This window comes from Bufo gargarizans, chromosome 5, assembly GCF_014858855.1.
Source record: "Bufo gargarizans isolate SCDJY-AF-19 chromosome 5, ASM1485885v1, whole genome shotgun sequence".
Classification (NCBI taxonomy): domain Eukaryota; kingdom Metazoa; phylum Chordata; class Amphibia; order Anura; family Bufonidae; genus Bufo; species Bufo gargarizans.
The window spans coordinates 203,585,661-203,657,749 of NC_058084.1; positions in this window are offsets into that span (position 1 = coordinate 203,585,661).

Below are 72,089 nucleotides of genomic sequence, written 5' to 3' on the forward strand. Positions count from 1 at the left end.
AGTTTTTTTTATTCCATTTTTCCACTGTCATGAAGTACAATATATGACGAGAAAACAATCTCAGAATGGCCTGGATAAGTAAAAGCGTTTTAAAGTTATCACCACATAAAGTGACAAAAAATGGCCTGGTCCTTAAGGTGAAAAATGGCAGGGTCCTGAAGGGGTTAATAGATGCTCATCTTATCCTGTAGTTTACAGGAGTTCAACCACACAGGAGAGACTGACAACTTGCTTACACAGACCAAGGGCTGGATTTATATTTAGACTGGGTAGAGGGGGGTCCCATGGCACAGTCACCAATAATGAAAGTGCTCAAAATGTGTGGATGCCACTGAGATGGGATAAATCAAACTCCACTTCTGGAATGTTGCTGTTGATTTTGCATTACATGTCCAAAAAATGCCTATATGAAGTTTTTGGAAGCTGGCAGAAAGGAGCTGTTAAGTTGTGTGACGTTGCTGTGGAGGCATCTTCTGGGGGCTCACAATGACACTGTGCACACCATTGACCTCCCCCCAATTAAGGTCTGCACTGAGCCATCTGTCTCGGCTCTAATTAGAGGCTGATCATCCGAGGAATCATCCGTTTGGGGCAGATGCCACCTGGCACCTACCACTCTGCTCAGAGATGGAGCACTGGGAAAAGTTACTGAAAACACTGGCCCATTAATATCATTGCTCTGCTGCACATGTAAATGTCAGGTCCAGAGCTGCCTCATGTTGCAGGGGCCGACACTGTGTTCCTATGTTGACCCTTGCTGCTTGCAATGTACTTGCATTGCAGATATGGTCACTGATTGAGCAGTGAAGTGCAGGGGCCGCAAATGCATCCTTAAAGGGGTTGTCCAGGATTAGACAAATATGGCTGCTTTCTAATAGAACGGCAGTAGAAGGGTGCAGACTCAAGTTTAAAAATATATTATCTGTTATTATTGTGTCATTAATGTATTAATTTTTACAGAAATTTAACAAAGATTAGAAATGTTAATCACAAATATATTTTATGTTTTATCAGTCTAAGGACTCTAGTGGTGATAATCAGTTCTCACCTCTCCTGTGTTCTCTCCTGTCCTTATACCTGAGAAAGGCTCTAGGGCTGAGCCAAAACGTTGTGTAGCCACATGGGTGAATAAATATATATATTTATTTCATTTTTATTGATTTTGGAGTGCTGCCTTTATACTATATTACAGTGATAAGCGGTGCTCTAGTAATGATAGCTAATCAGCTCTCTCCTGTGTTCTTTCCTGTCTCTAATACTACAGTCCTGATCAAAAGTTTAAGACCACTTTAAAAATGGCAAAAAAATCATATTTTACATTGTTGGATCTTAACAAGGTGCCAAGTAGAGCTTCAACATGCAACAAGAAGAAATGGGAGTGAGACAAAACATTTTTTGAGCATTCAATTAATTGAAAATAACGATTAAACAGGCAGTTTTTCAGCTGATCCAAAGTTTAGGACCACATGCCTTTAAAAGGCCAAATCTGTGCAAAGATGTGAATTCATTGTCATCTTCTGTCAGGTAGTCACACGTTGTGATGGCAAAGGCAAAAAAACTCTCCCTTTTTGAACGTGGTCGGGTTGTTGAACTGCATAATCAGGGTCTCTCACAGCGCGCCATCGCTGCTGAGGTGGGACGCAGTAAGACAGTCATTTGGAATTTCCTAAATGATCCTGAGGGTTATGGAACAAAAAAGTCAAGTGGAAGACCCAAAAAAAATTCATCAGCACTAAGCCGGAGGATCCAATTGGCTGTCCGTCAAGACACTGGACGATCCTCGACCCAAATTAAGGCCCTTACTGTTGCTGACTGCAGCCCCATAACCATCAGACGGCATCTGAGACTGAAGAGCTTCAAAAACAAAAAACATCTTCAAAGACCTCGTCTCCTTGAACGCCACAGAACTGCTCGTTTGGACTTTGCAAGAGAGCACCAAACATGGGACATTCAAAGGTGGAAGAAAGTTTTATTCTCTAATGAGATTTTTTTTTACCTTAATGGTCCTGATGGTTTCCAACGTTAAAGGCATGACAAGCAGATCCCACCTGAGATGTTTTCTACGCGCCACAGTGGAGGGGGCGCCATAATGGTCTGGGGTGCTTTTTTCTTCAGTGGAACAATGGAGCTTCAGCAAGTGCAGAGGCGTCAAACGGCCGCTGGCTATGTCCAGATGTTGCAGAGAGCATTCCTCATGACGGAGGGCCCTCGTCTGTGTGGTAACGACTTGGTTTTTCAACAGGACAATGCTACAGTACACAATGCCCGCAGGACAAGGGACTTCTTCCAGGAGAATAACATCTCTCTTTTGGCCCATCCTGCGTGTTCCCCTGATCTAATTCCAATTGAGAACCTTTGGGGATGGATGACAAGCGAAGTTTACAAAAATGGACAACAGTTCCAGACAGTAGATGGCCTTCGTGCAGCCATCTTCACCACTTGGAGAAATGTTCCCACTCACCTCATGGAAACGCTTGCATCAAGCATGCCGAAACAAATTTTTGAAGTGATAGACAATAACGGCGGAGCTACTCATTACTGAGATAATGTTTGGAAGCTGGATTTCTGTTTTGGGGGGGTTTAGTTTTTTTTTTGGGAGGTGTGGTCCTAAACTTTTGATCAGCTGAAAAACAGCCTGTTTCAGTTTATTCGTAGTTTTTTTTATTAAATTGAATGCTCAAAAAATGTTTTGTCTCACTCCCATTTCTTCTTGTTTAATGTTGAAGCTCTACTTGGAACCTTGTTAAGATCCAGCCATGCTAAATATAATTTTTTGCCATTTTTCAAGTGGTCTTAAACTTTTGATCAGGACAGTATAAACAGTGATAAGCAGGGTGTTCTAGTGGTAATAGGTAATCACTTCTCACCTCTCCTGTTTTCGCCCCTTTCCTTATACTATAAACAGTGATATGCACGGTGTTTTAGTGATGATACAGTAGTTAATCCATTCTCCCATCTACTTTGTTCTCTTCTGTCCTTATACTACGGTATATACAGTAATAAGCAGGGTGTTCTTATGGTGATAATAAGTTCTCACCTCACCTGTGTTCTTGCCTGTCCTTATTCTATAAACAATTATAAACAGGGTGTTCTAGTGGTGATAGATAATCAGTCCTCATCTCTCCCACCCCTTATACTTTAAACAGTGATACACAAAGTGATCTAGTGCTGATAGATTATCAGTTCTCACCTCTCCTCTGTTTTATCCTGTCCTTATACTATATACAGTAATACACAGGGTGTTCTAATGGTCATAGATAATCAATTCTCACCTCTCCTGGGTTCTCTCCTGTCCATATACTATAATCAGTGATAACCAGGGTGTTCTAGTAGTGATGGATAATACATTTTCACCTCTCTTGTGTTCTTTCCTGTCCATTATACTATTAACAGTGATAAGCAGGGTGCTCTAGTGGTGATAGATAATCAGTTCTCCCCTCTCCTGTGTTCTCTTATGTCCCTTATACTATAAACAGTGATAAGCAGGGTGTTCTAGTAGTGATGGATAATCAATTTTCACCTCTCTTGTGTTCTTTCCTATCCATTATACTATTATAAGTGATAAGCAGGGTGCTCTAGTGGTGATAGATAATCAGTTCTCCCCTCTCCTGTGTTCTCTTATGTCCCTTATACTATAAACAGTGATAAGCAGGGTATTCTAATAATGATAGATGATCAGTTCTCATCTCTCCTGTGTTCTGTCCTGTCCCTTATACTATAAATAGTGATAATCAAGGTGTTCTAATGATGATAATGAGTTCTCCCATTTCTTCTGTTCTCTTCTGTCCTTCTACTATAAACAGTGATAAGCAGGTTACTCTAGTGGTGACAGATAATCAGTTCTTAACTCTCCTGTGTTCTCTCCTGTCCTTATTCTATAAACAGTGATAAACAGGGTATTCTACTGGTGATAGATAATCAGTCCTCATCTTTCATGTCCCTTATACTTTAAACAGTGATAATCTTAGTGTTCTAGTGGTGATAGATTATCAGTTCTCGCCTTTCCTGTGTTCTCTCTTGTCCTTATTCTATACACAGTGATAAGCAGGTTGCTGTAGTGGTAATAGATAATCACTCCTCACCTCTCCTATCCTTATACTATAAACAGTAATAAGCAGCGTGTTCTAGTGGTGATAGATAATCAGTTCTCAACTCTCCTGTGTTCTCTCCTGTGCTTATTCTATACACAGTGATAAGCAGGGTGTTGTAGTGGTGATAGATAATCATTTCTCACCTCTCCTGGGTTCTCTCCTGTCCATATACTATAAACAGTGATAACTGCTCCTAAAATGGGTACAAGCTGATATTATAAGATAACGGCAGGTTGCTGAGACTGTACTGCAAAAGTTATGTTTTTTTGGCAGTTCGATCACCTCTTCTGTCCTTATACTATAAGGATATATACTATAGTGATAAGCAGGGAGTTCTAGTGATGAAACATAATCAGTTCTCACCGCTCCTGTGTTCTCTGCTGTCCTTATACTATATATAGTGATAGGCAGTGTGTTCTAGTGGTGATAGATAATCAGTTACCAATTTCCTGTGTTCTATCCTGTCCTTATACTATATACAGTGATAAGCAGTGTGTTCTAATGATGATAGATAATCAATTATTACCTCTTCTTTTTTCTCTTCTGTCCTTATACTATAAACAATGATAAGCAGGGTGTTCAGGTGGTGATAAATATTCAGTTCTCCCCTATTATCTGTTTTCTCCTGTCCTTATACTATAAGCAATGTTAAGAAGGGTGTTCTAGTCATAATACATAATTAATGCTTCCCTCTACTACATTCTCTCCTGTCCTTATACTATAAACAGTGATAAGCAGTGTATCCTAGAGGTGATGTATAACCAGTTCTCCCCTCTCCTGTGTCCTCTCCTGCTCATTATCATATAAACAGTGATAAGCAGGATGTTCTAGTGGTGATACATAATCAATCGGGTCTCTGTTATCCCCTGTCCTTATTCTATAATCATTGATAAGCAGGGTTTTCTAGCAGCGATAAGTAATCAGTTTTCACCTCTCCTGTCTTTATACTATACACAGTGATGAACTGGGTGTTCTAGTAATAATATTATATAATCAGTTCTCACCTCTCCTGTGTTCTATGCTGTCTTTATACTATACACAGTGATAAAGAAGGGTGTTCTAGTGATGATAAATTATTAGTTCTCCCCTCTACTGTGTTCTCTCATGTCCTTATACTACAAGCAGTGATAAGCAGTGTATTCAAGAGGTGACATGTAATCAATTCTCACCTCTCTGTCCATTATACTATAAACAGTGATGAGCATGGTGGTCTGTTGGTGATAGGTAATCAGTTCTCATCTCTCCTGTCCTTATACTACATACAGTGATAAGCAGGGTGTTCTAGTGATGACAGAAAATTAGTTCTCATCTCTCCCATCTTCTCTCCTGTCCTTATACTATACACAGTGATAAGCAGGGTGTTTTAGTGACAATAGATAATCAGTTTTCACCTCTCCTGTGTTCTCTCCTGCCTATTATCATACAAACAGTGATAAGCAGTATGTTCTAGAGGTGATAGATAATCAGTTCTCACCTCTACTGTGTTCTGTCCTGTCCTTACACTATAAACAGTGATAAGCAGGGTGTTCTAGTGGTGATAGATAATCAGTTCTCACCTCTCCTGTCCTTATACTATAAACAGTGATAGGCAGGGTGTTCTATTGATGACAGATAATCAGTTCTCATATCTCCTGTCATCTCTCCTGTCCTTATATTATACACAGTGATAAGCCGGGTGTTCTAGCGATGATAGATAATCATTTCTCACCTCTCCTGTGTTCTCTCCTGTTCTTATACTATAAACAGTGATAAGCCACGTGTTCTACTGGTAAAAGATAATCAGTTCTCATCTCTCCTGTCCTTATATTATACACAGGGATAAGCCGGGTGTTCTAGCGATGATAGATAATCATTTCTCACCTCTCCTGTGTTCTCTCCTGTTCTTATACTATAAACAGTGATAAGCCACGTGTTCTACTGGTAAAAGATAATCAGTTCTCATCTCTCCTGTCCTTATACTATACACAGTGATAAGCAGGGTGTTCTAGTGATGATAGATAATCAGTTCTCACCTCTTTGGTGTTCTCTCCTATTCTTATACTATAAACAGTGATAAGCAGGGTGTTCTATTGGTGATAGATAATCAGTATTCACTTCTCCTCTGTTCTCTCCTGTCATTTATACTCGGTATATGCTGCTCCAAGGTCTTTAATTACAATGCCTGAAACTGTGCTGTATATGCTCAGTAGTAAGTTCCTCATCTAAAGACCAGAGGAGAAAGTTCACCACTGGACATGTCTGTAGTCATCTCAGAATTGCTAGACAGAGCAGCATTAAAGGGGTTGTCTGGGAATAAGTAACTTTTCACGGGTGCCCTCAGTCTGCCTCTGCTATGGAAAAAATTTCATACTTGCCTGCTTCCCGCCACTTTATTCCTGGACACACTGCCAGTCAGTGCACAGGACCAGAGCTGCGGGTGGCAGGTAAGTGTCAATCATTCCATTGTGGAGGCTACAGCTCCTGTGAAAAGTTACTTATTCCCAGACAACTGTTTTATGGCAGCTCTGAATATCACAGCTCCACTTCTTACAGGTTTCTGCGGGTGGCAGGTACGTGTCAATCCTTCCATTGTGGAGGTTATGGCTCCTGTGAAAAGTTACTAATTCCCAGACAACTCCTATGGCAGCACTGAATATCACATCTCCACTTTAACAGGTTTCTTTCATTCCCATTTAGACTTGCACAGAATTCTCTGCATTTCCGGGAAACATACATCTAGAGCTTTTCTAACCGTATCTGAGGGCAAATTCATAGATTTCTTACAATTATTAAAGGGGTTTTGCCATCACATACAATGGGGGCATATTGCTTGGATATTCCCCCATTACTTGATAGGTGCGGGTCCCAGAGAACGAGAACGGAGTGGGCAAATCAATGGAGGGCGCACTTCGCATGTGCAACTGCGCTCCATTCATTTCAATGGGGCTGCCGAAAATGGCTCGGCTATTTCCCTCTACCCCATAGAAATTAATGGGAGCAGGGGCCGCATGTGCGCGGTGTGCTCCCATTCACTTGTATGGAAGCAGCGGGGAGCAACGCTTGGTGGAGTAAGGACCTTGGGAAACCCAGGGTCCTCCAGCCACAGCTCTTCCCGCTCCGTTCTCCTTGTAGGTGCGGGTCCCAGAGGTGGGACCCGCACCTATCAGACAGTGGGGTCATATCCTAGCGATATGCCCCCATTGTATGTGATGGGAATACCCCTTTAAGTGTTTTCCAGTTATGTAGTGCACAGAGTAATGCATATTTACTCATAGGAATTGAGAAGGATTTCAGAAACTGTATTCAAATAAATGTGGTTAATGTTCCATATAAGTCACCTGTTCACTTACATGATGGTGAGAAAAAGCCTGATGTCGGAGTCAAAATTTTGGTTTATGTGCTTCACAGCCCTGCCTGCCATGATGACGGTGCTCAGTAGTGACGGGCACCATGCCAACCGAACTGTGAGACCTCCCACCACCACAGGTATGGTCACACAACCTTCGTCTGTCTGCATTTGTCAGGATTTCAGTGGGGCTAATCCACATGGAAAGAATGAACGCCTTACAATACATGGGCAAGAGTCACAGCCAAAGTTATACTTAGCATAGAGGAGCCCAGTGCTACTACAGCACCCATTCGAGGTGTGGCCCTTTTCACCTTGACTAGTTTAAACTTGTCTATGCCCCTCCTTTCCATAGCACCCCAACATACTCTAGGAAGGATCCAATGTTGTCTCTTATCGGGCGGCAAGAAATATGCTAGCGTAGAGGTTTGGGGTATTGACCAGTAACAGGGTTGGGGTAGGTGCCCCTTTTTGAATTTGCAACGAGGCCCTATCTCCTGAATGTAGAAGCTTGCCTTCTGAGGATTAGGAATCGAAGCAGGGGCTGGTTGTCAGTCGTCCATCAGGACTTGGCACCTCGTTGGCTATAAACGCTTCCACATTTATCTCTGGATACGAGGGTCTGACAGCAGCACCGGGAGGGCGAGGCTCATGTGATCATCTGTCAGGAGCGACACGGGGTTACCATTCACAAATTCTCCCATCTGTTTCCAGGCAGTGAATCTCTGCATGCACGGTGCCCCCATTACCATATCCGGCCCTGGTGCAACTCAGACCCTCCACGCGCCACGTGTTTAATGCCTCCTCACACACAAAATATTCGCCGTAATGAGCTTACTGCCTGGAATGTTTCTTCTGCTTGTCTAAGCTTTCCGCTCATTACCTTAAATCCTGCAAGATTCTCCAAAATAATTTATTACCCCCCCCTCCCCATATCACATGGAGGCATCTCATCTGTGTCTGCACTGATCTCACCTCAACAGGTATCTCCACTTCACAGGTGACTCATTATATCATCCCTTCTATATACCCCCTTCCCCTTATATAACCACCCTTAAAGAGGTTATCCAATAATCAATGTAAAAAATGGTAACCATCATATAGTACATGAAAATCTCTTTCTAACAAAGCTAGAACCAGCCCTGTACTTCACGTGGATCCAGAGATCTCCACATTCATTGCTCCAATTTCTCTGCTAGCTGATGAGGAGTGTCCTTTCTGCTGCAGCTCAGTGGGAGTGTCCTTTCTGCTGCAGCTCAGTGGGAGTGTCCTTTCTGCTGCAGCTCAGTGGGAGTGTCCTTTCCAGGATGAAACTGAGCATGTGCGGCCTTCTTAATGAGTCAGACAAAAAAATAAGGAAAACAAACAGCAGGTGGCGCTTTACAGATACATTTTATTGTATAAATCAGTGGCTAAACTAAATGTTTAATTACGTGCAATTACAAAAGTATTCACATCCAGGTGCTGGTTTGAAAACTAGAATATTTTTCATGGGACAGCCCCTTTAAGTTTATATCCTCCGTTTGCGCAGCTGTCTTACATTTGCATCAGATGATCGTGACATCCACCAGTCACACACTGATTGTCTTATTTTCCATAGCAAAAACACTGGTTTGGTTGTCACAGGTCCGCCCATATTACAAAAAGCAACCAAATGATAACAAGTAGGGATGAGCGAACCCGAACTGTATAGTTCGGGTTCGTACCGAATTTTGGGGTGTCCGTGACACGGACCCGAACCCGAACATTTTAGTAAAAGTCCGGGTTCGGGTTCGGTGTTCGTCGCTTTCTTGGCGCTTTTTGAAAGGCTGCAAAGCAGCCAATCAACAAGCGTCATACTACTTGCCCCAAGAGGCCATCACAGTCATGGCTACTATTGGCATGGCTGTGATTGGCCAGAGCACCATGTGACCCAGCCTCTATTTAAGCTGGAGTCACGTAGCGCCGCCCGTCACTCCCTATGCTCTGATCAGTATAGGGAGAGGTTGCAGCTGCGACGTTAGGGCGAGATTAGGCAGATTAACTCCTCCAAAAGACTTCATTCAGTGATCGATCTACAGCTGTGGATCATTGAACTGCTGATATTCAATTGCTCACTGTTTTTAGGCTGCCCAGAGCATTTTTCATTCACTTTTTTCTGGGGTGATCGGCGGCCATTTTGTGTCTTGTGGTGCGCCAGCACAAGCTGCCACCGAGTCCATTTAACCCTCAATAGTGTGGTTATTTTTTGGCTATATCCTACATCAGGGTGAAGCTGTCACCAAGTGCATTTAACCATCAATAGTGTGGTTATTTTTTGGCCTGGATGTATTTCTGGAGTGTAATAATATTACAGGCTATAGCTACTAGAGAGAGATCGTTGATCCAGGGATTTATTCTGATTGCCTGATTGGAGTCGGGAAGGAATTTTTATTCCCCTAAAGTGAGGAAAATTGGCTTCTACCTCACAGGTTTTTTTTGCCTTCCTCTGGATCAACTTGCAGGATGACAGGCCGAACTGGATGGACAAATGTCTTTTTTCGGCCTTATGTACTATGTTACTATGTATATCCTACATATGGGGCAAGCTGTCACCAAGTGCATTTAACCATCAATAGTGTGGTTATTTTTTGGCTATATCCTACATCAGGGTCAAGCTGTCACCAAGTGCATTTAACCCTCAATAGTGTGGTTGTTTTTTGGCTATATCCTACATCAGGGGCAAGCTGTCACCAAGTGCATTTAACCCTCAATAGTGTGGTTATTTTTTGGCTATATCCTACATCAGGGGCAAGCTGTCACCAAGTGCATTTAACTCTCAATAGAGTGGTTATTTTTTGGCTATATCCTACATCAGGTTCAAGCTGTCACCAAGTGCATTTAACCATCAATAGTGTGGTTATTTTTTGGCTATATCCTACATCACGGTCAAGATGTCACCTAGTGCATTTAACCATCAATAGTGTGGTTATTTTTTGGCTATATCCTACATATGGGGCAAGCTGTCACCAAGTGCATTTACCCATCAATAGTGTGGTTATTTTTTGGCTATATCCTACATCAGGGTCAAGCTGTCACCAAGTGCATTTAACCCTCAATAGTGTGGTTGTTTTTTGGCTATATCCTACATCAGGGGCAAGCTGTCACCAAGTGCATTTAACCCTCAATAGTGTGGTTGTTTTTTGGCTATATCCTACATCAGGGGAAAGCTGTCACCAAGTGCGTTTAACCCTCAATAGTGTGGTTATTTTTTGGCTATATCCTACATCAGGTTCAAGCTGTCACCAAGTGCATTTAACCATCAATAGTGTGGTTATTTTTTGGCCTGGATGTATTTCTGGAGTGTAATAATATTACAGGCTATAGCTACTAGAGAGAGATCGTTGATCCAGGGATTTATTCTGATTGCCTGATTGGAGTCGGGAAGGAATTTTTATTCCCCTAAAGTGAGGAAAATTGGCTTCTACCTCACAGGTTTTTTTTGCCTTCCTCTGGATCAACTTGCAGGATGACAGGCCGAACTGGATGGACAAATGTCTTTTTTCGGCCTTATGTACTATGTTACTATGTATATCCTACATATGGGGCAAGCTGTCACCAAGTGCATTTAACCATCAATAGTGTGGTTATTTTTTGGCTATATCCTACATCAGGGTCAAGCTGTCACCAAGTGCATTTAACCCTCAATAGTGTGGTTGTTTTTTGGCTATATCCTACATCAGGGGCAAGCTGTCACCAAGTGCATTTAACCCTCAATAGTGTGGTTATTTTTTGGCTATATCCTACATCAGGGGCAAGCTGTCACCAAGTGCATTTAACTCTCAATAGAGTGGTTATTTTTTGGCTATATCCTACATCAGGTTCAAGCTGTCACCAAGTGCATTTAACCATCAATAGTGTGGTTATTTTTTGGCTATATCCTACATCACGGTCAAGATGTCACCTAGTGCATTTAACCATCAATAGTGTGGTTATTTTTTGGCTATATCCTACATATGGGGCAAGCTGTCACCAAGTGCATTTACCCATCAATAGTGTGGTTATTTTTTGGCTATATCCTACATCAGGGTCAAGCTGTCACCAAGTGCATTTAACCCTCAATAGTGTGGTTGTTTTTTGGCTATATCCTACATCAGGGGCAAGCTGTCACCAAGTGCATTTAACCCTCAATAGTGTGGTTGTTTTTTGGCTATATCCTACATCAGGGGAAAGCTGTCACCAAGTGCGTTTAACCCTCAATAGTGTGGTTATTTTTTGGCTATATCCTACATCAGGTTCAAGCTGTCACCAAGTGCATTTTACCATCAATAGTGTGGTTATTTTTTGGCTATATCCTACATCACGGTCAAGATGTCACCTAGTGCATTTAACCATCAATAGTGTGGTTATTTTTTGGCTATATCCTACATATGGGGCAAGCTGTCACCAAGTGCATTTAACCCTCAATAGTGTGGTTGTTTTTTGGCTATATCCTACATCAGGGGCAAGCTGTCACCAAGTGCATTTAACCATCAATAGTGTGGTTATTTTTTGGCTATATCCTACATAAGGGGCAAGCTGTCACCAAGTGCATTTAACCATCAATAGTGTGGTTATTTTTTGGCTATATCCTACATCAGGTTCAAGCTGTCACCAAGTGCATTTAACCATCAATAGTGTGGTTATTTTTTGGCCTGGATGTATTTCTGGAGTGTAATAATATTACAGGCTATAGCTACTAGAGAGAGATCGTTGATCCAGGGATTTATTCTGATTGCCTGATTGGAGTCGGGAAGGAATTTTTATTCCCCTAAAGTGAGGAAAATTGGCTTCTACCTCACAGGTTTTTTTTGCCTTCCTCTGGATCAACTTGCAGGATGACAGGCCGAACTGGATGGACAAATGTCTTTTTTCGGCCTTATGTACTATGTTACTATGTATATCCTACATATGGGGCAAGCTGTCACCAAGTGCATTTAACCATCAATAGTGTGGTTATTTTTTGGCTATATCCTACATCAGGGTCAAGCTGTCACCAAGTGCATTTAACCCTCAATAGTGTGGTTGTTTTTTGGCTATATCCTACATCAGGGGCAAGCTGTCACCAAGTGCATTTAACCCTCAATAGTGTGGTTATTTTTTGGCTATATCCTACATCAGGGGCAAGCTGTCACCAAGTGCATTTAACTCTCAATAGAGTGGTTATTTTTTGGCTATATCCTACATCAGGTTCAAGCTGTCACCAAGTGCATTTAACCATCAATAGTGTGGTTATTTTTTGGCTATATCCTACATCACGGTCAAGATGTCACCTAGTGCATTTAACCATCAATAGTGTGGTTATTTTTTGGCTATATCCTACATATGGGGCAAGCTGTCACCAAGTGCATTTACCCATCAATAGTGTGGTTATTTTTTGGCTATATCCTACATCAGGGTCAAGCTGTCACCAAGTGCATTTAACCCTCAATAGTGTGGTTGTTTTTTGGCTATATCCTACATCAGGGGCAAGCTGTCACCAAGTGCATTTAACCCTCAATAGTGTGGTTGTTTTTTGGCTATATCCTACATCAGGGGAAAGCTGTCACCAAGTGCGTTTAACCCTCAATAGTGTGGTTATTTTTGGCTATATCCTACATCAGGTTCAAGCTGTCACCAAGTGCATTTTACCATCAATAGTGTGGTTATTTTTTGGCTATATCCTACATCACGGTCAAGATGTCACCTAGTGCATTTAACCATCAATAGTGTGGTTATTTTTTGGCTATATCCTACATATGGGGCAAGCTGTCACCAAGTGCATTTAACCCTCAATAGTGTGGTTGTTTTTTGGCTATATCCTACATCAGGGGCAAGCTGTCACCAAGTGCATTTAACCATCAATAGTGTGGTTATTTTTTGGCTATATCCTACATAAGGGGCAAGCTGTCACCAAGTGCATTTAACCATCAATAGTGTGGTTATTTTTTGGCTATATCCTACATCAGGGGCTTGGCTGTGCTTGCTATTTTATTGAGGGGTGAAATACAATTGCCAAAATAGCAGTACCCTAAATCTGGTGTTTCAGCTGTGGCCAGCCAATTGTAATACTGTCTGCTGTCTGGCAAAGGATATATTTTTGTTCAGGGTTAAAATACAATTCCCAACTTAGCAATTTCCTAAATTAGTGTTTTCTGCTGTATCAGGGCTACTTTAAATCTATCCCTAAAAGGGTATATAAGATTCAAGGTGCAGATAGGGTCATTCTCAATAACTTCACACACACGCTACTGTGCAATTCCAAGTCTAATTCTGTGTGTAAACGTATACCTGTCACCCAGCGCCTAAATAATAGGCCTCAAATTTATATCCAGCTAAATCTGTGGTTACTGTTGTACCTGTATTAGTGTAATACGGTACCTAAATAGATAGCCAGATAGTGTTAGGTGTCTGTAAAAAAGGCCTGAATTTGAATTCAATACATTGGGCCAAATAATATTTTTGATATTGTGGTGAACGGTAACAATGAGGAAAACATCTAGTAAGGGACGCGGACATGGTCGTGGTGGTGTTAGTGGACCCTCTGGTGCTGGGAGAGGACGTGGCCGTTCTGCCACATCCACACGTCCTAGTGTACCAACTACCTCAGGTCCCAGTAGCCGCCAGAATTTACAGCGATATATGGTGGGGCCCAATGCCGTTCTAAGGATGGTAAGGCCTGAGCAGGTACAGGCATTAGTCAATTGGGTGGCCGACAGTGGATCCAGCACGTTCACATTATCTCCCACCCAGTCTTCTGCAGAAAGCGCACAGATGGCGCCTGAAAACCAAGCCCATCAGTCTGTCACATCACCCCCATGCATACCAGGGAAACTGTCTGAGCCTCAAGTTATGCAGCAGTCTCTTATGCTGTTTGAAGACTCCGCTGGCAGGGTTTCCCAAGGGCATCCACCTAGCCCTTCCCTAGCGGTGGAAGACATAGAATGCACTGACGCACAACCACTTATGTTTCCTGATGATGAGGACATGGGAATACCACCTCAGCATGTCTCTGATGATGACGAAACACAGGTGCCAACTGCTGCGTCTTTCTGCAGTGTGCAGACTGAACAGGAGGTCAGGGATCAAGACTGGGTGGAAGACGATGCAGGGGACGATGAGGTCCTAGACCCCACATGGAATGAAGGTCGTGCCACTGACTTTCACAGTTCGGAGGAAGAGGCAGTGGTGAGACCGAGCCAACAGCGTAGCAAAAGAGGGAGCAGTGGGCAAAAGCAGAACACCCGCCGCCAAGAGACTCCGCCTGCTACTGACCGCCGCCATCTGGGACCGAGCACCCCAAAGGCAGCTTCAAGGAGTTCCCTGGCATGGCACTTCTTCAAACAATGTGCTGACGACAAGACCCGAGTGGTTTGCACGCTGTGCCATCAGAGCCTGAAGCGAGGCATTAACGTTCTGAACCTGAGCACAACCTGCATGACCAGGCACCTGCATGCAAAGCATGAACTGCAGTGGAGTAAACACCTTAAAACCAAGGAAGTCACTCAGGCTCCCCCTGCTACCTCTTCTGCTGCTGCCGCCTCGGCCTCTTCTGCTGCTGCCGCCTCGGCCTCTTCCTCCGCCTCTGGAGGAACGTTGGCACCTGCCGCCCAGCAAACATGGGATGTACCACCAACACCACCACCACCTGCGTCACCAAGCATCTCAACCATGTCACACGGCAGCGTTCAGCTCTCCATCTCACAAACATTTGAGAGAAAGCGTAAATTCCCACCTAGCCACCCTCGATCCCTGGCCCTGAATGCCAGCATTTCTAAACTACTGGCCTATGAAATGCTGTCATTTAGGCTGGTGGACACAGACAGCTTCAAACAGCTCATGTCGCTTGCTGTCCCACAGTATGTTGTTCCCAGCGCCACTACTTCTCCAAGAGAGCCGTGCCTTCCCTGCACAACCAAGTATCCGATAAAATCAAGTGTGCACTGCGCAACGCCATCTGTGGCAAGGTCCACCTAACCACAGATACGTGGACCAGTAAGCACGGCCAGGGACGCTATATCTCCCTAACTGCACACTGGGTAAATGTAGTGGCGGCTGGGCCCCAGGCGGAGAGCTGTTTGGCGCACGTCCTTCCGCCGCCAAGGATCGCAGGGCAACATTCTTTGCCTCCTGTTGCCACCTCCTCCTACTCAGCTTCCTCCTCCTCTTCTTCCACCTGCTCATCCAGTCAGCCACACACCTTCACCACCAACTTCAGCACAGCCCGGGGTAAACGTCAGCAGGCCATTCTGAAACTCATATGTTTGGGGGACAGGCCCCACACCGCACAGGAGTTGTGGCGGGGTATAGAACAACAGACCGACGAGTGGTTGCTGCCGGTGAGCCTCAAGCCCGGCCTGGTGGTGTGCGATAATGGGCGAAATCTCGTTGCAGCTCTGGGACTAGCCAGTTTGACGCACATCCCTTGCTTGGCGCATGTGCTGAATTTGGTGGTGCAGAAGTTCATTCACAACTACCCCGACATGTCAGAGCTGCTGCATAAAGTGCGGGCCGTCTGTTCGCACTTCCGGCGTTCACATCCTGCCGCTGCTCGTCTGTCTGCGCTACAGCGTAACTTCGGCCTTCCCGCTCACCGCCTCATATGCGACGTGCCCACCAGGTGGAACTCCACCTTGCACATGCTGGACAGACTGTGCGAGCAGCAGCAGGCCATAGTGGAGTTTCAGCTGCAGCACGCACGGGTCAGTCGCACTGCGGAACAGCACCACTTCACCACCAATGACTGGGCCTCCATGCGAGACCTGTGTGCCCTGTTGCGCTGTTTCGAGTACTCCACCAACATGGCCAGTGGCGATGACGCCGTTATCAGCGTTACAATACCACTTCTATGTCTCCTTGAGAAAACACTTAGGGCGATGATGGAAGAGGAGGTGGCCCAGGAGGAGGAGGAGGAGGAGGAGGAAGAGGGGTCATTTTTAGCACTTTCAGGCCAGTCTCTTAGAAGTGACTCAGAGGGAGGTTTTTTGCAACAGCAGAGGCCAGGTACAAATGTGGCCAGCCAGGGCCCACTACTGGAGGACGAGGAGGACGAGGATGAGGAGGAGGTGGAGGAGGATGAGGATGAAGCATGGTCACAGCGGGGTGGCACCCAACGCAGCTCGGGCCCATCACTGGTGCGTGGCTGGGGGGAAACAGCAGGACGATGACGATACGCCTCCCACAGAGGACAGCTTGTCCTTACCCCTGGGCAGCCTGGCACACATGAGCGACTACATGCTGCAGTGCCTGCGCAACGACAGCAGAGTTGCCCACATTTTAACGTGTGCGGACTACTGGGTTGCCACCCTGCTGGATCCACGCTACAAAGACAATGTGCCCACCTTACTTCCTGCACTGGAGCGTGATAGGAAGATGCGCGAGTACAAGCGCACGTTGGTAGACGCGCTACTGAGAGCATTCCCAAATGTCACAGGGGAACAAGTGGAAGCCCAAGGCCAAGGCAGAGGAGGAGCAAGAGGTCGCCAAGGCAGCTGTGTCATGGCCAGCTCCTCTGAGGGCAGGGTTAGCATGGCAGAGATGTGGAAAAGTTTTGTCAACACGCCACAGCTAACTGCACCACCACCTGATACGCAACGTGTTAGCAGGAGGCAACATTTCACTAACATGGTGGAACAGTACGTGTGCACACCCCTCCACGTACTGACTGATGGTTCGGCCCCATTCAACTTCTAGGGTCTCTAAATTGTCCACGTGGCCAGAGCTAGCCTTTTATGCCTTGGAGGTGCTGGCCTGCCCGGCGGCCAGCGTTTTGTCTGAACGTGTATTCAGCACGGCAGGGGGCGTCATTACAGACAAACGCAGCCGCCTGTCTACAGCCAATGTGGACAAGCTGACGTTCATAAAAATGAACCAGGCATGGATCCCACAGGGCCTGTCCATCCCTTGTGCAGATTAGACATTAACTACCTCCCCTTAACCATATATTATTGTACTCCAGGGCACTTCCTCATTCAATCCTATTTTTATTTTCATTTTACCATTATATTGCGGGGCAATCCAAAGTTGAATGAACCTCTCCTCTGTCTGGGTGCCGGGGCCTAAATATATGACAATGGACTGTTCCAATGTTGGGTGACGTGAAGCATGATTCTCTGCTATGATATGAAGACTGATTCTCTGCTGACATGAAGCCAGATTCTCTGTTACGGGACCTCTCTCCTCTGCCTGGGTGCCTGGGCCTAAATATCTGACAATGGACTGTTCCAGTGTTGGGTGACGTGAAGCCTGATTCTCTGCTATGACATGCAGACTGATTCTCTGCTGACATGAAGCCAGATTGTCTGTTACGGGACCTCTCTCCTCTGCCTGGGTGCCTGGGCCTAAATATCTGACAATGGACTGTTCCAGTGTTGGGTGACGTGAAGCCTGATTCTCTGCTATGACATGAAGACTGATTCTCTGCTGACATGAAGCCAGATTCTCTGTTACGGGACCTCTCTCCTCTGCCTGGGTGCCTGGGCCTAAATATCTGACAATGGACTGTTCCAGTGTTGGGTGACGTGAAGCCTGATTCTCTGCTATGACATGAAGCCAGATTCTCTGTTACGGGACCTCTCTCCTCTGCCTGGGTGCCTGGGCCTAAATATCTGACAATGGACTGTTCCAGTGTTGGGTGACATGAAGCATGATTCTCTGCTATGACATGAAGACTGATTCTCTGCTGACATGAAGCCAGATTCTCTGTTACGGGACCTCTCTCCTCTGCCTGGGTGCCTGGGCCTAAATATCTGACAATGGACTGTTCCAGTGTTGGGTGACGTGAAGCCTGATTCTCTGCTATGATATGAAGACTGATTCTCTGCTGACATGAAGCCAGATTCTCTGTTACGGGACCTCTCTTCTCTGCCTGGGTGCCTGGGCCTAAATATCTGACAATGGACTGTTCCAGTGTTGGGTGACGTGAAGCATGATTCTCTGCTATGACATGAAGACTGATTCTCTGCTGACATGAAGCCAGATTCTCTGTTACGGGACCTCTCTCCTCTGCCTGGGTGCCTGGGCCTAAATATCTGACAATGGTCTGTTCCAGTGTTGGGTGACGTGAAGCATGAATCTCTGCTATGACAAGAAGACTGATTCTCTGCTGACATGAAGCCAGATTCTCTGTTATGGGACCTCTCTCCTCTGCCTTGGTGCTGGGGCCTAAATATCTGACAATGGACTGTTCCAGTGTTGGGTGACGTGAAGCCTGATTCTCTGCTATGACATGAAGACTGATTCTCTGCTGACATGAAGCCAGATTCTCTGTTACGGGACGTCTCTCCTCTGCCTGGGTGCCTGGGCCTAAATATCTGACAATGGACTGTTCCAGTGTTGGGTGACGTGAAGCCTGATTCTCTGCTATGACATGAAGACTGATTTTCTGCTGACATGAAGCCAGATTTTCTGTTACGGGACGTCTCTCCTCTGCCTGGGTGCCTGGGCCTAAATATCTGACAATGGACTGTTCCAGTGTTGGGTGACGTGAAGCCTGATTCTCTGCTATGACATAAAGACTGATTCTCTGCTGACATGAAGCCAGATTCTCTGTTACGGGACCTCTCTCCTCTGCCTGGGTGCCTGGGCCTAAATATCTGACAATGGACTGTTCCAGTGTTGGGTGACGTGAAGCCTGATTCTCTGCTATGACATGAAGCCAGATTCTCTGTTACGGGATTTCTCTCCTCTGCCTGGGTGCCTGGGCCTAAATATCTGACAATGGACTGTTCCAGTGTTGGGTGACGTGAAGCCTGATTCTCTGCTATGATATGAAGACTGATTCTCTGCTGACATGAAGCCAGATTCTCTGTTACGGGACCTCTCTTCTCTGCCTGGGTGCCTGGGCCTAAATATCTGACAATGCACTGTTCCAGTGTTGGGTGACGTGAAGCATGATTCTCTGCTATGACATGAAGACTGATTCTCTGCTGACATGAAGCCAGATTCTCTGTTACGGGACCTCTCTCCTCTGCCTGGGTGCCTGGGCCTAAATATCTGACAATGGTCTGTTCCAGTGTTGGGTGACGTGAAGCATGATTCTCTGCTATGACAAGAAGACTGATTCTCTGCTGACATGAAGCCAGATTCTCTGTTATGGGACCTCTCTCCTCTGCCTTGGTGCTGGGGCCTAAATATCTGACAATGGACTGTTCCAGTGTTGGGTGACGTGAAGCCTGATTCTCTGCTATGACATGAAGACTGATTCTCTGCTGACATGAAGCCAGATTCTCTGTTACGGGACGTCTCTCCTCTGCCTGGGTGCCTGGGCCTAAATATCTGACAATGGACTGTTCCAGTGTTGGGTGACGTGAAGCCTGATTCTCTGCTATGACATGAAGACTGATTCTCTGCTGACATGAAGCCAGATTCTCTGTTACGGGACCTCTCTCCTCTGCCTGGGTGCCTGGGCCTAAATATCTGACAATGGACTGTTCCAGTGTTGGGTGATGTGAAGCCTGATTCTCTGCTATGACATTCAGACTGATTCTCTGCTGACATGAAGCCAGATTCTCTGTAACGGGACCTCTCTCCTCTGCCTGGGTGCCTGGGCCTAAATATCTGACAATGGACTGTTCCAGTGTTGGGTGACGTGAAGCATGATTCTCTGCTATGACATGAAGACTGATTCTCTGCTGACATGAAGCCAGATTCTCTGTTACGGGACCTCTCTCCTCTGCCTGGGTGCCTGGGCCTAAATATCTGACAATGGACTGTTCCAGTGTTGGGTGACGTGAAGCCTGATTCTCTGCTATGATATGAAGACTGATTCTCTGTTACCGGACCTCTCTCCTCTGCCTGGGTGCCTGGGCCTAATATCTGACAATGGACTGTTCCAGTGTTGGGTGACATGAAGCATGATTCTCTGCTATGACATGAAGACTGATTCTCTGCTGACATGAAGCCAGATTCTCTGTTACGGGACCTCTCTCCTCTGCCTGGGTGCCTGGGCCTAAATATCTGACAATGGACTGTTCCAGTGTTGGGTGACGTGAAGCCTGATTCTCTGCTATGATATGAAGACTGATTCTCTGCTGACATGAAGCCAGATTCTCTGTTACGGGACCTCTCTTCTCTGCCTGGGTGCCTGGGCCTAAATATCTGACAATGGACTGTTCCAGTGTTGGGTGACGTGAAGCATGATTCTCTGCTATGACATAAAGACTGATTCTCTGCTGACATGAAGCCAGATTCTCTGTTACGGGACCTCTCTCCTCTGCCTGGGTGCCTGGGCCTAAATATCTGACAATGGTCTGTTCCAGTGTTGGGTGACGTGAAGAATATTTCTCTGCTATGACAAGAAGACTGATTCTCTGCTGACATGAAGCCAGATTCTCTGTTATGGGACGTCTCTCCTCTGCCTTGGTGCTGGGGCCTAAATATCTGACAATGGACTGTTCCAGTGTTGGGTGACGTGAAGCCTGATTCTCTGCTATGACATGAAGACTGATTCTCTGCTGACATGAAGCCAGATTCTCTGTTACGGGACGTCTCTCCTCTGCCTGGGTGCCTGGGCCTAAATATCTGACAATGGACTGTTCCAGTGTTGGGTGACGTGAAGCCTGATTCTCTGCTATGACATGAAGACTGATTCTCTGCTGACATGAAGCCAGATTCTCTGTTACGGGACCTCTCTCCTCTGCCTGGGTGCCTGGGCCTAAATATCTGACAATGGACTGTTCCAGTGTTGGGTGATGTGAAGCCTGATTCTCTGCTATGACATTCAGACTGATTCTCTGCTGACATGAAGCCAGATTCTCTGTAACGGGACCTCTCTCCTCTGCCTGGGTGCCTGGGCCTAAATATCTGACAATAAACTGTTCCAGTGTTGGGTGACGTGAAGCATGATTCTCTGCTATGACATGAAGACTGATTCTCTGCTGACATGAAGCCAGATTCTCTGTTACGGGACCTCTCTCCTCTGCCTGGGTGCCTGGGCCTAAATATCTGACAATGGACTGTTCCAGTGTTGGGTGACGTGAAGCCTGATTCTCTGCTATGATATGAAGACTGATTCTCTGTTACCGGACCTCTCTCCTCTGCCTGGGTGCCTGGGCCTAAATATCTGACAATGGACTGTTCCAGTGTTGGGTGACATGAAGCATGATTCTCTGCTATGACATGAAGACTGATTCTCTGCTGACATGAAGCCAGATTCTCTGTTACGGGACCTCTCTTCTCTGCCTGGGTGCCTGGGCCTAAATATCTGACAATGGACTGTTCCAGTGTTGGGTGACGTGAAGCATGATTCTCTGCTATGACATGAAGACTGATTCTCTGCTGACATGAAGCCAGATTCTCTGTTACAGGACCTCTCTCCTCTGCCTGGGTGCCTGGGCCTAAATATCTGACAATGGTCTGTTCCAGTGTTGGGTGACGTGAAGCATGATTCTCTGCTATGGCAAGAAGACTGATTCTCTGCTGACATGAAGCCAGATTCTCTGTTATGGGACCTCTCTCCTCTGCCTTGGTGCTGGGGCCTAAATATCTGACAATGGACTGTTCCAGTGTTGGGTGACGTGAAGCCTGATTCTCTGCTATGACATGAAGACTGATTCTCTGCTGACATGAAGCCAGATTCTCTGTTACGGGACGTCTCTCCTCTGCCTGGGTGCCTGGGCCTAAATATCTGACAATGGACTGTTCCAGTGTTGGGTGACGTGAAGCCTGATTCTCTGCTATGACATGAAGACTGATTCTCTGCTGACATGAAGCCAGATTCTCTGTTACGGGACCTCTCTCCTCTGCCTGGGTGCCTGGGCCTAAATATCTGACAATGGACTGTTCCAGTGTTGGGTGACGTGAAGCCTGATTCTCTGCTATGACATGAAGACTGATTCTCTGCTGACATGAAGCCAGATTCTCTGTTACGGGACCTCTCTCCTCTGCCTGGGTGCCTGGGCCTAAATATCTGACAATGGACTGTTCCAGTGTTGGGTGACGTGAAGCCTGATTCTCTGCTATGACATGAAGCCAGATTCTCTGTTACGGGACCTCTCTCCTCTGCCTGGGTGCTTGGGCCTAAATATCTGACAATGGACTGTTCCAGTGTTGGGTGACATGAAGCATGATTCTCTGCTATGACATGAAGACTGATTCTCTGCTGACATGAAGCCAGATTCTCTGTTACGGGACATCTCTCCTCTGCCTGGGTGCCTGGGCCTAAATATCTGACAATGGACTGTTCCAGTGTTGGGTGACGTGAAGCCTGATTCTCTGCTATGATATGAAGACTGATTCTCTGCTGACATGAAGCCAGATTCTCTGTTACGGGACCTCTCTTCTCTGCCTGGGTACCTGGGCCTAAATATCTGACAATGGACTGTTCCAGTGTTGGGTGACGTGAAGCATGATTCTCTGCTATGACATGAAGACTGATTCTCTGCTGACATGAAGCCAGATTCTCTGTTACGGGACCTCTCTCCTCTGCCTGGGTGCCTGGGCCTAAATATCTGACAATGGTCTGTTCCAGTGTTGGGTGACGTGAAGCATGATTCTCTGCTATGACAAGAAGACTGATTCTCTGCTGACATGAAGCCAGATTCTCTGTTATGGGACCTCTCTCCTCTGCCTTGGTGCTGGGGCCTAAATATCTGACAATGGACTGTTCCAGTGTTGGGTGACGTGAAGCCTGATTCTCTGCTATGACATGAAGACTGATTCTCTGCTGACATGAAGCCAGATTCTCTGTTACGGGACGTCTCTCCTCTGCCTGGGTGCCTGGGCCTAAATATCTGACAATGGACTGTTCCAGTGTTGGGTGACGTGAAGCCTGATTCTCTGCTATGACATGAAGACTGATTCTCTGCTGACATGAAGCCAGATTCTCTGTTACGGGACCTCTCTCCTCTGCCTGGGTGCCTGGGCCTAAATATCTGACAATGGACTGTTCCAGTGTTGGGTGACGTGAAGCATGATTCTCTGCTATGACATGAAGACTGATTCTCTGCTGACATGAAGCCAGATTCTCTGTTACGGGACCTCTCTCCTCTGCCTGGGTGCCTGGGCCTAAATATCTGACAATGGACTGTTCCAGTGTTGGGTGACGTGAAGCATGATTCTCTGCTATGACATGAAGACTGATTCTCTGCTGACATGAAGCCAGATTCTCTGTTACGGGACCTCTCTCCTCTGCCTGGGTGCCTGGGCCTAAATATCTGACAATGGACTGTTCCAGTGTTGGGTGACGTGAAGCCTGATTCTCTGCTATGATATGAAGACTGATTCTCTGCTGACATGAAGCCAGATTCTCTGTTACGGGACCTCTCTTCTCTGCCTGGGTGCCTGGGCCTAAATATCTGACAATGGACTGTTCCAGTGTTGGGTGACGTGAAACATGATTCTCTGCTATGACATGAAGACTGATTCTCTGCTGACATGAAGCCAGATTCTCTGTTACGGGACCTCTCTCCTCTGCCTGGGTGCCTGGGCCTAAATATCTGACAATGGTCTGTTCCAGTGTTGGGTGACGTGAAGCATGATTCTCTGCTATGACAAGAAGACTGATTCTCTGCTGACATGAAGCCAGATTCTCTGTTATGGGACCTCTCTCCTCTGCCTTGATGCTGGGGCCTAAATATCTGACAATGGACTGTTCCAGTGTTGGGTGACGTGAAGCCTGATTCTCTGCTATGACATGAAGACTGATTCTCTGCTGACATGAAGCCAGATTCTCTGTTACGGGACGTCTCTCCTCTGCCTGGGTGCCTGGGCCTAAATATCTGACAATGGACTGTTCCAGTGTTGGGTGACGTGAAGCCTGATTCTCTGCTATGACATGAAGACTGATTCTCTGCTGACATGAAGCCAGATTCTCTGTTACGGGACCTCTCTCCTCTGCCTGGGTGCCTGGGCCTAAATATCTGACAATGGACTGTTCCAGTGTTGGGTGATGTGAAGCCTGATTCTCTGCTATGACATTCAGACTGATTCTCTGCTGACATGAAGCCAGATTCTCTGTTACGGGACCTCTCTCCTCTGCCTGGGTGCCTGGGCCTAAATATCTGACAATGGACTGTTCCAGTGTTGGGTGACGTGAAGCATGATTCTCTGCTATGACATGAAGACTGATTCTCTGCTGACATGAAGCCAGATTCTCTGTTACGGGACCTCTCTCCTCTGCCTGGGTGCCTGGGCCTAAATATCTGACAATGGACTGTTCCAGTGTTGGGTGACGTGAAGCCTGATTCTCTGCTATGATATGAAGACTGATTCTCTGCTGACATGAAGCCAGATTCTCTGTTACGGGACCTCTCTTCTCTGCCTGGGTGCCTGGGCCTAAATATCTGACAATGGACTGTTCCAGTGTTGGGTGACGTGAAACATGATTCTCTGCTATGACATGAAGACTGATTCTCTGCTGACATGAAGCCAGATTCTCTGTTACGGGACCTCTCTCCTCTGCCTGGGTGCCTGGGCCTAAATATCTGACAATGGACTGTTCCAGTGTTGGGTGACGTGAAGCATGATTCTCTGCTATGACAAGAAGACTGATTCTCTGCTGACATGAAGCCAGATTCTCTGTTATGGGACCTCTCTCCTCTGCCTTGGTGCTGGGGCCTAAATATATGACAATGGACTGTTACAGTGGTGGGTGACGTGAAGCCAGATTCTCTGCTATGGGACCTCTCTCCAATTGATATTGGTTAACTTTTATTTATTTTATTTTTATGTTTTATTCATTGCCCTATCCACATTTGTTTGCAGGGGATGTACCTACATGTTGCTGCCTTTTGCAGCCCTCTAGCCCTTTCCTGGGCTGTTTTACAGCCTTTTTAGTGCCGAAAAGTTCGGGTCCCCATTGACTTCAATGGGGTTCGGGTTCGGGACGAAGTTCGGGTCGGGTTCGGATCCCGAACATCCAGGTGTTCGCTCAACTCTAATAACAAGCCCTTGTTTGAGGTTCATAGTGTGTGGTCTCCATCATTCAGGAGAACTCCATCTCTGACACATGTACTACTGTTACAATCTCGCGCTGGTATTTGGACACTCGATGATACTATTTGGATACTGTATAGCCATGGGTGGACCTGGAATTTAAGGTGGACCTGCAAAATAAACTAAAAGTCGCTCCATGTTGTGGCATGTCCAAATTGACAGAAGGTAGGGCCAACACAAGTAGGCAGGTCCAGCAATACCACAGTGCAGAACAAAATACCTCCCCAGCAGAACCAAATACCACAGTGCAGCACAATATACTTCCGCAAGAGAAACAAATACCACATATGTTATGGCAGTGGGTAAGGAACCACAGTGTCAACCAACAGATTAGGTTTTGGGCTACTCTTAAGGGCATTTCCTGGCAGTCCCCTGTTTTTCACCCCTGTACAGGGATCTGGACTTTGCTGCAGGGGAGCCACCAGGTCGCTACCTCCTGAAGTAGTCTCTGTGTGATTGACGTCAGACCCATGGGGGTCAGAGACACCGCTGCAGCACACCGAGAGGTCAGGCAGAATTGTAGTCAGGAACAGGCTTTTGTCAGGGCAGGCAGAGTATGTGAAATAAAACCAAAACCAAAAGCAAGCTAGCGCCACCGGAATCAAAATTAAAATCTCCTTCTTCTTATGTATTTAGAACATTAAAAAGTCACGGGTCATATATGTGATATACATGACACAGTTACATCCCCAAATATTATTTGCAACATTTTTATCATAGGAATGTTGCCATAACTAGGGCTAATGTTGCTGTCAATCTGACAAGCGGATCAGTATTGCAGTATCCTCCTACTCATACTATAAGTTTTTTTATATTTTTTGTATCATACTGCCACAATTTTTAATCTGGCACGTTATTTCACCTGGTCAGGGGATGTATCTGTGTGCATTTATTGTGTTTGTTAGTTTGGTGGTGTACATGTTATAATTAAGATCTCTTAGTCAATCGAAAAGCGTCATTTGTTCTCTCTACCTGTCACGGACGTTCCTGCGACAGGTGGCAGGAGATCAGTGAGACTGGCAACACGTGGTTTGATCTGACATGTTTTCTGTTTGGATCAAATTACGTCTGTGGTGTTTCTGGTGCTTTCCACACCTTCTTTCCCCAAGTGTGGGTATTAGGGTGATTTAACCTTTTCTATTAATAGTTGCTTCTCCCACAATGCTGTGCGGTTTATAGCTTCTGTTTGGACCTTTGGATAGATTGTGGTTGGATCTCGGCTGAGTTCCTGGTGCTTCCATTGCTCCTTTGAAGTTAAGTCTTTCCTTTCCCTTTTGTATTTTGTTTGGGTTCTGTGTGTTTAATTTCCCTATTGTTTGTATTAGGCTGAAGGAGACTCCTGTTCGTCCTTCCTTTTGGAGGAGCAGGTAGTCTCATCCCTGCCATTAGTACCAGGGTCCTATAGGGCTTGATAGGACTCTAGGTATTTCTGTGTATGAACTCACCTACCATTGGGGTCTGTTCATACTGGTAGTTAGTCAGGATTTTGGTTAGGGTTTTCACTAGGAGGTATCTAATTTCTTTCTCTAGTTCTCAGGCCTGATTCCCTGTTCCCCCTTCCCTCCTATGCTCGGTGTGGTGTTTCTCTCCCACACCGAAGCGTGACACTATGGTGGTATATTGTCACTGTATGGCACACAGTCTCTGACTGGCCCACAGGGGTACAGGGGAATCCCCCGGTGGGCCCCTGAGCAAGGTGGGCCCCTAGTCTCCCACCCACTGCACAAGTGGCACATAACACATTAGATTTAGTACACTACATACATATATTCAATGTACAACACATCAACCAGCTTATGTTCATATAAAAAAAGTTAGATTATTTATTATATTTGAATGTATCCGTACGGTGGGCCCCCAAAATAAATTTTACTGGTGGTCCCTAGGTACCCCAGTCCGACACTGATGCACTATTAGTTTCTTGAGTATAATAGTATGTAGTCATTTTATGGTGATTACATTGCAGTTACACCTGACACAAATCCATCAGAGCAGAGCATCAGGGTATAACCCACCTCTCCTTAAAGGAATACTATCCCTAGAAATTAACACTACCAGTAAACTGTATATTTCCCTGCTCCGACAGTTTCTCAAGCTGTAGGATTTTTCTGTAGGTCCCTAAAATAGTCTTGTAGAAATCTTGCACTGAACACAGAAGTTAATCGCTCCTAACTTGTTCCATTTTTGGCTGAGGACCAGCTGAGGGACAGGGCCTATATCCAAAGGGTGGGGTTGTCCGGGTCGCCAATTGTTGATAGACAAATCTGTGATAATTATAGAGGAATATCACTTTTATCAATTGCAGGCAAGATCTTGTCACGAATGTTGCTAAATCATCTGATTGATCATCTGGAGCGGGGTCTGCTACCTGAGACACAGTGTGGTTTTCGGAAAGAGCGTCGCACGATGGACATGATATTTGCAGCTCGACAAATGTCAGGAGCAAAATGGTGAACTGTACACCACCTTTATCGATCTTACCAAAGCTTTTGACACAGTTAGTCGCGAAGGCTTATTGCGCATTATGTCGAAGTTTGGATGCCCTGACAGATTAATCCTGAAGGTACGGCAATTCCATGATGGTATGGCGGCTCGGGTTCTGAGAAATGGTGAATCTTCAGAGGCCTTCCCTGACAAATGGCGTGAAACAAGGGTGCGCGCTTGCACCAACCCTGTTCAGCATAACAGATGCCTTTCAGAACAGTTCACTGGGAATCAATCTGAGGTGTAGAACCGATGGGATACTGTTCAACTTCCGAAGACTCCAGACTGTCACCAAGGTAGACTAGACTGTGCTTCACGAGTCTCTTTTTGCTGACGATTGTGCCCTTAAAGCAGAATCGGAGCAGGAAATGCGAGCCAGTATGGACAAATTCGCAGCAGCATGCGACAACTTTGGCCTCAACATCAACGCGAAGAAAACCGAAGTGATGTACCAGCCAGCTCCGAAAGCCCAATATCAAGAACCAACCATCACAGTGAAAGTACAGAAGCGGCATGCAGCAGACCGATATACGTATCTTGGCAGTACCCGCTCCCGTGCAGTGAGAATTGACATCGAGGTCAAACTGCAGAATTGCAAAGGCAAGTTCTGCATTCGGCAGACTGCGGACCATTGTGTGGGACCGCCGTGGAATAGGCCTTGCAACAAAGCTTAAAGTCTACCAGGCGGTAGTGTTAACCACCCTGATGTATGCTAGTGAGACCTGGACAGTATACAGAAGACATGGTAGACAGCTGAACCACTTTCACATGACTTGCCTCCGTAGATTCCTGAGGATCCGGTGGCAGGATAAAGTCCTCTCCGGAGCAGGCTTACCATCAGTCTACACCTTATTGATGAAAGCCCAGAAGCGCTGGGCAGGCCACGTCATAAGGATGCCAGACCATCGCATCCCTAGACAGATCTTCTATGGTGAGCTGTCCAAGGGTAAGCGATCACATGGGGGGCAAAAGAAGAGATACAAAGATACACTAAGTAAAATGACTCCTATAGCTGTCCTCAACTGGTCATGTGGGTTATTATGACGCAACTCAACCTACAGCAATCTCCGTCCAAAACCCTGGCCAGAGGCTGGAAATCAAGGAGCTCAGATGAGGCACAGGAGAATATGGTAAAAGAGAAGCCGTGCCCTGTTCTCTGTGACAGAACATGTTCTAGGTGAGACTAGACGGACCAATGTATTGCCAGCCCAAGGTCATGGAAAAATTGGTCCAGCCAGTGTGCACCAGGAAAGACTCCATATTTCCTATCTCGACCCCCCTACCTTGCCCACCTTCCTTCTTGCCCACTTTTCCCTTTTTGCAGACACCCAGTTTTTTATAATATTCTCTCTTGTTTTAAAGTTTGCCATTTAAGAACAGGACAAACGTAACCAATTACCCCGCCCCTGCTTATAATCTAGGTGGGGACAAGCGATTCTTCTCAAGGACCAGTTGGCTCTCAAGTAGCATTAAAGGGTTTCTACCACTTGCTTTGCACCCATTTCGTTTTCAGACACTAGCGATCCGCTAGTGTCTGATGTACAATACAAGCTAAGTATTATCTTATTCTGTTCGGCCGTTTTGTTTAAAAAAGCACTTTTATATTTATGCAAATGAGCCTCTAGGTGCTATGTGGGTGTCTTTTCAGCACCTAGAGGCTCCGTCTACCTTCATAAACTGCCGCCCAGCTCCTCGCTCCAGCACGCCCATCTCCTAGTGAATTCGATCCTCCCCCTGCTTCTGGCGTCTGAAATCTCGCGCCTGCGCCGTCCGTCTCTGCATTCGGCGGCATTCGGCGCAGGCGCAGTGGAAATGTCTGACCGCTCCCTGCTCAGACATTTCCACTGCGCCTGCAGCCGAATGCCGCCGAATGCAGAGACGGACGGCGCAGGTGCGAGATTTCAGACGCCAGAAGCAGGGGGAGGATCGAATTCACTAGGAGATGGGCGTGCTGGAGCGAGGAGCTGGGCGGCAGTTTATGAAGGTAGACGGAGCCTCTAGGTGCTGAAAAGACACCCACATAGCACCTAGAGGCTCATTTGCATAAATATAAAAGTGCTTTTTTAAACAAAACGGCCGAACAGAATAAGATAATACTTAGCTTGTATTGTACATCAGACACTAGCGGATCGCTAGTGTCTGAAAACGAAATGGGTGCAAAGCAAGTGGTAGAAACCCTTTAATGTTCTTAGAACAATATTTTTTTACTAACCCTTTAAAGGGATCTTCTATGAGCCGGCAGATCCCACAAACCAAAATTTGTAGGCACCGAATTTGCCTACAGAGGAAACTTTGTAATAGAATATGTCCTGAAGTTACGTTGATCAGCCTCTGAGGTACCTGATCACATCACACTTATCTTCTGAAAATCCTGCTTCCACCAATAGCACATACTTTACCAGGTTTACCTGGTAGAGGATGTTTTTTTTTGGCAGAAGCAGGATTTTCAGAAGCGGAGAGTCACATGACAAGTTACCGAGCTGCGATAGATAAGTATATTACAAACTTTCTTCTGCAAGCGGTTTATGCCTATGGGTTTGTGGAACTTTTTCTAGGAAAGCTGGGTAATAACCACATTACACCATTCTACATTTCAAGGGACCTGAGTCCTACTGCCAGGATTCTAGGAAGGCAGCAGCCCCTACTGGCCGCCATATTGGTCACTACCCAGCGTTCACAGAAACAGACAAAACTGACAGCTTCCTCGAATTTTTAGAAACCGGATTGAGCCAGGATTTCTATTCCCTGTAAATTCCTGATTTTAGAGGGAAGCTTATTGCTCCATCCTCATTATAGCCGCCCCTCACGCACTCGTTTGTCACAGAAGTCGAGGGCAGAACGTCTTGCTGATTTCTCCCGGAATCATCCGTGGCTACAAGGCTTTATCCCTCTCATTACTGGTGCATCATGATGCTTCCACCCACAACGGCCAATTATTACCCATTACAATGGCATCATCATATTCAGCGCCTTCCTAATGACCTGACTGCCGGGCTCCGGGAATTAAGGGGTCAACATTGCTTTGCAGAAAACTTTTTCGTTCGGTCTCACCTTCAAGTTTTCTTGTTTTTTCCCGATTCCCTGGCAAACATAAATTACCCTTTTTATCTGGTCCCTACAGATTATCAGGTTAGCCTAATTACTGCCACAAATCTCCGGGGTCCCTGAAGACTGAATTAAACACAAACAGACATTACTGTCCTTGATGTGACGGCAAAAAAAAAAAAGAAAAGAAAAGGAACGTAAAGAAACGTTGTGATACAATTTAAAGTAACTGCATTATTAAATGTGTTGTGAGCATCACAACAGATTCCAGGTCTTCATCTCCATGGAGTGCGGTTCTAGTGAGCAGCTCGGGGTCCAGGCTCTGCTCATCTTGCTGTTTAAATCCCCCCCTATTGCCCCTCCACTGCCTCCAGCGCGCTCCCGGCCCCTGCACTCCCCCCTCCTCCGTTCCTTCCTTGCTCCTTGCAGCTGATCAGCTCAGGCCTGCTTCTCCTCTCTCCATTCTTCTCACCGCCGGGGTCATAACCTTGGTAGTTTACGGGCCGAGCGAGATGGAGCTAAAAGTGGTCCAAACAAGTGGTAGCCGGCCAATTAAATATAATCATCCAGATTGGTACAAGGTTTGCGCGTGGCGATTTCCTCGGCGCTCTATTTAAATCACAGCCGAGTCCTGACCTATTAAAATGAATGCGATGAATTAAAAGATGCAGGGTCTTAATAAACACAGCGAGCGGTTCTCCTCGGCGAGGGCTGAAATATTTATTAGAGACCCCCGGCTTTTGATTTCCTTTCAAAGACCTGCATGCCGGAGACTTAACAATCGCATTTACAGAGGTCACGTATTCTTTATTTCTTTATTTTTTTTACATTATTTTTTTTCTCGCCTGAAATCTCCAGGTTAAAACCGGTGATGTTTTATTTTATTTTTTTGGAAGAGGAAATGTCATTTTTCGCTGCAGCCGCACTGGTAGCAACAAGATCAAAGCGTCAGACAGAGACTCGAGAGGGTTGAGACCGGGGGAATATATAAATGTACATGAACTCCCAGCCATCCACCAGCCGTGCTGCCAGGGGTCAATAACTGCACCTCTCCTCGCCGCCCTGACATGTGACGCTCTGATTGAGACAATGGGAACAGAGGAAAATAACCCCCATTGTCTGCGGCACCGGAAGCCGCAGGATTCTGCTCTGACCTGAGGTCACAGGAGACAAGGACAATAGAGAATCGGACGGGGGATTGGGGGACCTCCTCACTGCACCCCATCATGCACACCCCCTTCCCATCCTCTGCTGGAGTGAAGGGCGGCAGGTCCCGATTTTCTCCTTTCGTGTTGGCATCTGAGCCTTTTTGTGCTCTATGTCCATGGCTTCAAGGCTATGCACACATTCAGGGGCAATTTTTTTTTATTATTGCATTTTGCTTAAAATAGTTTTTCAATTAGTCTCTATTAAAAATATTTAGCAGCTTTGTCATAAAGGGTTAAATTCTGCCTAGCTTTGAGAATCGTACTTTCACTTTCACTTTGGGCCAGTCATCTAATAACCTTTATAGGGAACCTGTCATCAACTTTATGCTGACCTCACCGAGGGCAGCAAAAACTAGTGACAGAAATGCTGATGTCAGCGGTGTGTCACTCATCAGCTAAAGGTAAGTGGTTGCCGAGAACCAGCATCATAATCATTGCAGCCCAGGCCATGAGAAGAGTCAAATCCACCTGAGAAGAGTCCTGGCTATTCCTAATCTCCTGCTCTCCCCCCATCTGCTGACGATTGCAGTTCTCTCCTAGACAGAAAGGGAGAAAACTTGGTAGAAGCCGGTCAGTCATCAGCAGGAGAGCAGGGATTTATGAATAACCTGGACTCTTCTCAGGTGGCCGGGACTCTTCTCAGGTGGCCGGGACTCTTCTCAGGTGGCCGGGACTCTTCTCAGGTGGCCGGGACTCTTCTCCAGGCCCTGTAATGATTGTGAAGTTGGTTCTCGGCAACCACTTACTTTTAACTTTTAAATGACAGACCGCTGAAATCATTTCACCGGTCTCTACTTTATGCTGCTGTTAGTATGGGCAGCATAAAGTTGATGACAGGTTCCCTTTAAATTACCTGTAGGTCAAAAACACTTATGTAAGCCACATTCTTATCAGTAAGGTGAGCATTGAGCTCTAATGAGTGTTTGGGAGGTCAGAGATCAGAGTTAATGAGCCGTCAGCTGAGCTGCTTGGCGGAACACAGTAGAAACAGAGAACCTGCTAGTAGAGAATCTCAAGACTGTACAGAGAAAGGGGCTCAATATTTTTAATAAAGACCAATGATTTACAACTACAAAGGGGGCACAGAGGGCATTACTACTACAAAGGGGGCACAGAGGGCAATACTATTACAAAGGGGGCACAGAGCACAATACTACTACAAAGGGCATTACTAGTATTAGGGGGCACAATGGGCATTACTACTATGGAGGGGGCACAATGGGCATTACTGCTTAAAATGGGATACAATGGGCATTATAACTATGACATGGGCACAATGGGCATTACTACTGTGAAGGAGGCACAGTGAGCATTATTACTACTAAGGGGGCACAATGGACATTACTACTATTAAGGGGGCACAATAGGCATTAATACTATGAAGGTGCACAATGGGCATTACTACTATGAAGGGAGCACAGAGAGCATTACACTTGTAAAGTGGGTGGGCATAACTGTTATGGGGCACTGGGTGAACATTATTACTATGAAGGGGCACATAGGGCAATATTACTGGTATGGGGCACAGTGAGGGCATAACTAATCTGAAGGGGCACAGAGAGGGAATTACAACTGTGAAGGGGGCACAATGAAGGGATAAGTACTTTAAAGGGGCACAATGTGGCCATAACTACTGTGAAAGTTGTACAGTGAAGGCGTAACTACCATGAGAGGGCACATATCTGGACAAGGTTGTACAATGAGGGCAATACTACTGTAAGGGGGTACCATTTTTTAAGCCAGTGTAGGGACTCATAGGGACAGTGCAGGGGACTTAAAGGGACAGTGTTGGGGATTGTGGAAGAAATATTTAGGTGGGTTAAATTACTTGAAAGTAATGCAGGTTTTACCACCAGGGATGGGATGGGTGAGGTACTTCATTGTGTGCTACACAGCTGGATCTGATCACATACATACAGACTTTGCTGCGCTGCGCATACGTTTCTAAAGAGACAGCGACCTTTCATATGCAGGAGCCAAGTAATATTAAAAAACATTGATAATGATTTAAGCATCCTATTTGCACATGACACTGTGCGATTGTGCCTTTTTGCAAAAAAAAAATAACCTGTTGGAACTTCACTACAGTTAACCAGTGTACAATAAGTCATCTTTCACTCGTCAGACATTGTGGAACTGAACATTCTTTAAAAAAAAACTTGTTGGAAATCTTTTAGAATCAATAGGTGTACAATAAGCGTGTTCGCAACACTGCGCGGCCATTAATGCAAGTGACTAAGAAGTGAGGCTCAATAGTTAATTGGAGCCCGCTGTAACGTTATGTGGTACTTGACTGAAGTGTGAAGAGTTGCAACTGTGGTGTGGTCAAACCTGTAGAGTATACAGTATGTAGTATATGTCACCTGCAGTCCTATGTAACACCACAGATAACACAGTGATAACTCTATGAGTACAGATAATGTAGTAGATATTACCTGCAGTCCTATGTAACACCAGATAACACAGTGATCGATCTCTGAGTACAGATAATGTAGTAGATGTCATCAGCAGTCCTATGTAACACCAGATAACACAGTGATCGATCTCTGAGTACAGATAATGTAGTAGATGTCATCAGCAGTCCTATGTAACACCAGATAACACAGTGATCGATCTCTGAGTACAGATAATGTAGTAGATGTCATCAGCAGTCCTATGTAACACCAGATAACACAGTGATATTGCTGAGCACAGATAATATGCAGATATCACTTCAGTCCTATGTAACACCACAGATAACACAGTGATAACTCTCCTAGTACAGATAATATAGTATATGTCACCTGCAGTCCTATGTAAAACCACAGATTACACAGTGATAACTCTCTGATACAGATAATGTAGTAGATGTCACCTGCAGTCCTATGTAACAACAAAGATAACACAGTGTTAACTCTCCAAGTACAGATAATGTAGTAGATGTCACCTGCAGTCCTATGTAACACCACAGATCACACAGTGATAGCTCTCTGAGTACAGATAATGTAGTAGATGTCACCTGCAGTCCTATGTAACACCACAGATCACACAGTGATAGCGCTCTGAGTACAGATAATGTAGAAGATGTCACCTGCAGTCCTATGTAACATCACAGTGATAACTCTCTGAGTACGGATAGTATATTAGATGTCACCTGCAGTCCTATGTAACACCACAGATAACAGTGATAGCTCTGTAAAGATTAATATACTATCATATTTGTATCCTTCTGATATCCCTCCTTTTTTTCTGTTTTTTGTTTGTGTTGCTGAGAGGAGGATGATGGGTGTGATTGCTCCCCTGCTGCTGGATGTATCATGGGTTATTTATGGGGCTTTGCTGACAGAATGTTCTCTACTAGAAGAAACTTCTAAGTTCCGTTCCCTTTCTTGCCTGAGGATAATTGCAGGCAGCGCTCGCAGGTGTGGGCGGAATCAGCCGCTGCAGTTAATTATGGCGACAGCAAAGTAACCAGAAGTCTCCCTGCTCCAGCAATGGTGGAAATTGAGGCAAAGTCCAAAAAGTCCAAAATAACGGTGTCTCATTGTGTGGTGGACAATTATCCACCGCCAACTTGTGATGTGGAAAGATATGAGGTCCTCGCCAAAATCCATGTGAGAAATCTCCACGTTACACAATTCTGGAATGTTTCAATAAAGCCTTTATTTATATACAAAATGTATCCAAGTAAGATTCCGGGGACACGATACGTGTACAGCAGACGGTCGCCACTCGGAAGGAAGCGGACACTCCTGTCCACACAGGACCTTCTATGTGTCTGTGGTGTGGGTCACCTGGAAGCCCACAGGGGGAGGGCGTGCAATAAAGTGCTGGTCCCGTTTCCTGCGCCCATCAAGCCCGTTTGTTTTTTTTTCCATTCATTTTTCCTGGATTTTACTTGGATACATTTTGTATAGAAATAAAGAATCCACATTATTGAAACGTTCCAGAATTGTGTGAGGTAGAATCTAGGATCTCTCACAGCTCAGCAGACAGTATCACACAGGATAGGATTAGATACGCTGCTCACCAGACAGTATCACACACTATAGGATTAGATACACAGCTCAGCAGGCAGTATCACACAGGATAGGATTAGATACACAGCTCAGCAGACAGTATCACACAGGATAGGATTAGATACACAGCTCAGCAGACAGTATCACACAGGATAGGATTAGATACACAGCTCAGCAGACAGTATCACACAGGACAGGATTAGATACACAGCTCAGCAGGCAGTATCACACAGGATAGGATTAGATACACAGCTCAGGAGACAGTATCACACATAATAGGATTAGATACATAGCTCAACAGACAGTATCACACAGGATAGGATTAGATACACAGCTCAGCAGACAGTATCACACAGGATAAGATTAGATACACAGCTCAGCAGACAGTACCACACAGGATAGGATTAGATACACAGCTCAGGAGACAGTATCACACATAATAGGATTAGATACATAGCTCAACAGACAGTATCACACAGGATAGGATTAGATACACAGCTCAGCAGACAGTATCACACAGGATAGGATTAGATACATAGCTCAGTAGATACACAGCTCAGAAGACAGTATCACACAGGATAGGATTAGATACACAGCTCAGCAGACTGTATCACACAGGATAGGATTAGATACACAGCTCAGCAGACTGTATCACACAGGAGATGATTAGATACACAGCTCAGCAGACAGTATCACACAGGACAGGATTAGATACACAGCTCAGCAGACAGTATCACACAGGATAGGATTAGATACACAGCTCAGCAGACTGTATCACACAGGATAGGATTAGATACACAGCTCAGCAGACAGTATCACACAGGATAGGATTAGATACACAGCTCAGCAGGCAGTATCACACAGGATAGGATTAGATACACAGCTCAGCAGACAGTATCACACAGGAGAGGATTAGATACACAGCTCAGCAGGCAGTATCACACAGGATAGGATTAGATACACAGCTCAGCAGACAATATCACACAGGATAGGATTAGATACACAGCTCAGAAGACAGTATCACACAGGATAGGATGAGAGATGTAGCTCAGCAGACAGTATCACACAGGATAGGATTAGATACACAGCTCAGCAGACTGTATCACACGGGAGATGATTAGATACACAGCTCAGCAGACAGTATCACACAGGACAGGATTAGATACACAGCTCAGCAGACAGTATCACACAGGATAGGATTAGATACACAGCTCAGCAGACTGTATCACACAGGATAGGATTAGATACACAGCTCAGCAGACAGTATCACACAGGATAGGATTAGATACACAGCTCAGCAGGCAGTATCACACAGGATAGAATTAGATACACAGCTCAGCAGACAGTATCACACAGGAGAGGATTAGATACACAGCTCAGCAGGCAGTATCACACAGGATAGGATTAGATACACAGCTCAGCAGACAATATCACACAGGATAGGATTAGATACACAGCTCAGAAGACAGTATCACACAGGATAGGATGAGATATGTAGCTCAGCAATCAGTATCACACAGGAGAGGCTTAGATATGTCAGCATTGTAAGTACCACTGCTCAAACCAGGCAACTGCTTAGGGCCCCAGAGATCAGGGGGCCCCGTGCTGGTCACAAGTAGTTGGCTGCAAAAAAACAAAGTGGTAGAAATACAGCTTTTTCCAGCCTCACAGGGCCCCGGGGGCCCCTTCCACGAAGGATAATAATAGCAGAAGTGCACTGGTAAACTTACCCTCCTCTGTGTACCCTATTGCCCTGGACTATCCTGCCCCTCTAGCAGCTATACCGCCATCTCTCCGCACTATGCTCTCCTCTGGACAGCGAGGATCTAGGATCCGGGGAGACAAGGTTTTTACCCAAGTTAATTTGTAGAAACTAATTATCAATGAAACCTCTGATTGTACAAAAGCCCTAAATGAACTGATCAAAGTTTTCTCCCATTTCTGTTCTTCCCACCATAAGTCTACAGAGATCATCCTGGTTCTGATACTCCCCACGACACGTTTCAAGCCGACACGGCAAATCTTCGCTTTTCCTTAATAAAGCTCTTTACACGGAGGGTGTACTGATCTGAAATTATTAAACGAAAAGTGTTCTCTTTTTAATCTAGAGATGCCGGGGCGTCAGTAAGAGACAGAATCAAAGCCGCTGCCTCTTCCTAATTATCAATAGTGTTTTATAATCTTATTAATATTGATATAATACAGCATACTGAAGATCTGTTCACGCATAATGTATGTGGAGGATAATTAACCAGATCCAAGTCAGATCAATCGTCTATTTGACAGCAAACGGTGTGTGGCTTATAAATTATACATGTATTAGGTAGCTACGCGGGAGGCTGGTGCGCGGCTTGTGCTTGTAGTGCCACTGGGAGCGAGGCTCCATATAGAGGCGTTTCTGAAATCTGCTCAAACCTATGAGAGCTCCTGTCCTGACCATGGAAACAAGAGACCACCTGCAGACTGGTCAAAGTTACAAAGAGAAGAATTACCAAAATCAGTACATACAGAGCTTTGAAAAAGTATTCATACCCCCTTGAACTTTTCCACATTTTTTCACGTTACAGCCACAAACCTAAATGTATTTCATTGGGATTTTATGTCACAGAACAACACAAAGTAGCAGGGACAAGGAAGCTGGTCAGAGGTGATGGGAAGTCGGATGGAGCTAAATTCAGGGCAATCCTGGAAGAAAACCTGGGAGAAGCTGCAGAAGACTTGAGACTGGGGCGGAGGTTCACCTTCCAGCAGGACAATGACCCTCAACATCCAGCCAGAGCTACAATGGAAGGGTTTAGATCAAAGCATATTCATAATATATAACAGTGGGGCACTCTCTATAGGAATGGGAGCAGTGGATAATGGTACATAAAATGTATTGATATGTCTAAAATAAGTCGTTCACAGTTGGTGATTTAAATCATTCGCAATAATAAATACACATACAGTCCTGATCAAAAGTTTAAGACCACTTAAAAAATGGCAAAAAATCCTATTTAGCATGGCTGGATCTTAACAAGGTTCCAAGTAGAGCTTCACCATGCAACAAGAAGAAATGGGAGTGAGACAAAACATTTTTTGAGCATTCAATTTAATGAAAACAACGAATAAACTGAAACAGGATGTTTTTCAGCTGATCCAAATTTTAGGACCACATGCCTTTAAAAGGCCAAATCTGTGCAAAGATGTGGATTCATTGTCATCTTCTGTCAGGTAGTCACACGTTGTGATGGCAAAGGCAAAAAACTCTCCCTTTTTGAACGTGGTCGGGTTGTTGAACTGCATAAGCAGGGTCTCTCACAGCGCGCCATCGCTGCTGAGGTGGGACGCAGTAAGACCAAAAAAGACAAGTGGAAGACCCAAAAACATTTCACCAGCACTGAGCCGGAGGATCCAATTGGCTGTCCGTCAAGACACTGGACGATCCATGACCAAAATTAAGGCCCTTACTGGTGCTGACTGCAGCCCCATAACCATCAGACGGCATCTGAGACTGAAGAGCTTCAAAAACAAAAAACGTCCTCAAAGACCTTGTCTCCTTGAACGCCACAGAACTGCTCGCTTGGACTTTGCAAGAGAGCACCAAACATGGGACATTCAAAGGTGGAAGAAAGTTTTATTCTCTGATGAGAATTTTTTTTACCTTGATGGTCCTGATGGTTTCCAACGTTACTGGCATGACAAGCAGATCCCACCTGAGATGTTTTCTATGCGCCACAGTGGAGGGGGCGCCATAATGGTCTGGGGGGCTTTTTCCTTCAGTGGAACAATGGAGCTTCAGGAAGTGCAGGGGCGTCAAACGGCCGCTGGCTATGTCCAGATGTTGCAGAGAGCATTCCTCATGACTGAGGCCCTCGTCTGTGTGGTAACAGGACAACGCTACAGTACACAATGCCCGCAGGACAAGGGACTTCTTCCAGGAGAATAACATCGCTCTTTTGGCCCATCCTGCGTGTTCCCCTGATCTAAATCCAATTGAGAACCTTTGGGGATGGATGGCAAGGGAAGTTTACAAAAATGGTCAACAGCTCCAGACAGTAGATGGCCTTCGTGCGGCCGTCTTCACCACTTGGAGAAATGTTCCCACTCACCTCATGGAAACGCTTGCATCAAGCATGCCGAAACCATAACGGCGGAGCTACTCATTACTGAGTTCATGTTTGGAAGTTGGATTTCTGTTTTGGGGGGGTTTAGTTTTTTTTGGGAGGTGTGGTCCTAAACTTTTGATTAGCTGAAAAACAGCCTGTTTCAGTTTATTCATTGTTTTCATTAAATTTAATGCTCAAAAAATGTTTTGTCTCCCTCCCATTTCTTCTTGTTGCATGTTGAAGCTCTACTTGGAACCTTGTTAAGATCCAGCCAGGCTAAATAGGATTTTTTGCCATTTTTCAAGTGGTCTTAAACTTTTGATCAGGACTGTAATATGTAGCAGCATGAATAATAAAAATGTGCATACTAAAACAACATTGTAAATAATTGATATAATAAAATGCAATTGGTGGTCCGTCACTGGAAACTTAACATCCAAAAATGATTTAGCATCAAAAAGTCTTTTTTATAAAGTGCTCTGGATATCCACAATAGAGTTCAGTTAATGTTAATAACAGTTGGACTCCAATCTAGGGTATAGGTTAATGGTAGCTGAGACAGCGGCGTCCCGCTCCTTAGCCTGAGACAGCGGCGTCCCGCTCCTTAGCCTGAGACAGCGGCGTCCCGCTCCTTAGCCTGAGACAGCGGCGTCCCGCTCCTTAGCCTGAGACAGCGGCGTCCCGCTCCTTAGCCTGAGACAGCGGCGTCCCGCTCCTTAGCCTGAGACAGCGGCGTCCCGCTCCTTAGCCTGAGACAGCGGCGTCCCGCTCCTTAGCCTGAGACAGCGGCGTCCCGCTCCTTAGCCTGAGACAGCGGCGTCCCGCTCCTTAGCCTGAGACAGCGGAGTCCCGCTCCTTAGCCTGAGACAGCGGCGTCCCGCTCCTTAGCCTGAGACAGCGGCGTCCCGCTCCTTAGCCTGAGACAGCGGAGTCCCGCTCCTTAGCCTGAGACAGCGGCGTCCCGCTCCTTAGCTCCTTAGCCTGAGACAGCGGCGTCCCGCTCCTTAGCCTGAGACAGCGGCGTCCCGCTCCTTAGCCTGAGACAGCGGCGTCCCGCTCCTTAGCCTGAGACAGCGGCGTCCCGCTCCTTAGCCTGAGACAGCGGCGTCCCGCTCCTTAGCCTGAGACAGCGGAGTCCCGCTCCTTAGCCTGAGACAGCGGCGTCCCGCTCCTTAGCCTGAGACAGCGGCGTCCCGCTCCTTAGCCTGAGACAGCGGAGTCCCGCTCCTTAGCCTGAGACAGCGGCGTCCCGCTCCTTAGCTCCTTAGCCTGAGACAGCGGCGTCCCGCTCCTTAGCCTGAGACAGCGGCGTCCCGCTCCTTAGCCTGAGACAGCGGCGTCCCGCTCCTTAGCCTGAGACAGCGGAGTCCCGCTCCTTAGCCTGAGACAGCGGCGTCCCGCTCCTTAGCCTGAGACAGCGGCGTCCCGCTCCTTAGCCTGAGACAGCGGCGTCCCGCTGTAAATTTCGAGAAGTGATCGCTTATTATCATAAACACTTCGATCTTACCCGGAGGGTATGGAACAAATCTCCTACCCTCGTCTCGATGCGCCTTCTATGTGTGTCGGTGCTCCGTTCCGAGGGGTGTTATTTTCTAAAGGATCCCACGCCAACGCCGGAAGTCCACGTAAGTTCGCTGAAGGTAAACTTCCCTTGTCCAGCAGAGACCTCCTGCAGCTGGCGTTCTCAGATCAATATAGCAATGAATTCTTCATCTCCTAAATCGATCGAGGATATAGGTCTATAGTCCAAACATGGGGGTCCGTTACCAGACCCCTTCGTCAGTGGATAGTGTCCCCCTATTAAAGCCCCTCCTTTATACTTTATACTGGTTCATAAGAAAACCTGGTCATGGATCATCCAAATCTTAAATATTCTAAAACTCTGTGGAGAGTCTTAACATATACATTTTTGGTAAACCAGGGCAAATAGTTATCCTGCTGGCTGACGGCCACTTGTATCAGATCGTATTTCAACAGGAAAACATCGGAAAGTATATTTTCTGTGAATATTATTATAAACGCAAAAATTTTCATTATAGACTAAAAAAATTGACTAAAAAAATTGCCGAAGTCCAATGCATAGCAGTCTCTAAAATCCAAATCCTTCCATACATTTGTTGTCCCATCAGTGCCAAATCCTATAATACAAAAAACGCACTGTTAGCACTTCCGGTTCCAGTGCGGTTTCGATGCGTTTTTCATAAAATTCACTAAAACTTGAATAAAAGCATTAAAATTGAATTAGAAATAATAAGACACTCAGTTAAATTTCATGCATTACCCCAAATTACTGTAATTTTACACTCAGTAAACCGGACAATCTGACAGACACAGACAAACATGGCCAGATGAAGCGTGGACAACGCGAAGCGGCCGTCGCCATGTAACTTGCGATTGTATCATGTTTTGTATCCCTCCTCTCTGCTGAAATAAAAGGACATTTTGCAGCGTTAGGTGAGTGCCGCCATTCATCTGCATTTATTGGACATTTGCATCTTTACCTTTATGGCCGAGCACCACTTGTTGCTGCTTCTCAGTGATCGCCCGAATATACTGGTGTCTCAGATCCAGATCCAAGAACTCTGGGATTTGTAGTGCCACCACTATTCTGTCTGTATTTGAAATGGACATATATAAAAGACGTTGTCACTTTAAAAAGAAGGTAGCAGAGAAAAACACCATCTTAGTGGGACACAGGCTACATATTCATGTTCTAGTGTAAAGACTTGTTGTCAAACATATAATAAAGGAGGAGAAGTCTCATCTATGACATCAATATGCACATAAAAATACCTACAAAATACTCACAACAGTATCAGGCAATGTACTGCCCACAAACCAGGGACAAAAATGTAAAAACTGCCCTGGAAACGAAAATACCAAAGAACCTGATAAGAGGAGACTTGCCCAAGAGCTCAGTGTACCCAGACCAGGGTGGCGCTACCCCGATGCGCGTTTCGGCGTGCCTTCATCAGACCCCCTGTTTTTCTCTGCTACCTTCTTTTTAAAGTGACAACGTCTTTTATATATGTATTTTTGTGACTTCAATAAAATATTTTTTTTGTACTGGTACTTTGTGAGCTCCAATTTTTGTAGGTCTTGTGTTTTGGTTTAGGAGCTGATACTCTTACTCTCTTATAGTTGGCCCCCTTATTTTTGCCGCAATATGTATTGTATGTGCTAACTTTAGTCTTGGCATGTGGGCCACTTTTGTTTTTTTCCTTGTATATATATATATATATATGGTGTGTAAGACCTTCTTCTGTTTGCAGCCCACACTGAAAGACTGTACGACCTCCATCCTACAGGACTGAGTCTGAGTCCTTAACACTGTGAGACTCCCTCCTAAATTTTTTGATATTGCTTGGCTGTCCTTGGAAGGGAGGCTTTTTGTTAAAGAGAACTTAAAATTTTTGAGCATGTCCGATCGCATGTGTCCCTGGGGTTGTCAGCAGCAGGAGACAATGGTATATTTTATATCAGAGTTCTGGGGAGGGAGAACAATATGGCAGGAAATATCCAGTAAGCTAAAAAGCCCAAGACCGCAGTCTTTAGAATACCCAGATATCATCTATTGGGTACCATCTCATGTAGGTGACATTGACCGGGGAACCATGTATCTGATCATTACCATCATCAAGTACTATCACTGGAACACCAGAACCAGAGTGTCCATCAGTAACGAACCATTCCAGCACACAAAATCAGTGACCCTCATTATGTCAGAGCTGAGGTGGATCAAATCCCTGGAAATTAGGAAAAATAGAAATAACGTGACTTTATGGAGGAATGTGTATATGGATTAATAATACTTTTAATTCAATTGGATTATGTTTGATTAATATTACTTTTCTCACCGTTTTAGGGTACTTTCACACTAGTGTTAAAAGAATCCGTTGCCAGAACTGCCAGCAGGATCCGGAAATCCGCATGTAAACGGAGATCATTTGTTTCTGGATCCAGATGCGGATCCGTTTGACAAATGCATTGAAATACCGGATCCATCTCTCGGGTGTCATCCAGAAAAACGGATCCGGTATTTATTTTTTTGACCTTTTTAAAGTTCTGCACATGTGGGGACCGGAAAACCGGATCCGTCAATGCAGCAATTTCTTGAACACTTGGTAACGGATTAATACATTTCAATAGAAATTAATGCCGGATCCAGCATTCTGGTCAGTGTTCCGGAATTTTGGCCAGAGAAAATACTGCAGTATTTTTTCCGGCCAAATACTGTAAAAGGGACAGAACGGAAGACATCCGGATGCATACTGAACAGATTGCTTTACATTCAGAATGCATTAGGATAAAACTGATATTTTTTTTTCCCGGTATTGAGCCCCGAGGTCGGAACTCAATACCGGAAAACTTTAACGCTAGTTATAAAAATACCTTAACAGAAATGGAATCATGTAAGGTTGAAGTTATAAGTTTGCTCCGGAATGGAGGTGTATAAGTTCTGTTTAATGACAATTGTTTTTGACAAGTTTGTTGATACTGTAGAATTATAATAATAAAAATTGCCTCCTATGTACAAGTATATAACTACTATAATACTGCCTCCTATGTACAGGAATCTAACTACTATAATACTACTCCTATGTACAAGAAAATATATACTATAATACTGCTCCTATTTACAAGAATATAACTATTATAATACTGCTCCTATGTACAAGAATATATCTACTATAATACTGCTCCTATGTACAAGAATATAACTACTATAATACTGCCTCCTATGTACAAGAATATAACTACTATAATACTGCCCCCCTATGTACAAGTATATAACTACTATAATACTGCTCCTATGTACAAGAATATAACTATTATAATACTGCTCCTATGTACAAGAATATAACTACTATAATACTGCTCCTATGTACAAGAATATAACTACTATAATACTGCCTCCTATGTACAAGAATATAACTGCTATAATACTGCTCCTATGTACAGGAATATAACTACTATAATACTGCTCCTATGTACAAGAATATAACTACTATAATACTGCCTCCTATGTACAAGAATATAACTATTATAATACTGCTCCTATGTACAAGTATATAACTACTATAATACTGCTCCTATGTACAAGAATATAACTATTATAATACTGCTCCTATGTACAAGAATATAACTACTATAATACTGCTCCTATGTACAAGAATATAACTACTATAATACTGCCTCCTATGTACAAGAATATAACTGCTATAATACTGCCTTCTATGTACAGGAATATAACTACTATAATACTGCTCCTATGTACAGGAATATAACTACTATAATACTGCTCCTATGTACAAGAATATAACTACTATAATACTGCTCCTATGTACAAGAATATAACTACTATAATACTGCTCCTATGTACAAGAATATAACTACTATAATACTGCTCCTATGTACAAGAATATAACTATTATAATAAGGCCTCCGAGGTACAAGAATATAACTACTATAATACTGCTCCTATGTACAAGAATATAACTACTATAATACTGCCTCCTATGTACAAGAATATAACTACTATAATACTGCTCCTATGTACAAGAATATAACTACTATAATACTGCTCCTATGTACAAGAATATAACTACTATAATACTGCCTCCTATGTACAAGAATATAACTACTATAATACTGCTCCTATGTACAAGAATATAACTACTATAATACTGCTCCTATGTACAAGAATATAACTACTATAATACTGCCTCCTATGTACAAGAATATAACTACTATAATACTGCTCCTATGTACAAGAATATAACTACTATAATACTGCTCCTATGTACAAGAATATAACTACTATAATACTGCTCCTATGTACAAGAATATAACTACTATAATACTGCTCCTATGTACAAGAATATAACTACTATAATACTGCTCCTATGTACAAGAATATAACTACTGTAATACTGCCTCCTATGTACAAGAATATAACTACTATAATACTGACTCCTATGTACAAGAATATAACTACTATAATACTGCTCCTATGTACAAGAATTTAACTACTATAATACTGCTCCTATGTACAAGAATATAACTACTATAATACTGCTCCTATGTACAAGAATATAACTACTATAATACTGCCTCCTATGTACAAGAATATAACTATTATATCTCCATAGCCTTCACGGATCCAGAAAGGGCGTTTATTCTGGCTCATTCGCACGGTTTCAGCCGTTGTGTGAGAATCCAGGAGAACTCATTTAAAGGGATTCTGTCACCTCCCCTAAGGCAAAAAACGATTTAAAACCAGCCATGCAGCACAGCTTACCTGGATTAGGCTGTGCTGTTCAATCTTGAAATCCGTCCAGCAGTTAGTTCAAAAAACGAGTTTGATCAATGAGGAAATGCGTCCTGAAGGTGCCCAGAGGGGCGTTTTTTTCTTCTGAGAGAGCCCAGTACCGCCCCTTTTTCAGTGCCCAGCCCGCCTTCCTTTTACTTCCTAACCGCCGCCCCCAGCCTGCCACAGCCTCCCCTCCCTCTCCTCCCCCTCCCTCTTGCCGAACGAAGTCTCGCACAGGCGCAGTACCCACTGAGGGCTGCGCCTGTGCGATCATCAGGAGACTGAGGGCGGCAGCTTCATCTTCGTCACTGGGCATGCGCCGAGCCCAGTGACGTCCGATGCTCGCTCTTCCCTCAGTCAGCAGGGAAGAGCGAGCATCGGACGTCACTGGGCTCGGCGCATGCCCAGTGACGAAGATGAAGCTGCCGCCCTCAGTCTCCTGATGATCGCACAGGCGCAGCCCTCAGTGGGTACTGCGCCTGTGCGAGACTTCGTTCGGCAAGAGGGAGGGGGAGGAGAGGCAGGAGAGGCTGTGGCAGGCTGGGGGCGGCGGTTAGGAAGTAAAAGGAAGGCGGGCTGGGCACTGAAAAAGGGGCGGGACTGGGCTCTCTCAGAAGAAAAAAACGCCCCTCTGGGCACCTTCAGGACGCATTTCCTCATTGATCAAACTCGTTTTTTGAACTAACTGCTGGACGGATTTCAAGATTGAACAGCACAGCCTAATCCAGGTAAGCTGTGCTGCATGGCTGGTTTTAAATCGTTTTTTGCCTTAGGGGAGGTGACAGAATCCCTTTAAACTTCTCTGTCAGTGGTACAAAACACCTGAGTTTTTACATAAATTGAACCCAGAGGTCTCCGAAAAATGTTGGAGATGTGGCACAGACACTGGATCTCTGTCACATATTTGGTGGCTTTGTCTTAAGATCCGGCCGTTTTGGAGCGCTATTGAGGCACTAGTCAACCGAATATGTAATACTGAGGTATCACTGGATGTCAAGCTTATTTTGTTATGGTGCCCAAACAAGTCCCTTACACCTACCAAGCATGATCTTCCAACGATGTTGCTCACAGCGGCTAGGTTGCTCATACCTTTTTTGTGGAAGAACGACTCCCCGCCGACTGCCCTTATGTGGTCTGAGAAGGTAGATCAGATCTACCGTTTCGAGGAACTAGCCCATTGGGAAAATAATTCACGCTCTCGATTTTTAAAATTGTGGACTCCGTGGAAAGTCTATAGGAATTTTACCTGATTGAGCGGAAGTATACCTCTTCCCTGTTTCCCTCTCCTCCCTTTTCCCCTGTCTTCCCTCCTCCCCCCCCCTCCTCTTTTTGTTCTCTTTTCTTTGATTTCACTATATGATGTATGTCAATGACAGCTTGTATGGTTTATACTTGACATGTTTGCTGGATAACTATCTTGTACCATATTGCCATCATTGTAATGTCATGTGTGGGCCGTGGCCTTGATTTTTCTTTCAATAAAAAGAAATATGGTTAAGAATATAACTACTATAATACTGCTCCTATGTACAAGAATATAACTACTATAATACTGCCTCCTATGTACAAGAATATAACTACTATAATACTGCTCCTATGTACAAGAATATAACTACTATAATACTGCTCCTATGTACAAGAATATAACTACTATAATACTGCTCCTATGTACAAGAATATAACTACTATAATACTGCTCCTATGTACAAGAATATAACTACTATAATACTGCTCCTATGTACAAGAATATAACTGCTATAATACTGCCTCCTATGTACAAGAATATAACTACTATAATACTGCTCCTATGTACAGGAATATAACTACTATAATACTGCCTCCTATGTACAAGAATATAACTACTATAATACTGCTCCTATGTACAAGAATATAACTACTATAATACTGCTCCTATGTACAAGAATATAACTACTATAATACTGCTCCTATGTACAAGAATATAACTACTATAATACTGCCTCCTATGTACAAGAATATAACTACTATAATACTGCTCCTATGTACAAGAATATAACTACTATAATACTGCTCCTATGTACAGGAATATAACTACTATAATACTGCTCCTATGTACAAGAATATAACTACTATAACACTGCCTCCTATGTACAAGAATATAACTACTATAATACTGCTCCTATGTACAAGAATATAACTACTATAATACTGCCTCCTATGTACAAGAATATAACTACTATAATACTGCTCCTATGTACAAGAATATAACTACTATAATACTGCTCCTATGTACAAGAATATAACTACTATAATACTGCTCCTATGTACAAGAATATAACTACTATAATACTGCTCCTATGTTCAAGAATATAACTACTATAATACTGCTCCTATGTACAGGACTATAACTACTATAATACTGCCTCCTATGTACAAGAATATAAATGCTATAATACTGCTCCTATGTAGGATATAACCACTATAATACTGCCTCTTATGATGAAGACTACAGTATGGAAACATTATTCCTGAGTCATATCTCCTTCCAGGTTAATGGTTTATGTAATATATGATATTTTTAGCTTTCTCCATCCTTAGGGCCCGGAGCTGCTGGGGGTTTTATTCCTGCTCCGCTGGGTAACGTCTGGTGTATCATTCCCTGGCTTCAGATCAGGATACCAGGCATGCCTTGATTTTCCCAGGGCACAAGCAGAGAACCCACAAGTGCCAACAGCAACAGCGGTTGTGCCACAATGACATCACCCCGAACAATGCTCGCACATAACATAAGCCAGGGTGTTAGCACGCTGCAATCAAACCTCTTGAGAACCAGTTAACTGAGACAGTGATGAATGGCCGAAACACAGGAGTTACGTTACCATTCATCAGCCGCTGCTAGTACTTGTGTAAAGATGGTTTCAATTAGAATCACTTTGTCAGCGCTCACTAATGGAGGGGCCCCGCATGTTTACAGTAAAGCACTATGGTGCCCGGCCATATAGAGAGGCCAGACTGCAAATACAGAGACCACTGAGCTGTACTGACATATACCATCACTGCTGGTGGAAGACTCCCAACATCCACTGTGTACACCACAGCCATAATAATCTATGCTGGTATAACCTGGGCATCTCCTGTATATAATGATATATGTACAGCTGGTATAACCTGGGTATCTCCTGTATATAATTATATATGTACAGCTGGTATAAGTTATACATCTTCTTGTATACAGTGATATGGAGCATGCTGGTATAACCTGGGCATCTCCTGTATATAATTATATATGTACAGCTGGTATAAGTTATACATCTTCTTGTATACAGTGATATGGACCATGCTGGTATAACCTGGGCATCTCCTGTATATAATTATATATGTGCAGCTGGTATAACCTGGGTATCTCCTGTATATAATTATATATGTACAGCTGGTATAAGTTATACATCCTCTTGTATATAGTGATATGGAGCACGCTGGTATAACCTGGGTATCTCCTGTATATAATTATATATGTACAGCTGGTATAACCTGGGTATCTCCTGTATATAATTATATATGTACAGCTGGTATAACCTGGGCATCTCCTGTATATAATGATATATGTACAGCTGGTATAAGTTATACATCTTCTTGTATATAGTGATATGGAGCATGCTGGTATAACCTGGGCATCTCCTGTATATAATTATATATGTACAGCTGGTATAAGTTATACATCTTCTTGTATATAGTGATATGGACCATGCTGGTATAACCTGGGCATCTCCTGTATATAATTATATATGTACACCTGGTATAACCTGGGTATCTCCTGTAAATCATTATATATGTACAGCTGGTATAAGTTATACATCTTCTTGTATATAGTGATATGGAGCATGCTGGTATAACCTGGGTATCTCCTGTATATAATTATATATGTACAGCTGGTATAACCTGGGCATCTCCTGTATATAATTATATATGTACAGCTGGTATAACCTGGGTATTTCCTGTATATAATGATATATGTACAGCTGGTATAAGTTATACATCTTCTTGTATATAGTGATATGGAGCATGCTGGTATAACCTGGGCATCTCCTGTATATGATTATATATGTACAGCTGGTATAAGTTATACATCTTCTTGTATATAGTGATATGGACCATGCTGGTATAACCTGGGCATCTCCTGTATATGATTATATATGTACAGCTGGTATAAGTTATACATCTTCTTGTATATAGTGATATGGACCATGCTGGTATAACCTGGGCATCTCCTGTATATGATTATATATGTACAGCTGGTATAACCTGGGTATCTCCTGCATATAATTATATATGTACAGCTGGTATAAGTTATACAGCTTCTTGTATATAGTGATATGGACCATGCTGGTATAACCTGGGCATCTCCTGTATATGATTATATATGTACAGCTGGTATAAGTTATACATCTTCTTGTATATAGTGATATGGACCATGCTGGTATAACCTGGGCATCTCCTGTATATGATTATATATGTACAGCTGGTATAAGTTATACATCTTCTTGTATATAGTGATATGGACCATGCTGATATAACCTGGGCATCTCCTGTATATAATTATATATGTACAGCTGGTATAAGTTATACATCTTCTTGTATATAGTGATATGGAGCATGCTGGTATAACCTGGGCATCTCCTGTATATAATTATATATGTACAGCTGGTATAAGTTATACATCTTCTTGTATATAGTGATATGGAGCATGCTGGTATAACCTGGGTATCTCCTGTATATAATTATATATGTACAGCTGGTATAACCTGGGTATCTCCTGTATATAATTATATATGTACAGCTGGTATAAGTTATACATCTTCTTGTATATAGTGATATGGACCATGCTGGTATAACCTGGGTATCTCCTATATATAATTATATATGTACAGCTGGTATAACCTGGGCATCTCCTGTATATAATTATATATGTACAGCTGGTATAAGTTATACATCTTCTTGTATATAGTGATATGGACCATGCTGGTATAACCTGGGTATCTCCTGTATATAATTATATATGTACAGCTGGTATAAGTTATACATCTTCTTGTATACAGTGATATGGACCATGCTGGTATAACCTGGGCATCCCCTGTATATAATTATATATGTACAGCTGGTATAACCTGGGCATCTCCTGTATATAATTATATATGTACAGCTGGTATAAGTTATACATCTTCTTGTATATAGTGATATGGAGCATGCTGGTATAACCTGGGCATCTCCTGTATATAATTATATATGTACAGCTGGTATAAGTTATACATCTTCTTGTATATAGTGATATGGACCATGCTGGTATAACCTGGGTATCCCCTGTATATAATTATATATGTACAGCTGGTATAACCTGGGCCTCTCCTGTATATAATTATATATGTACAGCTGGTATTAGTTATACATCTTCTTGTATATAGTGATATGGAGCATGCTGGTATAACCTGGGCATCTCCTGTATATAATTATATATGTACAGCTGGTATAAGTTATACATCTTCTTGTATACAGTGATATGGACCATGCTGGTATAACCTGGGCATCCCCTGTATATAATTATATATGTACAGCTGGTATAACCTGGGCATCTCCTGTATATAATTATATATGTACAGCTGGTATAAGTTATACATCTTCTTGTATATAGTGATATGGAGCATGCTGGTATAACCTGGGTATCTCCTGTATATAATTATATATGTACAGCTGGTATAAGTTATACATCTTCTTGTATACAGTGATATGGACCATGCTGGTATAACCTGGGCATCCCCTGTATATAATTATATATGTACAGCTGGTATAACCTGGGCATCTCCTGTATATAATTATATATGTACAGCTGGTATAAGTTATACAGCTTCTTGTATATAGTGATATGGACCATGCTGGTATAACCTGGGCATCTCCTGTATATGATTATATATGTACAGCTGGTATAAGTTATACATCTTCTTGTATATAGTGATATGGACCATGCTGGTATAACCTGGGCATCTCCTGTATATGATTATATATGTACAGCTGGTATAAGTTATACATCTTCTTGTATATAGTGATATGGACCATGCTGATATAACCTGGGCATCTCCTGTATATAATTATATATGTACAGCTGGTATAAGTTATACATCTTCTTGTATATAGTGATATGGAGCATGCTGGTATAACCTGGGCATCTCCTGTATATAATTATATATGTACAGCTGGTATAAGTTATACATCTTCTTGTATATAGTGATATGGAGCATGCTGGTATAACCTGGGTATCTCCTGTATATAATTATATATGTACAGCTGGTATAACCTGGGTATCTCCTGTATATAATTATATATGTAAAGCTGGTATAAGTTATACATCTTCTTGTATATAGTGATATGGACCATGCTGGTATAACCTGGGTATCTCCTATATATAATTATATATGTACAGCTGGTATAACCTGGGCATCTCCTGTATATAATTATATATGTACAGCTGGTATAAGTTATACATCTTCTTGTATATAGTGATATGGACCATGCTGGTATAACCTGGGTATCTCCTGTATATAATTATATATGTACAGCTGGTATAAGTTATACATCTTCTTGTATACAGTGATATGGACCATGCTGGTATAACCTGGGCATCCCCTGTATATAATTATATATGTACAGCTGGTATAACCTGGGCATCTCCTGTATATAATTATATATGTACAGCTGGTATAAGTTATACATCTTCTTGTATATAGTGATATGGAGCATGCTGGTATAACCTGGGCATCTCCTGTATATAATTATATATGTACAGCTGGTATAAGTTATACATCTTCTTGTATATAGTGATATGGACCATGCTGGTATAACCTGGGTATCCCCTGTATATAATTATATATGTACAGCTGGTATAACCTGGGCCTCTCCTGTATATAATTATATATGTACAGCTGGTATTAGTTATACATCTTCTTGTATATAGTGATATGGAGCATGCTGGTATAACCTGGGTATCTCCTGTATATAATTATATATGTACAGCTGGTATAAGTTATATATCTTCTTGTACATAGTGATATGGACCATGCTGGTATAACCTGGGTATCTCCTGTATATAATTATATATGTACAGCTGGTATAACCTGGGCATCTCCTGTATATAATTATATATGTACAGCTGGTATAAGTTATACATCTTCTTGTATACAGTGATATGGACCATGCTGGTATAACCTGGGCATCCCCTGTATATAATTATATATGTACAGCTGGTATAACCTGGGCATCTCCTGTATATAATTATATATGTACAGCTGGTATAAGTTATACATCTTCTTGTATATAGTGATATGGAGCATGCTGGTATAACCTGGGTATCTCCTGTATATAATTATATATGTACAGCTGGTATAAGTTATACATCTTCTTGTATACAGTGATATGGACCATGCTGGTATAACCTGGGCATCCCCTGTATATAATTATATATGTACAGCTGGTATAAGTTATACATCTTCTTGTATATAGTGATACGGACCATGCTGGTATAACCTGGGCATCTCCTGTATATAATTATATATGTACAGCTGGTATAACCTGGGTATCTCCTGTATATAATTATATATGTACAGCTGGTATAACCTGGGCATCTCCTGTATATAATTATATATGTACAGCTGGTATAACCTGGGTATCTCCTGTATATAATTATATATGTACAGCTGGTATAAGTTATACATCTTCTTGTACGTAGTGATATTATGTTGGTATGACTGGTGGTATCATGTTATATTTTCTGTGCATTCACTGACAGGTAGCGGTGTTGTTATCTGGCTCTTTGCTCATACTAGAACCCTGTCATACGCCGCAGTCTTATTCTCCTCCGCAGGGCGATCGCTTGCTGTTTTGAACAGATGCATGCGGTATAAATGAGTGTGTTTAACCTGTCGACTAGTGACTCCTGACCTCTCTCCTCCATGTAGCGGTAAACGGCCTCCACTTCACAGAGCGCGGCTGCGTGCATGTGTTTTTAAGTCATCGTTTGGATTTAAAGGGGTTTGTTTTAGCCTCCATTATGGTTGAGCATTAAGCATCAGACGTACACAGAAAAACACAGCAAAATAATGAAAAGACGGGTCAAGATCACAGAATCCTCGGAGGAATGCAAGGTTGAAATGTGAACTGCAGGCAGAGTGGGATGAATGGTAATCCGTGCGCGCCGAGGCCTTGCTACAATGCACTGCTGGAGCCACTTCCTGCGTACAAACTAGAATACATACAATTAGGCCGTTCGCGGCCCATTTACTACGGCCCGGCATAAAAAGCGCGAAAATTACAGAAATGCCATCGTCTTCCGTATGTTTGCACTTTTTGATGGTCTCATCTTTAATTTTCCTAATGTTGTAACATTTCGCAAAACGTTATATAAATATATAAGGTACAATATATAGAAAAGGTGAAGGCTACTGTAATGTATCACTGGGGGGGGGGGGGGGGGTAGTTAAGTGCCTCCATTTTATATGGATTAGACATTTGCATTCTTGTTTTTCCTCCAATGCACCTGAGATATCAAATAAGATAAATTTGCAAATAATTTTCTAAAAATAAATAAATAAAAATAGTGTATAGAGCTCTGTGTGTTTTCGTGGCTGCAGAGTATAAAGCAGCCTCGTAGTCTGATCCTGCAGTCATTTGCTACAAAATGTTACCAAAAAGTTAGGCACAGATGGAGGAGGGTAAAGCATGACTCTGGGCCAGACTACACAGGGTTTGTTTGTAGTCTGTTACCATGGAGATGCACACGGTCTGCAGAGGAGCTGGCAACAGGAACTGGTTGGACATTTTTGATTTACATTGTTTGCAATGTTCTTCTTTTAATTTGACAATACTTTGCTTTTACTCAGTTGTGTAGTTATATTGATTGCAAGGGGTAGAAAGAACATTGGGGCCCCAACACTTTCGGGGCCCCACACCTACATGCGTACAAATGCAGGAGGCAATGACGTCTGATTGTACAGTAATGTAATTCTGCTAGATGAAGTACTCACCGTGCAATTGAATACAGATCATAACGTGATGATGTCATCATTAGATTTTGGTGCCTTTAGTGATGTCATCGGCAGGACGCCCAGCTTAGGCTACTTTCACACTAGCGTTTTTTGCGGAACCGTCATGGATCTGCAAAAACGCTTCCGTTACAATAATACAACCGCATGCATCCGTCATGAAGGATCCGGTTGTATTATGTCTTCTATAGCCAAGACAGATCCGTTTTCTATTGTGTTGGAGAAAACGGATCCGTCCCCCATGACTTACATTGTGTGTCAGGACGGATCCGTCTTGCTCCGCACCACATAACTGCTTGCAGCGTTATACTGTCCGCGATGGGGGCGCAACCAGACGGAGCGGAATGCATTTTAATGCATTTCGTTCAGTTTTGTCCCCATTGACAATGAACGGGGACAAAACTGAAGGGTTTTTCTCTGACGGATCTTAATAGCGGAATTGAAAACGCTGGTGTGAAAGTAGCAAAACTATGACTAACATAAAATACATCCCTGTAAGATTCCTGATCTAGTCCTGCTCACAAGACTGAGGGTTTGTTACAATGTAGCTGTGTAAGAACACACATGTATGTTGCACATCTTTTATTATAATTATACCACCTCTCCCAAAAATGAGGGTGTCCTGTCCGCTGTTCTAGATGGAGATGTGGATGTATTAGACCATCCATGGAGGCAGGAGGTGCAGTCATAGAGGAAAAGGAGGTCACAGGGGCCCCTCTGTGACACTAATGTGAATATTAGGTAGGACCCCAGAGCTTCGTTACCCCTCTAATTGAAATCTATGGACAGCTTTACATCAGCAACATTGACTAAAATATTCCCTGCCCCAATTAACCTTTCGCTGCCCTGGGCGATGTGTGCTCCAGGCTGGACATGAGAAACATTAGGGTGTGACAAGTCTTCACTTCCGCACAACAAACCCATTTGCTTTTTTTTTTTTGCCTCTGACCCCATTTCTACCATTTTTCACATTTCTCCATGGATGACACAATCCTCCAAGCGTCTATTTTGTCTGAGAAAACTGCTTGTCATGTAGTCTGGATAAGATCAGGTGTCATGCCCTGTGACAGCGCACGAAGGCCATGGTGTGTCTCACCTTGAGGCCATTCATTGATTTTCTTGTGAAAATTAATAGACATGATGTTTTTGACTTTCTACTTTTTATAGTCCTGTCAATGCCCTCCTGTCAATCCTAAGTCCTGAAGAGGGCTCATCCTCGCACATTGCATTAGCTGATTGTGTGGTATCATAAAGAACAATGGATGAGATACACTGGGGTGGGACACTGGGTCAAGGGGTGTGGTCACTCATGGATGAGATACGCTGGGGTGGGACACTGGATCAAGGGGTGTGGTTACTAATGGATGGGATACGCTGGGGTGGGACACTGGGTCAAGGGGTGTGGTCACTCATGGATGAGATACGCTGAGGTGGGACACTGGGTCAAGGGGTGTGGTTACTAATGGATGAGATACGTTGGGGTGGGACACTGGGCCAAGGGGTGTGGTCAATCATGGATGAGATACGCTGGGGTGGGACACTGGGTCAAGGGGTGTGGTTACTAATGGATAAGATACGTTGGGGTGGGACACTGGGTCAAGGGGTGTGGTAACTCATGGATGAGATACGCTGGGTTGGGACACTGAGTCAAGGGGTATGGTCGCTCATGGATGGGATACGCTGGGTTGGGACACTGGGTCAAGGGGTGTGGTCACTAATGGATGGGATATGCTGGGGTGGGACACTGGGTCAAGGGGTGTGGTCACTCATGGATGAGATACGCTGGGGTGGGACACTGGGTCAAGGGGTGTGGTCCCTCAGGGTGTGAAGAATCATGGATGAGATACACTGGGGTGGGGCATTGCATCAAGAACATGGGCCCAAATATAGCCATAGCACTTGCTATGGGGCCCAGAGGTTGATGGGGCTCAATCATGTGCAGAACATTTTTGGGTTTTCTGATATTATACATACCTTTCATTATTGCTATTATTGCTGTGCTGCTGTTTTAATTTTGTTACCCTAGGCAGGCATTGCTTCAAGAAGTGTGGCAACACAGAGACTGGAAAATAATAGGATAAGCTGGGATGGGGCATTACATCAAGAAGCGGGGTTATTCAGGGTCTGAAGAATCATGGCTGGGCTGGGCATCGCATCAATGGGTTTGGCTAAATCTTGACTGAGGAATGATAGGATAAGCTGGGGTGGAGCATTCTGTGGCTACACAGGGACTGAGGAATAATACTTTAAGCAGGGGTCGGACATTGCATCAAGGGGTGTGGCTACACAAAGTCTGAAGAATAATATAAGTGGGAGTGGGACATTGCATCAAGGGGTGTGGCTACACAAGGTCTGAAGAATAATATAAGCGGGGTGGGGCACTGCATCAAAGGTGTGGCTACACAAGGTCTGAAGAATAATATAAGCGGGGGTGGGACACTGCATCAAGGGGTGTGGCTACACAAGGTCTGAGGAATAATATAAGCAGGGGTGGGGCACTGCATCAAGGGGTGTGGCTATACAAGGTCTGAGGAATAATAGATAAGATAAGCTGGGTTATACAGGGTCACAACTTAGATTGTGAAATAAACAAGGTAGAAAAAACTAACTTCACCCCCTTCTCCATAGTTCGGCAGATACATTGTAGCATCCTAATTCTGGTTACAATTAAGCTCGGGGAATATTTGAGGTTACTTTCCCTTAAGTGACAAGGACCTGTGACAGAATGTTCAGGACCAAAAGACCGAACCTCCTTCAGGAAAATGTCACCAATTAAAAAATAATTAATGCAAATTGTATCTCATTATGACACAAATAAAGTTCTACTTCCAGAAGAAGATTGGAGGGAGCGGGGGTTAGTATTATCCTGTTATCCACACCTCCTTGTGGTGGAAGTGGTTAATAAAAGTTTTCCTTGGTAATGACAGTGATGGGAGACAGAACCCCCCCCCCCCCCCCCTTTACTACATCACTAAAATTGGTAATTAGAAATTAAATTAAGAAATAAACTCCCACCAAAAACAGCATTTAAAAACGAATATGTAATAAGATGGAAATTCAAATACAAACCGGATTCCAAAAAAGTTGGGACACTAAACAAATTGTGAATAAAAACTGAATGCAATGATGTGGAGACGGCAAATGTCAGTATGTTATTTGTAGTAGAACGTAGATGACGATCAAACGTTTAATCCGAGTAAATGTATCATTTTAAAGGAAAAATACGTTGATTCAGATTTTCATGGTGTCAACAAATCCCCAAAAAGTTGGGACAAGTAGCAATAAGAGGCTGGAAAAAGTACATTTGAGCATAACAAAGAGCTGGAAGACCAATTAACACTAATTAGGTCAATTGGCAACATGATTGGGTATAAAGAGCTTCTCAGAGCGGCAGTGTCTCTCAGAAGCCAAGATGGGTAGAGGATCACCAATTCCCACAATGTTGCGCAGAAAGATAGTGGAGCAATATCAGAAAGGTGTTACCCAGCGAAACATTGCAAAGACTTTGCATCTATCATCATCAACTGTGCATAACATCATCCGAAGATTCCGAGAATCTGGAACAATCTCTGTGCGTAAGGGTCAAGGCCGTAAAACCATACTGGATGCCCGTGATCTCCGGGCCCTTACACGACACTGCACCACAAACAGGAATGCTACTGTAAAGGAAATCCCAGAATGGGCTCAGGAATACTTCCAGAAACCATTGTCAGTGAGCACAATCCACCGTGCCATCCGCCGCTGCCAGCTGAAACTCTACAGTGCAAAGAAGAAGCCATTTCTAAGCAAGATCCACAAGCTCAGGCGTTTTCACTGGGCCAGGGGTCATTTACAATGGAGTGTGGCAAAATGGAAGACTGTTCTGTGGTCAGACGAGTCACGATTCAAAGTTCTTTTTGGAAATCTGGGACGCCATGTCATCCGGACCAAAGAGGACAAGGACAACCCAAGTTGTTATCAAGGCTCAGTTCAGAAGCCTGCATCTCTGATGGTATGGGGTGGCATGAGTGCGTGTGGCATGGGCAGCTTGCATGTCTGGAAAGGCACCATCAATGCAGAAACATATATTCAGGTTCTAGAACAACATCTGCTCCCATCCAGACGTCATCTCTTTCAGGGAAGACCCTGCATTTTTCAACAAGATAATACCAGACCACATTCTGCATCAATCACAACATCATGGCTGCGTAGGAGAAGGATCCGGGCACTGAAATGGCCGGTCTGCAGTCCAGATCTTTCACCTATAGATAACATTTGGCGCATCATAAAGAGGAAGGTGCAACAAAGAAGGCCCAAGACGATGGAACAGTTAGAGGCCGGTATTAGACAAGAATGGGAGAGCATTCCTATTTCTAAACTGGAGAAACTGGTCTCCTCGGTCCCCAGACGTCTGTAGAGTGTTGTAAGAAGAAGGGGAGATGCCACACAGCGGTGAAAATGGCCTTGTCCCAACTTTTTGGGGATTTGTTGACACCATGAAATTCTGATTCAACATATTTTTCCCTTAAAATGGTACATTTTCTCAGTTTAAACTTTTGTTCTGTGATTTATGTTCTATTCTGAATAAAATATTAGAAGTTGGCATCTCCACATCATTGCATTCAGTTTTTATTCACGATTTGTATTGTGTCCCAACTTTTTTGGAATCCGGTTTGTAAAAAGTAGATGAATATAACATCAAATAATGAAATAACAAGGAAGAAACGCTTATGCTGTAAAAAAATTTTTATATAAAATCAGGTCAAATAAAATATAAATGAATTACTGCAATTAAAAGCACAGAAATAAGGTAAAAAAAATAAAAATAAAAAAGTAAATACCGGTAATACATTTTAATAAAGAGGGAAAAAAATCATAAAATTGTATATTTATAATAATACTACTACTACTATACAGTGCACACAAAAAAGAAGATTTTATGATTTTCATCAGATTTTTCTAATACATGACTAACATCACATCTACAGGGTGGGCCATTTATATGGATACACCTTAATAAAATGGGAATGGTTGGTGATATTAACTTCCTGTTTGTGGCACATTAATATATGTGAGGGGGGAAACTTTTCAAGATGGGTGGTGACCATGGTGGCCATTTTGAAGTCGGCCATTTTGAATCCAACTTTTGTTTTTCAATAGGAAGAGGGTCATGTGACACATCAAACTTATTGGGAATTTCACAAGAAAAACAATGGTAACTTTATTCTTTCATGAGTTATTTACAAGTTTCTGACCACTTATAAAATGTGTTCAATGTGCTGCCCATTGTGTTGGATTGTCAATGCAACCCTCTTCACACACTGATAGCAACACCGCAGGAGAAATGCGAGCACAGGCTTCCAGTATCCGTAGTTTCAGCATATGCTGTGAAGATACGAGATGTGCAGCACCTGAAACTACGGATACTGGAAGCCTGTGCTAGCATTTCTCCTGCGGTGTTGCTATCAGTGTGTGAAGAGTGGGAGAAGAGGGTTGCATTGACAATCCAACACAATGGGCAGCACATTGAACACATTTGTCCCCTTAAATAGTGGTATATTCCCGCCAACAATAGAATGTAGGGTCGGAAATGAGAAAATGCGTTCCAGCTAGGAAAGCATGGGACTTCTGTGAAGTTGCTTTAATAAAATACATATGAATTGTATAAATAAGTCTAGAATAAAAAATCAAAATAAAAAATAGCATTGGTGGCAGTGGAGAGCGCTTCATTAAGGAGCGCTGAAGTCATCGGTTATTGAGAGGGTCAAGACCTGGAGGCCGGAGCCGGCCATGGAACGCACAATAACAATAGCCCTGAAGACCTAGAGTGATGTTTCATCAAGTGACCCGACGGAGGGCGAAGGCCTGAAGGCCAAAGCCGGCCGTGGAATGCACATGCGTTCCACGCCGGTTATCTTTAGGCCATAAGGCCCAGAGTGACGCTTGGTTTTGGTCTGTATCCAGACACTTTGCAAGATCCCACAAAAGGAATCCATCAAACCTGAAGGTGACACAGCGAGAATGGGTCCCCCGCTCATTCCAAGAACGGAGCCGCAAAGAGATGTTCTGGATCTTCCGCCTAAATACCCTAACACCGTTTGGACTCAATGAAGCCCTTGAATATACCAAGTACTAATTACTAAAGGTTTTAGCAAGAGACACATAAGACGTCTAGAACTAACCGATCCGTTCGATCGAGTGAAATAACCTCATTAAGGTTTACACAGACGACGTGAATACATTTTTGTTTATCTTGTATCTTCATATGACAATTGTGATGTGTATATTTTTTAATATGATGCATTTTTATATTATGTATTTTTATAGGATGTGTTCATCGTTTTATCTTTCCATTATTTTAGCTATATGTTTTTGATTTACAGCTATAGGTCCAAAACGGACTTTGACTCTAAATTCCCACACTTTCCCCCCCACACAAAAAGGAATTTCATGTTTAATTGATGGAAGACCATCACCTACACATAAATAAAACAATCCACCCATTTTTATGATTAACATTTTTATAAAAAAAATATATATTTTAACAGGGGTGTGTAGACTTTTTATATCCACTCTATTCATATTTGTTTATTTTATTTAATTTTTTGAATTTTTTTGAATTATTATTTATTTATTAATTATTCATTAATTATCTTTCATTCAATTGATACCCCATAATCACCTTAACCATACTTTTAAACCCCTCTGCGAGCCCCTAGTATTGTGACAAGAACACTCAGTGGAGCGTTCGGCAATAAATTACTATATCAGACCAACCAGCTACCGATGTGGAAGGTATGTGCATTCCACCACTAAGCGTCACTCTGGGCCCTACAGCCTAAGGATATGGGTCCTACCTCTGGGACCTGCTCCTGCCCTGCCAGGACTGAAGAGCACGCCGTACATACACAGCATCCTGTCTATTCAGTGTTAAGGACTATTTTAGCAAGTTCCATAACAGTAAATGGAGAAAGCCAGTGTAGGACCGGCCCACCAGAGTACCAGAGGATCCTCCAGTGAGCCCAGGCTCTGATACTATAATAGGCCCTAAAGAACAGGACAAAAAATCCCATTTGGAGGTCTTTTGAACCAATTAGTTGCTACTAGGGTCCATTTCTTTAAATCAAAACTTATTAGATGATATAGGGGTTGGGCCCCAAGAATAATTTCCTCTGGTGGGCCCAAGGAACCCTAGAACGACACTGGAGAGAGCTGTGCATGCGCGGCTTCCTCTCCATTCATGACGGGGCCAAGTGTTTGAGATTGCAGCAGGCCACATGGTTGGGACTTGCACCTATCGGATGCTTCTGGCATATTCTATTGGTTTGCCATAAATGTGCAGATGTTACAACCCACTTAAAGGGGTCTTTCTGGCCCCTTTTAGTAACTCTCTGGATAGGAGGTGTGCCAGCTATGTTACAGTCCTGATCGATGCTTCCTGGAGAAGGAGGGAGAACAATTCTGTGGAGCATGGAGAAGCAGTCTCTTCTACAGCAAAGTGGCCAAGTTGGTGGACTTCTAAAGGTCACGTGAAGAAATTCTGGTTCACATCACCTTTCTGGAGCAGAGAAATCTGGTGAACTGTGCCAGGTAGAGCACGCTATTATATAGGAGGCGGTACGTTGTTGGGGGATATGTGGCCCTCGCTGCGCTCTACTTTACGACTGGACTATTCACTTTTTAAACCCGTCCCGATGTATTCGCATGTTCACTGACCTCGGAGCTCCTTGGAAAGACGATACAGAACGCTGTAATAATAGTCACAATCCGCTCCCCTCCCCCACCCTCCGTAGAACGCTCTCTCGCACTTATCTCGGATTATACATGTTATAAATTGCAAGTTTCTTCCAATGAAGGATATATAGTCATCAAATTCTATTGTACAACAAGACGAGGAGAAAACAACGCACGCAGAGAATTTTTTCTTTTTCTTTTTTTGCTCTTTCTCCTATTGCTTATGCATTGCCCCCCAGGCCTTGTCAGCGCAGCGATCTGCTATGTGTCACCCTGTCTAATTCCACCCCATCATCACATGTCATCCGGTTACTCCACAACAGTTTGGAACAAGAATTGTCTCGTTCCTGTAGAAGCTGTTGATGAAGAAAAGGAGATTCAGCATTATTTGTCTTCGAGGATCGGGGCGAGCCGGTGATTATCAGCCGCCTGGAGACGCTGCGGACCCCGGGCACTTTACATGGAGCTCTGCTGCTGAGAAACACAGGAAAGATGAGGATCAGTATAAAGAGCCGAGGTCCGTGCGCTGTGCAGAGAGACACGGGAACAACACCCGAATTACTATTATTATTATTATTCCAATCCACTGTTATAACAAAGAGCAGGAAAATGAGTGTAAAATGTCACATCTGTATCTATCTATTATCTATCTGCCTGTCTGTCAATCTATTGATCTATCTCATATCTATCTATCTACAATGCATTTGGAAAGTCATTATCTTCTCACTTTCCTCTCTTGCTACTTCTGCTATAAGTTTTCCCCCATCAAACTTCCCCATAATGAGAAAGTGAGAACAGAATTTTAGAAATTTTTGCAAAGATATTAAAAACAAAAATTTTGCCCGGACATAAGTATTCAGCCCCATTCCCCTGGACATTCAGACCCTTTGTTATGACACTTGATGTTTAGCTCTGGAGCTCCCGTTTCTCTGGATGTGGAAAGACTCAGCCCTGTCTATATAAGATCTGACAGCTGACAATGCATATCAGAGCACAAACCAAGCCATGAGAAGGAGAGAACTGCCTGTAGAGCTCAGAGACAGGATTATGAGGAGGCTCAGATCTGGTAGAAAGGGACAGCCAGGACTCTTCCTAGAGCTGCCACCCCCTTCCCCAACTAAATGATTGGGGAGAAGCACCTTGGTAAGAGAGGTGACCAAGAACCCAATGGTCCCTTTGGCCGAGCTCCAGAGATCCTGTGTACAGATGGGAGAAATTTCCAGAAGGTCGACCGTCACTGCAGCTGTGAGATGGGGAAACAGCTCTCATTGTTGAACACTGTTTGTGTGAATAAAATGAAATGTTCTGGACTGACGTTCTGCTGTTTGGCCACAAGATGCCACCGCTTCTCAGGCACAGCTGACTGACTATACATATTTCCATATTCATGAGAGGTGGAGTTGCCAGGCTGAAGGAGAAGGAGGAAGTCGCCATATTGGAAGGACACAAAGACACAGAAAGGAGAGTAACTAGTCACATCCAAGCGTGTGATCAACAATTTGCGATCACAGCTACAGTCAAGTTAAGCTGATCGCTGTTCAGGACCCGGATTCTGCCCAGGGGATAGAGGACTTCTGCCAGGAGTGCTGATGAGAGCAGAGGAACAAACTACTTGCTCTGCAGTACCTCATGTTTGTTGAATAGACTGCTTGTTCAGTTCGAAATCATCAGCGGAGACAGAGCAGACCCGAGTCGGTAAGATCGTGCACGCACCTCATTGCAATATTGGCGCCTAAAGACTTTACCAGGCCTGTAGTTAGCTAGTTAGGGCCTCTGTTTCATGTGTCAGGCCAAAAAGTGTTTCTGAGGTTCACAAAAGGACTCCATAATAAAAAGAAACATTGAATGGTTGTGAACTGATAAACTTCTCACCGGCTCAAACCAGCTAAGCGTGTTGCGCAGGAGTAATACGCAGGCATGTGCCATATGACAAGTTACTGGAGGGGGAATATTGTAGTTATATTATAAGATTGTTAACTTTTGTGTTGCACCGCAGGCCAGCCCGTATCATACACCCACCTAATTGTTCATGTAATTTCTAGGGTAATAGGTATGGTGTGGCCATTTTAGTTGTGCCCGCCAGTAGGCAAACTAGTGCGATTCTGTCTAGTAGCCATTGCAGGGTGCCATGCTGTGCAGCACAAGGGTCTCAGCTTGCCGGCTGAGTGTATTTAAATCCATTTTATGTTTCCAGAGGTTGGGGTTTGCGTTCAGTGTCATATTGCAGTAAGAAGCTGGTGTCAGGGTTGCTTTCCTTGTTTGTGACTTCGCTGTATCCTGGGGAGCCCACCCCTGTACACGGTTACACAGCCTCCACCAATCTGGGCTTTATGGCAGAGCGGCCGGAAAGAAGCCTCTCCTCAGTAACAGACACAGGAAAGCCGCCTGGAGTTTGTAAAAAATCACCTAAAGGACCCTCAGACTGTGATAAATATGGTTCTCTTCTCTGATGGAACCAAGATTAAACTTTTTGGCTTCAATTCTAAGCGTTATGTCTGGAGGAAACCAGGTGCCGCTCATCACCTGCCCAATACCATCCCTACAGTAAAGCATGGTGGAGGCAGCATCATGTCTGGAAGAGACCAGGCGCAGCTCATCACCTGCCCAATACCATCCCTACAGTGAAGCATGGCGGTGGCAGCATCATGTCTGGAGGAGACCAGGCGCCGCTCATCACCTGCCCAATACCATCCCTACAGTGAAGCATGGCGGTGGCTGCATAATGCTGGGTGGGACAGTTAGACCGGTCAGGGTGGAGGGAAAGCTAAATGGGGCAAAGTCCAGAGATATTCTTAATGAGAACCTGATCCAGAGCTCTGGACCTCAGACTGCTCCGAAGGTTCACCTTCTAACCAGACAATGACGCTAAGCACACGACCAGGAGAACACAGGAGCGGCTGAGGGACAACTCTATGAATGTCCTTGAGGGGCCCAGCCAGAGCCCTGAACCCAATGGAACATCTCTGGAGAGACCTGAAAAAGTCCTGAGTAAAGTGGCTGAAGAATTTGTCAATGCAAAATTAAAGTTGTCCCTTTTCAATAAATTTGTAGACATTTCTACCATTCTATTCTCACGTTCTCATTATGAGGAATTGAGGGCAGAATGATGGGGGCAGCACACCTGACAGCAGGAGGTGCTGAAGGAGGCCAAGGACGAAGTAGTGAGTGCCCGCCATCTGCAACAATGTACTGAAGATCTGTGCCCTCCACTTGTCAGTGACTGCAACCATAATGTGTGTGATGCCTCTACGTAGTAAAGCAGTAACCTTCTAGCGGATGGACGTATTATCAACTAGACCATATCGCAACTGTAATAGGAGCGTCCCTGTGTACACTGCAACCTGAGACCCTGCGGAGGGCCCCTCACAGACTGCTACCCCTAGAGCTCTGTCTAATCCTATCACGTGTAGTACTGTCTCACACGTGGACGAAATTGTTGGAACCTTCTGTTAAATACCCACAATGAAATAACTTGAAAGTGACAAAAGTGATGACAAATAAAAATTTACTGAAAATCAGCTAATGCTTCTGAATTGTGTTTCAACAGAATAATAATAAAACAAAAAAAAAAAATGAAACCTGACCCGGACAAAAATGATGGTTCCCTTAAAAAAAGACTGAAAATAATTCACATGTCCATAGGGACCTGTGAAACTAAGGTGTGACTTGTAATTTGCATCTCAGGTGTTTTCAGTCAGTCTGCCTAGTTAACCCCTTAGAGACCCATGACGTACATTCCTATCCCCATTGGGTCCCTGCGCTGCGGTGACAGGGACCCGATGGGTGAGAAGGCAGCCCGAAGCCTTGCAGAGACATCAATACCTGCCTTCTATGGTAAAAAAAAGTTTTTTTCATAGTAAAAGATATTAGGTATCGCTGCATCCGTAACGACCGCCTCTATAAAAATACTACATAATCCACCATGTCAGGTGAATGCCATAAAAAATAAATAAATAACTGTGCCAAAAAAAGCAATTTTTTGTCACCTTACATCACATAAACTATAATACCAAGTTATCAAAAAGCCATATGTACTCCAAAATAGTACCAAACAAACCATCACCTCATCCTGCAAAAAAATGAGCCCCTACGTAAGACAATTGCCCCCCCAAAAAAAATTGCTTTCAGAAATTGAGACACAAAACATGATTTTTTTACTTCAAAAATGCTTTTATTGTGTAAAACTGAAATAAATTTTAAAAGTAGACATAATAAGTATCAGCACATCCGTAAAGACCTTTTCTATAAAAATATCACATGACCTACCCCCTAAGGTGAATGCCTTAAAAAATTTAAACTGTGCCAAAACAGACAGTTTTTTGGTCACGTTGCCCCATAAAGTGTGAAATTGAATGATCAAAGAAACATTTGTACCCAAGAAGGGCAAAAAAAAAAGTCAACTCTTTCTGCAAAAAACTAGAAATTATGGCTTTCAGAAAATGGAGTCACAAAAACATGATTTTTTTTTTATGCTTTATTATGTAAAACTGACACAAAAAATAAAAGTAGACGCATTTGATATCATCATGTCCATAACAACCTGCTCTATAAAAATAGCACATGATTTAACCTGTCAGATAAACATGTAAAAAGCAAAAATAAAAAATTGTGCCAGAACAGCAATTTTTTGTTACCTTGCCTCAAAAAAAGCATAATAAAGGCCGAACAAAAATCATATGTATCTAAAAATAGTATCAATAAAACTGTTACCTTGTCCTGTAGTTTCAAAAAATGGGTAATTTATTGGTGGTTTCTTCTATGTAAGCCTCACAAAGTGACTTCATAACTGAACTGGTCCTTAGAAAGTGGTTTGGGAAATTTTCTTAAACACTTTAAGAATTGTCCAAAAAAGAAAAAGACATTTACAAAATGATGGCAACATAAAGTAGACATACGGGATATGTAAAGTAATAAACACTTTATGAGGTATCACTATCTGCCTTAAAAGCAGAAAAATTCTAATTTCTTTTATGCGTAAAGGTGAAATATGTCTACTCAAAATTACCAAATGCATGAAGAAAACAGTCTCAGAACGGCTCGGATAAGTAAAAGTGTTCCAAAATTATTACCGCATAAAGTGACACATGTCAGATTTGCAAAAAAGGCCTGGTCCTTAAAGTGAAAAAAAAGAAATTTAAATTTAGAGAAATTGCAAATTTTCCCCAATTTTTTGTAAATGTAGTCTTTTTTATAAATTTTAGAGTGTTTTATACATAAAGGTGAAATATGTCTACTCAAATTTACCAATGGCATGAAGAAAACAATCTCAGAATCGTTTGGATAAGTAAAAACATTCCAAAATTATTACCCCAAGAAGTGACAGTCGTCAGATTTGCAAAAAATGGCCTGGGCAGGAGAGTGAAAAATGGCAGGGTCCTCAAGGGGTTAAAGTAGTCATTGTTTGCTATCATGGGGGGTATCACACTGAGCATGGACCAAAGTAAGCTGAGGAGAGAATTGTCACAGGAGATTAGGAAGAAGTTCTAGACAAACATGTTAAAGGTAAGGGCTATGAGACCAACAGCCTGGTCTTCAGCAAAGTATGGCGCGAAGCCCGTTTTTCCAATCTGACCTTTATCTGGTAATAATTCTGGAGAACTCTTGTACTGATTCAAGCCATTCTAAGACCTCGTTCACATTTCCGTGTCAGTGTCACGTACGTAAAAAAAAAGCGTACGTGTTTCATCCGTGAAGATGTCCACGAAGGATCTGTGGTTGGTCCGTGTGTCCGTTTTTACCATCGGTGTGTCATCCGTAATTCACTGACGTTGCTCAGCTGAAAATTAATTTCCAAAGAATCTCCTATTAGTCATCAGTGAAGAACGGACGCAACACGGATGTGTGTCAGTGATTTTTACGGACCCACAGACTTCAATGGGCGCGATTGGTCTGCATCACGAAACAAAGTAGTGCATGTCCCCGTGATTTTTTTTTACTGATCCACGGTCTGTAATAAAAATACTGAAATGTGAAAAGACACATTTAAATCATTGGGTGCGTGTGCTGTCCGTAGAAAATGCGAACAGCACACGTCAGTGAAAAACGGAAATGTGAACGAGGCCTAAGACTGTTTTCTCGTAACATGCTAGCGGTGAACTCCAGTTGATATCACTCAGAGGGAAAGGAGCTGCATCTGGATTTTCTAACATGGAATTTGCTGAAATGGTTTTTAGGGGTCATAACATTTTTATTTTTTCACCACTGTAGCTGTTTGGCGGCTTGTTTTTGCTGGACGAGCTGTAGTTTTTATTAGAATCATTTTGGGGTACATGTGTCTTTTTGATCCCTTTTTATACAATTTTTTGAGAGGTGAGGTGGGCAAAAATTACATTTGTCAGTGTTTTTTATTTTTATGGGATTCCTCATGCGGTACAATATGTGATGATAATTTTATTCTGTGGGTTGGAACGGTTATGGTGATAGCAAATTTACATCGTTTTTTATGTTTTACTACATTTTCAACATAAAATCACTTTTGTATTAAAATAAATGAAATTTTGCACTGCCAATATTTCCCCTATAGTGAAGCAAATTGGCTTCTACTTCACAGGTTTTTCTTTGCCTTCCTCTGGATCAACTTGCAGGATAACTTTGTAAACTGTTACTATACTAACATCCGGAACATTTTTTTTTTTTTACCAACGTAGCTGTGTGAGAACTCAGTTTTTCCAGGATGGGCTGTAGTTTTTATTGAAATCTTTTTGAACTGATATGACTTTTTGATCACTTTTTATAAAAAATTTTGGGGAGGTAAGGTGACAAAAACAGCAATTCCGTCATTGTTTTTACATTTTTATTTTTTTACAGCGTTCACCACACAGGATTAGTAACATGAGCCTTTCATAGATCAGGTTGTTATGGATGGGGTAAACCAATTGATAATTTTTTTATCAATTCTAAATGAGTGGATATGGGAAATGACAATATATGTTCTTTTTTTATTATTTTCATTTCATTTATAAAAAATTTCTTTGAGTTTTTTTTTACATTTTTTTCAACTTTTTTTAAATTATTCATTTTTTTATCAAGTCCCACTTGATTCTTGAAGATCCAGTGGGCCTGATGGCTGTACAGTGCACTGCAATAATCATCTATTGCAATGCACTGTATTGTCAGTTTTACACTGACACTAAGCCTGCTCAGACCCTCGGGGTCTATCAGGCTTTTATACCTTGGATGCCTTTCTAAGGCGTCCAGTTGCCGTGGTAACCATTGGGCTGCTGCCATTTCAGTGCGGCGGCCTGTTGAGGGAGAGTAGGATCTCCCTCCCTCTGTAAACCCCATAGATGCCGCAGGTGCGTACTGACTACAGCATCTAATCGGTGACAGAACTGAACTCGGCCAGTGCAGCAGAGTGTCAGCTGTATATTACAGCTGACACTTGCTGCTGTTGGCGGCAGCTCTGTTCCTGAGCTGCCGCCATCACATACTGGGGGATCGCAGAGAGGGCTGCAGGGGCATGGGAGTATCTGGGGCACAGGGGGCTTGGGGGGCTATGGCTGATTTCAGGCTCTGATCTTCAGAGTGGAGATCGAGATTAATCATATCCTATTCTTGCCCTTTTACTTGCACTAATTTGTACCATTTAATACGGTGTAACTGCTTTTTATATGTTTGTTGTGATATATATCCTGTTCATTTGCACTGTGTTTGCACGGCTCTGTGGAAAGGGTCAGTGAATACTGAGAAACGTTTGGGACTTTCTAACTAATAATGAGAAGCAGGTAACATTGTATCTGTTTGTGCTGAGTTTCTCCGCTCTACCCCTCCCACTAGAAGGTTCCAGTTTAGCTAGAAATGGTATACAAGGAGAGCAGTCAGAGCCCCTAGTGTTCTGCAGTTAGGGACCAGTACTTGGAAGAGAAGACTCTGCGAGACGACCGAGTGACCAGAAGAAGATGCTGAGATGAGGATACGCTGCCACAGACCCTGGATCACCAACCTTGGACCAGGGTACCAGCCTTCTGAGAGAGGGGGACAGTTAGCTCAGGCCTTTTCTCAGCATCAAACCCTTCTTCTGCCGCGGAGGAGACTAGAGAAGCCGGCCCCACGCCTCCCCTGTATTGTTTTGCACCTGAATCCCTCCAGTAAAGAAGCCCCCTGGTTACTGCAGACCCTGAGTCTCTGGACTTCGCATTGATGTGCCCCACGACTTACCATCCCCACCGGAGAGAAGCAACACGTGGTGACACATTGACGATGTCTGCATCGGGGCCACCCCAAACCCGGCCACGGCACTTATCAAACAGCTGATGAGCAGGGGTCCCAGGTGTCAGACCTCCACCGATCAGATACTGATGACCTACCAAAAGGATAGGACGTTTCTGCAGGGGTTTAAAAACAAATGGCGAGATCCGTGTTTTGCAGATCCATGATTTGTATACTGCAAAATGGATACAGTCATGTGCATGAGGCCTAAAAGTCTCGGAAAAACCCCTTTATTCTATCCTGTGATACTGTCTATTGAGCTCCTGTATCTAATCCTATCCTGTGTGATACTGTCTGCTGAGCTGTGTATCTAATCCTATCCTGTGTGATACAGTCTGCTGAGCTGTGTATCTAATCCTATCCTGTGTGATACTGTCTGCTGAGCTGTGTATCTAATCCTATCCTGTGTGATACTGTCTGCTGAGCTGTGTATCGTATCTAATCCTATCCTGTGTGATACTGTCTGCTGAGCTGTGTATCTAATCCTCTCCTGTGTGATACTGTCTGCTGAGCTGTGTATCTAATCCTATCCTGTGTGATACTGTCTGCTGAGCTGTGTATCTAATCCTATCCTGTGTGATACTGCCTGCTGAGCTGTGTATCTAATCCTATCCTGTGTGATACTGTCTGCTGAGCTGTGT